General features: G+C 32.8%; 2 protein-coding genes across 2 annotated transcripts; both read left to right on the top strand.

Moving 5' to 3' along the window:
• The first annotated feature begins 429 nt into the window (after window positions 1-429).
• Window positions 430-2,158, top strand: LOC142976700 (uncharacterized). The gene is made up of 2 exons (XM_076120209.1): window positions 430-513; window positions 875-2,158. The coding sequence occupies exons 1-2, from the start codon at window positions 496-498 to the stop codon at window positions 1,541-1,543; spliced, it is 687 nt and encodes a 228-aa protein (XP_075976324.1). The 5' UTR covers window positions 430-495; the 3' UTR covers window positions 1,544-2,158.
• Window positions 2,159-8,860: 6,702 nt separating this feature from the next.
• CCHa2 (neuropeptide CCHamide-2) lies at window positions 8,861-45,538 on the top strand. The gene is made up of 6 exons (XM_076119935.1): window positions 8,861-8,955; window positions 22,481-22,558; window positions 38,555-38,625; window positions 42,790-42,922; window positions 44,148-44,221; window positions 44,625-45,538. The coding sequence occupies exons 2-6, from the start codon at window positions 22,489-22,491 to the stop codon at window positions 44,682-44,684; spliced, it is 408 nt and encodes a 135-aa protein (XP_075976050.1). The 5' UTR covers window positions 8,861-8,955; window positions 22,481-22,488; the 3' UTR covers window positions 44,685-45,538.
• Window positions 45,539-59,393: the final 13,855 nt, after the last annotated feature.

Genomic DNA, 59,393 nt, shown 5'->3' with positions numbered 1-59,393 from the left:
GCTTAAATAACAAAAAACATGCTTTTTCCCATAGGGGATGACAGAGATTAAAGAACTATCCTTGTTTAATTTGTAAACTTTGTCATACAAAACTACCAGTCACTAATTAAAAGATTGTAACTAATGTCAAGTAGTATTAATGCCACATTACATATTCGATACGAAGTCGAGAAGTTCCAACCTCGTTTTTTAAATAGCGTTATTTTGACATGGAAACAAAATTGTTTTTATCGTACTCAGTCACTTAGATGTTAAAAATAAAAACATTAAATTCGAAATAACGACCGTTACATAAAATGCTTTCATTTATTGCTATTATTGAGACAATTCCGTCGTCCTCAGGTGAAGCAGGTATCGGCCTATTGGCTGTATGACAAATAGGCGCTCCTTGCAAATAAACCGTTTTGTTTACAAAACACGCAGCAACGATTTCCTTCGCCCATTATAGTGGCGATAACGCATGCGAGATCCTGCCTTAATGTGTGTGCTAGAATAATGGATTTTATACATATTGTAAGTTTTTGAAAGAATATTTTGACCTCTCTGTATGGTGATCAAAACTAGTTAGCTGTAAAACCTTATGGTGATGAAATAAGCCGTCATTTCAAATATTTTTTGTGACAAAGAAGTTATACTTTTGAGAAAAAGTGCTTGTATTTACAATGCGTATCCTAAGAAAGTCAAAGCCTACTGTTCGTGTACTTAGAATACAGAAACATTAATTGTTTTTATTTACTTCTATTGTTTCTGATGTAGGTCACTCAGTATAAGTGTTTTGAAAATGAAATCATAGAACTAGGTTCAGATCTTAAATACTCAGACAAGTCATTAAACGGATAAGTGTCCTTAACATTGTGGTTCATACCCATTTCAGATAATGCTAACACTACAGATCACACAAGTCATCACAAGATCAAGAAACAGGAAATATGGGATACAATCATCAGACGAGACGATAGAAAACCTTTTATACTTCAAAGACTGTCAGAAGAAGCCTAAAGAACAACCTACTACACATATACCAATGACTTTACGAGTACCATCATACCTACCACCGCCAACACCACCGCCGCAACCAGAATGCCCGTTTCCAAAAATGTGTTGCGCTCTAAGCTGTGGCAACGAATGTGGTGGAGGGAGACAATCCTCCTTCATGAGCAGACAGATGGAACCGTTACAGAATATGCAGCTCCCAGACATGCCCCCCATAGAACCTGTGAACCAAATGAGACCACCATTACTGCCAGTACAGCCGCAAATCAGAAAGAGGAAGAAAATGAAAATACAGATGGACAAAATGCAGCCGCCGATTGGCAGCAGAAGAAGCTTTGGTTTCACGAAAGAGAAGATTAAAAGCGTGATCTCTCAGGATGATGATATAAGGAAGATTTTAAAGGATTTAGTGAGAGTGACGATGCAGAAGGTAGACTTGATGGACATGGTGAATGGGCCGCAGAATGTGCCCGAACAAACTCCCGTGACGAGCGCTGAGTACAATTTGCCAACCACTCCCGAGTCTATGTATGATGATTACGATGAATAAATTATGCTGTTTGGCTTTTGTTTTTATCGCTCCCAAAAAAGGCATAGGGATTCTTTTATAATATTTCAATGGCTACAATGCTACATACAATAATGGTGGATACGATTGGTTTCATGCATGGGTCATCATTTTCTAGAACACACACTTAAAACTGTAATAAACGTAAATAATTAATCGAAAGGGATGCAAACTACGACTGAAAAAATTATGCGGTATGTATTGCCCTTTTAAATCGATGGAAAATGTAAACATACGCTGGTTTTAAGATTATTCATTTATTACAAGACTCATCGGCTTCAAATTTTATTAATAATCCACCCCTGCTCCCCATTAGGGTTTGGTTTCCTATAAAAGAATGTCGATGACGTGAACATTTTCGAATACACGTTTAATGATGTTTTTAAAATAAAAATTGTTACTTAAAAAGCTGAAACTCGTTTGAAATATTTAAAATTCTATTACGGCAGTTCGTAACTCGGGTATCCTCACGTGAAATGAAGCAAAAATGGTGGAAAGGAACTTTTTGTTAACAATTATCATGTATTATCCTGCCGTGCGGCGACATTTTGTTTTTGTAATGACATGCAAATTATTATCAGAATACTGGACACTCGAGTTTTGTGGGAATTTGTTACTATTTTATGGTATTCTGTTTAAGTCTACTAGAACCTTTCGTAATAAAAATAACTTTAGTCTAACATATTACCGGAATCAAAAATACTTTTGATGTAAAAATGAGATGAGTCTGGTGTGCAACAACAGTGCACAACCTTTTTTTCTTAGTTGAAAAAGATTTTAAATTAGTCCGAAATTATTTTATCCGTATACTTCACAAAAAATGCTTGTTCATGTCACTCCTATCTGACTATAAGAAAAAATGACAACATTTTCACGATATTGTTTTCTTCCTCAATGCCAAACAAACATTGCAATATAGGGCGAGGAAATAAACCGCATTAAACAATATTTGAATTATTCATTCAACTATTTTTGTTCCATTCCCAGATCTCGAGAACTCTTTATTATTAAATAAAAATAACGTGTTTGTTTCATTAACGTTATTGAGGCCTTTTTACTAATGGATAAAAATGGCGCGTGTGTATTCATTCACGTTATTCTCCACTTAAATCTTTAAATTAAACACTATCTGACATTTATTCAATTAAAGAAATACTACTCGTTCATCAATTTATTTGTCCACTTTTTCTGATTGAAAATCTTAAACTAGCCATGAAGCACGTTTCAGAACGAAACGAGGAAAATTAAAACAAGTGGCGCCATTTTATTTATTCTTTTTTTAAATATCTGATGCAGTTTCATAGAGTTAAGAGGTTCTAGAAACGACAATAAGATAAACTTGATTATGAAAAAAGAATACAGGCTTGAAAGGTGCAGAAAATGATTATTTAAAAAAAGTTTTATGGCATATGCAAGGATGCATACTTACATAGTCAATAGCTTTTAATTTTAATTTTACTTTCTTTTATGCTATTCTACACGCTATCTATTCTATATTGATATTTTTTGTGGATAGTTATGTTGGCATTGAGTATATTAATTTTACCTCCACATAACCTACATCGGTATATCATTTGTATAAATGTATTTTATCGTACGGTAACTTTACGAGCTTAGTAACGACTTGTCTGTTCTAGTTGTATTACATGCATGTGCATCAAATCAATGAGGTTGGAATGAAAGATGGCCGCGATTTGATCGCTATAAAAATAACATGCAAATTACTATTTGTTTGTTGATTTAGTATTGAATTTAATTGTACTTATGCGTGTTTTTATTTAAATGTGATAGCCTTTTAATAATGAGATTATTTGCTAATAATTCTTCTTCTTCTTATCGTATGGTTAGTGGTCAATCAAGTTAGAAATATTTTGGTAGAATAACTAAAATTTCATTGACACACGGGAAGATAGAAGAATTGGCCGTTATTTATAAGCGTGTTTCCTTTTAGAGAATTTAGTTATCTTCAATATGTAAAATAGGTTCCCTCTGTAAATAAAATAGCGTAATTATGAAGAATCTGCACCTACTAAGAATAAGTTTCACTTGTTTCACATTCGTAATCTTCATGTCTACACTTAAAGTCTCATACAGAAACCTTTAATCACGAAAAAACTATTTATAATGATCCATCAGAAATTTCAAGATTCCTGAGAATCACCTCCGTCAAATTTAAACAGCTATGCAAACAAAATATTCTTAAACCCTTACACAACGCCTACGTAATAAGTAACAAACAGCTCCGGTAAGTTTAAGCTGGGAACTAAACGATAGTTAGTTAAACTAGGGTTAAGTTGACGTCAAATAACCGCTGGAAGTGCAACACTAACATTAAGTCGTGGATATACGAGGCTGACTGTTTGCCAGGATTGTTCGCCATTTTTTGGCCAATAATTCGCCAATAGAAGTTTTTAAAATGAAACTATTTTTATAATGGAGTTGAGTACATGTTTCAAAAACATATTTACATGCATACATAATATCACGCCTGTTATACCTAAAGGTGTAGGCAGAGGCTTAAAAAATACACCCACTTGTCAAAATTAATGATGTTAGTCCCATAGGGGGCGATCCCTATTGCCGTGAACCGCACGCTACAGAACTCCGGACTACTAATAAAAAATATCTGATTTAAATTAGAAAACTACCAATACCAAAATCTGTTATAAAATTGTATCATATGAACTTTACGTCTTTGACAGTCTTTTTTACACGACACATACATAATATATTCAGTCGACCGCTGATACACAGTAGAATATTTCCTTGCTAATAATCAGCCACAAACTGTACGCCTTATACGACAATTGCTTAACAGAAACACATTCGACAAAGGTAAGTCGCTTGAGCTAACATTTAAGTAGTGACTTAGTAAAATTTAACAAGGTGCAAATGCTACTCGCAAAATAGTTCTCACTGAGAATAAATATCAAACAGAATTGTTGCGTAATTTGTCAAGAATAGACTAGGGTTGGTAACAAAAAAAGATTAAAGGATATAATGCCTATGAAGTATTATCAGAGCGTGTTCGGTAGTTTTTGAAGCAGCTTCTTAAAACATCAATGATTTGTAACAGAAGTTTTGTAAAAACAATTTGATGATTATAAAGAGTGGTCAGAACATAAATGACTGTGAAAGTAATCTACATTTAACTTTTACATATGGCCGGAGAGTCTTGAAGTGATGAACAGATAACTTGAATATACATATGATGCGCGTTGAACTTTTTTTATTCGCTTTTTGTGTAATTTGACATACACAGGTGTATGTCAAGCCTCATCTTTGATCAAGACATATGGTTGGGGATTTTTCATTTGTTTTTTAAAACTAACTGTTAAGAGAGAGTTTAGTCCTTTTCTAAGTCTTCTTTTTACGTAGTACGTAAAAAGGAGACTTAGTGATAACAATTCTTGTAGGAGTTCTGTAGTCTAGAGTATCAAGGTGTATCTTAAGCTACACCTGAATAGAAACTACATCGTGGGAGGACAATATTTATACCTATACTTAAGTTTAAAAGATCAAGCGTTATCCGCGAATAAAAGTGAGCATTTTGATGACAGGCGTGCCCCTAAAGGTTATTCTAAAAACATATAAGTAATGTTCTAGCAATGTGAGTAATTTGCTTGATATTCAAAGCAGTTCTTATAAAACCAGAGTAATACACGTCGAGTTCTAGAGTTGCTTTCAGGGGTTAACCAGTATTCTATGTGAAGATATCTCCCTCACTAAGAAATTGCTCTTGTGTCGGAGATAATTTTACAAACATACAAACAATCAACAAAAATACAACCAGACCCGAAACAACTATTCGCGGATCGCACAAAAATGTGTTCCGTGTGAAAATCGAACTTCCGACCTGTAGTGGCGTGGCGACCACCTCAACCTCTGCGCCACGGAAGCCGTCCTGTCATACTGACATTCACGAATAAAAGGTAACGACAGTCTCCTAACCATTCTATTACAGCAACAACTCACTGGGTAAAAAGTAGTATAAAACATTTGATATTATTCCATTCACCCCTACCTTCGACGACGGTACCCCTTCGGCGCTAGGCGTTCACCAATATTAGAATTTTTCGAACAAAAACATGTAAAACAAGTATATTTTGGTTCTCTTTGCGCGAGAAAACTGAAAATATTTACATAAGTAATACCTAGTAAGTGTTTCCAACCTTCTGCCATTTGTATTTAGGACTTATTTCTATTTACGGGTGGCTAAGCGGGATAACCTTACTTATTCCGGTCTAGGAATAAAACTAAAAGAACTAATCTTAAAGAAATTAGGCAATCTTCATAATACAATAGCCCAGACCTTCCAGTCACGTTATTATAGGATCACATGAAAATTAGGGATATTAATGGTAAATATTATATCTGGCAATAACGTGAACACCGTTCCGGAATTATTATTTACATAAGAATATTTACTAATTACTATTGTATATACAAAGTCTAAAACGAAAAAAAAATAATGGGAAAAGAAAGGGAGAGTGTCCTATGCGTCGAAGTACTCCTCCGCATCGCTGTCTACATTACATCTTAGATAAATGTTAAGTTACCTTTCCTGGAACTAGTGAGTTAAGGGCCAGGTTTTTCAGCGAATAAGAACGTTTGTAAATCCCAAATAAGCTGTAAATACCAAAAAAATACTCTTTAAGTAACACTTAAAGGGTTTAAATGTAACGATAAAACAGCAGATGATCGTTGAAGTAATCTGAGTACAAACATTGCCTGTTCAGGCTAACGTGGCGTAAATACAGCTGAGAATTGAATGTACGATCTGTGTACGATTATTACAATGCATACAGAGAAGGTACTCATTGCTGTTCTTTTCTTTTAGTGGTTTGTAATAAAACAACTTAAGAATGTAAGTAAATATTGATAAAAAACTAAGCACACAATTTATTTATTTTTTTTATAAGCACACAATTTAACAAAATAACATTTTTTACATTGTTTCATATGCAATATCATATAATATATTGACACAAAATGTTGCAGTTAGATGTTTACAATCTATATAAAATCCAAGTCACTTTAAAATACTATAATATAATAATCCATAAATATAATAATGGTCAGTACATTTTTTAATGTTGTAATACCACATTTTACAGTATCTTGCAGTCTGGTTTACACCGTAGGCGTCTCATAAGTTTGATATATAACTCATATCAGAGTGTAGTCCGTAGGGCTGCATTTGTAAGGTAAAATATGGACAGCACACACCAATATACAAATACTGCGAATATAGTTTTCTTTCTTCTCCCTTTATGATAACTATATGTAATTATTATAATAACTTAACTGATTTTCATTGCAATAAGTAAGTAAATTGATAAAAATGTATTTACTTATTGCAATGAAAATCAGTTTTCATAGATAGCGCGGGATTAGAATCCGTGATTTCTGGAGTGTCTCCAGGTATTACTTTGTTTGGAAATGTAATATTTACTGTTATGTATAATACAGGCTGATATGTATAAACTGGGTGTCACACAACGTTTGTCTAATTGCAGCAAATATAAATTCTACAACCAATAACAATAGTAGATTATAAAAAATAAGCTAAATTTAAAACTGCAAACGTGAATAATTTTTAAGAAATGTGTGTATGTAAAATAATTCATCCTTCTTTTTGGTATTACAGTATTCGGATAAATTGAAGGTAGAGTTTGGTATTCCGAAGCTATTGGAACTAAATTCATAAATCCTTTATAACCCAGGCCTAAGCTTTGCTATATAATATTTTAACCTATTCTATTTCTGATATTCCAATGATGTGCATAATTCAGTAGTAAAAAAGTCTACGTAATGTAGTCGGACTTCAGCTTCAGCGTTCTGGGTTCGGCTCTCGTGTCGGGTAAAAACTTTCCGAAACAACAAGGATAATATTCTCTTGCCATAAGTGTATTAAATTTTCAGATAACACGATATTAGATAGTTTTCCAAATTAACTTATGAGCTAACAAATCGAGCAACTACGAATGTTTACTCCAAAAATAGCGATGCCACAAAAGTTGTAATAAAATTATTCTTCAGTTAAACATATTTTTCTAAATGTACTTATCTATACTGTCTATAACATCTACTTAACCCATCACATCAAAAGCATAAAACAAACACACACACACATAACCTATAAAACTCACACAATGTGTACATCGTTGTAATTAAAAAGCTATTCGAGTGGCTTGTCTAATGAAAACTACAATCAACTGATTGCATGTGTTAATAACTTTGCTTCAACTTTGGGTGTGAGCGAGACACGACTATCGCTACATATCTCCATCTCTTTCCCATCGAAGTAAGCCTGAAATCTGTGTTGCGAGTGGCCAACGAACGTAGGGCGGGAACGTAGACTGAATTATAAGTAGAGGAGACTGGTTCTTTTATTTGTTTTAAGTGTGATGTTTGATGTCAGTCTTTTTGATGTTGTGTTTGTATTTTTTCGTGTCTGTGGTTGTCAAATGCATGTTAGTTTTAAATAATATTTTTTGGCAATTATTCATGATGTGCCATAGACTTAAGAAAAGCAAAGACTATTATTTGAATGTATTTTCAAATAAAATAATTCTTTCCATTTTAATGTTATTGTTACTTTTTAATCTCTACTGTTGTCGTATTCCTGTAGTTTTTTTGTACTTAGCTATAATCATTGCGAATTTAACAATAAAGTAACCTTGACATTTGATTCAATAAAACTTCAAGTGGCAAAATTTCGTCGTATTACTATTATTAAATTACCTGTAATATATTTAGTCACCGGATGTGACGCATGTCATCAATAAACGAGTAACGAATAATGTCATTTTTTAAATTTGGACTTTAACGACACAGCAACAAATATAAAAAGATTATTATTATGTCCAATTTGTTCATACACCTATAAGCCCTAATCTTTTTTATTAAGATACTGTAAATTAAGTTGTGTGAGAATTTTCACCTGATAATTGCTATTAAATGTCTTTTTCTAATCGGTTACACAGAAAGTTAACTAGTAGCGAGTAAACTTGTTTATACTTTTTTTGGTCAACAATTCTTGTTGTATTTAAAAAAATATGTAGTAATTAATTAGTTACAGCAATTTAATGTAACAATAAATTTCAATAAATCAAGTTATGAATAATCCGATATAACTATTGTTACGCCATACTTCAAAACAGTCCATAAGCAAACAATATGAAATACACATAGATGACGTCACACATCCCACACACTTCACAATAACTATACGTATCTATTACATTCGTAGGTCTGTGTTCGGTGTTTAAAAGCTCGCGCTTTTCCCGCCCAAGCGCACTTCATAGCTGAACTTTAGGGGCACAGGCCATGCACTGTTCAGCCTAGTCTAACTACTGTGTATTATTGTACCAGAGGACTCTACTAAAAAGGTAAGTTTTAGTGATTGTAAACCTCCTTTAATTCACTTTTTTAGAAGCATCGGGTATTTTTTTTGTTTTTTTTTTTATAATTTTTTTTTCAGGAGAATCATGCTAGAAATTTTGTTTATCTATCTTATTATTTAAAGTGCCTTAATAGTTTAAAAAATATACTTTTAGTACAGTGCGTTACAACTTTTCATAAAGTTTTAAATATTATAACATGCACTACGGTATATTGTTTTAATTTGCTACGAGCAACTTAAAGCTTGTTATTCTTTATAGTACATAAATTAAAGCCGGTATTTATTTAATAAAAAAAATGTTGATTCGTTTTCAGAACAAGAGAATGTCTTTAATTTACAGAATATTTTTAAATATAATTCATCAGCAATATAACTTTATTTATATGTAACTAAATACAAGAAAATCTAAGGATTCTAAACCTAGATTATGTTTCAGTTACTTTCTAATTACTCTTTTCTATATTTATTCAAACTGCCAATAGTCAAATCTTAATGCATTGCGCTATAATAAAAAAAAAACATTTCACGCGGGAAAAGTCAACACCTGTCATATATTTAAAAAAAAACCACGCACTGGCATACAAATATTCTGCCTTGTAAAATGTTCACAAACATATTGTCGAGACAATTTCGATGTGCAAGTAATTTGCAGAACCACAGATATTAGGACGTTTTCCCTTCAATGGAAATATGTAATTTAACGAAGCGTATAACCTTCTATGTGTTTACGCCTTCATTACGAATGTGCCGTGAAGATATGAAAGACATTTTATTGGTGGTGGGGTGCTTTTATTGTATAAATTTTAATTATTATTGGATTTTTATATTTGTTTTTTGGATTAATGTTGGGTTAATTTTGCGGCTAAAGTCGATTGGTAAATATTTTAGTGTCTCTTTTACTTTTACTTGTACTTTTACAAGTAAATGATACTAAAATATTTGCTAATCGATCAAAATTCATTTATAATCATTGCTAGTGTGTACAAACTATTTTCTATATAAATAAAAATGGCACTGTTTTTCAGTTCTTGAAATGAATTACATTTTTCACATAATCAAATTTTATCTTCTTCATAAATGTGTTAGGCAGACTATTAAGTCATGACCAAACCTTAATCACAAATGCCATATTCATAAAAAGACACTGTTAATAAAATTCACGCTATACTTAATTAACATAGGAATAATATAATATTTTATAATAAATCAAATGCGAAATTTTGCAGGCACTGAATCTACGTAAAAATATGATGAATAGCAATTATTCAGCTTTTGTACCAGCGCGTACACGAATCATAAAAATATTGTACAACTGTAAATAAAAATATCAGCTACTATAGTAATATAAATTCAAACTATATAAACAATTTGCCTTAACTATAAAATATTGTATCTCAGGTAGGCGTAAACTAATCCGTTGTTACTACATAACCTTTCAGATTTAGTAGGAAAAGTCACTCATTCACAATACTTTCATTCATAGCAAAAAAACGAAATACACGATTAAGAAAAAAATCTTTTTATTTATCCTGTGATTTTATGATAAAATGGTTTAAATCACAAACTTTTTAATCATCAATTGATATACCAGCTTGGACTGACTTGAAACGTATAACAATTTATCCTTCAACATATAAAGATATTAAATTAAACTCTTCACATATGTTATTATGTAGAATGATCGCGATAATGCGTTGGATACAATTGACTGCCATTATAACTGAAATATGGCTCAGCCTAAGAACTTCCAGTAAAACAGTAGTCAGATGTACCAGTTACTGTCAAAATCGGCAGTCGTCGTCAGCATTAACTAGGTAACTAAGAACTATTTTCGAGCTTAAAAAATCATTTTAGATTTCGGCACACAGACTAAAGCAAACTTAATTTTGTCTCGTTTGAAATACAGATAAAAAACGCCAAGAAAACAAAAGGAAAACATTAAAACTGCTCTCTACTGCATCGTTACAAATTAACTTCACATAATGTTCTAGTAAATTAGTTCTAAACTCATAGTAACAAGTTTTCTAAAGAACTGTATGGTTAATTAGAAGATATCGTACAGTTTGAACTCAACTTTGTTACTTGTCTCTACTGATAAAAGCAAGCAGCTTGCAACTTGATATGACGTGCACTTTGAAAACTGAACTACGTGTAGGATAGAAAACGGGTTGAAAAACTTATAAGCATGCAATTACATCATTACATTTCGCTTCGATACTCGTAATTAAACCCCAAGAGCTCGTGGCTTAGTTATCAACAGCCCCTTGGATGATCTCTGAGGTTAAGCTACGCTTGCTGAGGTCGTTCTGTGGATGGGTGTACACGGGAACTCCGTGTTTCGAAAGGCACGTTAAATTGTGGGTTCCGGTTGTCATTGTCAAAGATCTTTGACAGTCGTTACCAGTAGTCAGAAGCTTGAAAGTCTGACTACAAGTCTTACCGAGGGATATCATGTTATAACCACGTATCACCAATATCGTGTATTTTCGGTATGAGTGGTGGTCTGATAGGCAGTCGCTCTTTATAAAATACTGGTATTCAGCTGCATCTGGCGAGACTGGAAGCTGATTCCAACATAGTTGGAAGAAAGGCTAAATTGATATGTATACCCGTGATACAAACAAAAACTTAGTATACTATTAAGTTAAAAGCTAGTAGTGAAATACCATTGGGTGAATACTTATTTAAAATCCAGTTCCAAGTTATAACGGGATTGTTACTATCTACATACGTTTTCCATGTATAAGGGTCATCGCGTGTCACGCTAGTCAAAGTAAATACACACTTAATTATGTACAATTGAATGATTGTGAGGACATCCGCTACCCAAAAGTAGGAGCCGTCTTCCGCGGTTCCGCCGCCCTTGATATATTGGAAACTATTTTTGAGAATTCTATCTATAAAAGGTCACACCTACGAACTATGTGTACATAATTTTGTTTTAAAAGGTTAAGATTCAATAAGCCTTCTGGGCACGTTACCCGAGGCCGGCGATGCTGATATTTTATGATGCCTTATTTTAATTTTATTTATATTTAATTGCTTTATTTTTTTTCGTTTGTACATATAAAATTATTATTTAATGTATTAATTTAATGTATAGTTTTCATTATTATTGTTAGAGCCTGTCTAAATATTAATAGTATTATAATTTTTCAATTATTACAGCAACTGTATTAAAAAATACTTTGAAAAAAAAAAGATTTAATAATGCCATGAAAATTGCAAACTGTATTTTTTATTCATGTAGTCTCTGATCAATTCAAAGTTATGTTTTGAAACTCACAAATAACCAATATCCCTTCATTAAGTCGCATATTACCAGTCAATTGATAAAAAAACACCATGAAATCTAAACTTAGTTGAAGCTACGAATACCTGGTCTACTCATATCATAAAAAATACAACTACTATAAAATTCTAATCGTGATAAGTGCTTTACAAACTTTGTAAAATGTCAAAATAATTATATTCACGATTGTGGATATAAAAGGGATATTTTTATTGAATTCTGAATAAAAAAGGTGGAATACCCCGAATTAACTAAATAATATTAACGTTTTTAATAAAAATAGTAACCATTTTTACTTTGAGAATTCATGAAAATGGTTTGCTACAGGTTAGTTACGTTTCATCACAATTTTTAAGCTCTACGGAAAATGCTTAATCTTTCCAAAGTATCTTGATTTTTTATAGCTATAAAATACCTATACGTGAATGTATGTCGTGAAATTAAAGTTTCGGCGCATTCTTGTCATAAAAGTTTACAAACGTGAGTGAAGTTTTCTACCTGCACTAAAGTGATTAACTATTTCTGTTCGTTCCTTACCTACGGAGATCGTTTAACAAGAATTAAGTACGTACTTTACAGCAGCGTAAGCCAAATTTTTTGTAAACTATGTACGACTCGATGCTGGTACAAAATAAAGTTAATTTCGTTCGTTTTGGTTTCGATACAAGAACGCGATAACTACTGGGTATTTAATGTCGTGCTACTGTGTTAAAACAAAAGTTTGTATGGGTGGATGTATGTTTGTTACTCTTACACGAATTTTAATAAAATGAAATATACTCATGGCTTATAACCTGAACTAACACATAGGATAGATCTTTTTACGCGGATGAAGTCACGGGCAGAAACTAGCCTATATTTTTAAACAAACATTATTAGTATTTCTGATCGCAATAGATGGAAGAAAGATACAAGTCTATAAAACTTTTTATCTTAAACCGATTGAATATTCAATATCATCGAAATACAACAATTAAGTTAAAATTTAGTCATTATTTCAGTACGTAGGCGAAGTTTTCAGTTGACACGTCAAACTTTACAATGATAAATGACAAAATTTATAATTGTAATTGATAATCAATTCAGTAATATTAGCACACGATTCTCAGTTAATTGATTAGTTTTTTCATCAATAACGTTATCAATGATCGATTGACGACAGATTGATGAGGTTTCACGTAAATATACTTTTGAAGTTAAAATTTTAATACTTTTTGTTTTACATTCGTTTGTATCAAAAGCTATTGGTTAATATTAATTTACAATATTATAGCTTTGAAAATAAAGCCTATAGCGAGCGAAATAAGTTAATCACGTCTTTAGTTAAAGCTGGCACTTTACGCGCGGGTGGTAGACGGTACGAACCACATACCATAATATGGACTTTTGCAGTTACGTGTGTATTAGAAACTAGCTGACCCGCGCAACTTCGTTTGCGTCACATAAGAGAGACTGGGTCATAATTTTCCCCGTCTTTGTAACATTTTTCGTTGCTACTCCGCTCCTAATAGACGTAGCGTGATGTTATATAGCCTAAAGCCTTCCTCAATAAATGGTTTATTCAAAACAAAAATATTTTTATAATTCGAACCAGTAGTTCCTAAGATTAGCGCGTTTAATCAAACAAACAAACAAACTCTTCAGCTTTATAATATTAGTATAAATAACGGTATTTGCTCTAGGAAAACACCTTGTGTCCCCGAAAATTGTTTAACATATTTCTTGCAACAAAAAGTGCCTCACTCACACTTGGCTAGCGGCGGTCTCAAGGCCTAAGTATTGCTTCGTTTGGGAGGAGATCCTTGCCCATCACTGGGACATTAGTTAAAAAAATATAGATAACTTCATAATTCCATCATCTGTCCTCGTAACACGTAATATAATTATCATAAATGTGTAATTGCGTGTATCATTTGCAGTTTAAATTAATTTAATATAAACCATTTTAAAATGCCACGGTACTTTCCACAAAATCATATTCATATCAATTTAATTTTCATTCAATAATAAATGATGTTGATTCTGAAATATCCGTCACCGCAAATCCGAATTTAGTTAAAAACTTCATAGATGAATAATATTATAATCGGTTATAGATTACCACAAATTTTTAATAATTCCCTTTGACGATTTATCGGTTATTAATTGCTATAAATTATGTGAAACTAAATTATATTTGAGAGTTAGAGTTTTTTAATTTGATAGTAGCTTTTTACGCAAATTTAATAATGTGTATTTTAAACTCATTATGTACCTTGCTAAAGTGCAATATTTGTTTTTAATTGGATGATTAGTTTATATTACGAGAGCGCTCAATTTCGAAGAAACCCTTCAGGTTTATAACGTTAGTACATGATTAATCCAACATTCGTCATTCATAAAAACAAGTAAGCACTATAAAATAATATAAGGTCAGGGACAAAGTCTTTTCGCATTATAGTAGGTATGTATAAACTTGTAATAAAATCTTTTCTCTACACAAAAAAGCTCGATATTTGGGTACCTCACGAGCTTACCGTAACTCATTTATGATTCTTGAAGCCAAAGAGATTTTATTACAAGTTCATTCATACTATAATGCGAGAAGACTTTTTCCCCGACCTAATAATATGCACCATCTGATAAATCAATCGATATAGTAACTACCAATAAAATAAAGGACCTATTTTTTATCACATTTAAATATAAGAATTCGCTACAAAATTGATACGTACGTATACTCCAAATCCTTACAAACAATTTAAAAAATACAAGACGTTCTTATAGGCAGTAATTTCGCGCTCATTATGGGAGTATAAGTAGATTTCATGTAAATATTGGAGGGCCATGGAGGGAGAAACAATACCTTTAAGTGCTGGCAGTATCGCGACGAATAATTTTACGATAACATAAAACTGATTCATCTCGAGTTTTTTTACTTATATTGAGCATTTGTTATTAGGTTTTTATAGACTTTTGATGTAGTAAATACTTTTTTTTCTTTTTTACGGCATTGAAAAATACCTTTTTTGTATTTCTTTAGCAAATTAATATCTATGTTATGGGCTTAAATTAATAATGATAGCACATTAATCTAATCAGTCAGATAAACTCTATTAAGAAAAAAATATATAATTCCATTTAAAAAACTATTCAGTTTAAAAAAATTATACTCCTAACTGAATATTCTGTGTTCAGTTCGGTAAAACATCGTTTAGGGCTTCAGAAAAGGATGCTTCTTTTAAGTGGAATATCCGGTATAATAAACGTATTGTCTATAATAATAACACGATATTTAAGAGTATTTCATCTCTTTTACAAATCACTTGGTTCAGCTAAATAACTACACAATACAATTGAACTAGATTCGGTATACAGATTCTATTGCAAGATCTCGAACCGTCCACATAATCTAGTTTCGGAGTTGATTTTAACAATTTGTAGCGACTAGATGCAACCGTATTTGTGTTAACTCACCCTGAATTTAGAGTAGGTATGATGTAACAGGTAGATATACTGACATCTGATAGCCACAGTATGTATAATACCATAGGCAGTCAAATCTTTATAGCCAAAATCATGTTATTCGATAACAATAGAAGATAAAATACTAAGCTTTTATTGAAACTAAGATTGTTTTGCTTAGAAAAAAGAAAATTATATTGAAAACTAGCTGACCCGCGCAACTTCGCTTGCGTCACATAAGAGAATCATAATTTTCCCCGTTTTTGTAACATTTTTCACTGGTACTCTGCTCTTATTGGTCGTAGTGTGATGATATATAGCCTATAGCCTTCCTCGATAAATGGGCTATCTAACACTGGAAGAATTTTTCAAATCGGACCAGTAGTTACCGAGATTCGCGCGTTCAAACAAACAAACAAACAAACTCTTCAGCTTTATAATATTAATAATTAATATAGCATATAATATAATAATAAATAAAATTTTATGTAAAAATCATATCATTTTAATAATTTACATTTCATATTGACTTAATATCGGTAAAGTTTAGTTTTACATTTATAATTTGCAGTATTGATAAATTTTCCGAAAGGTTCTAAAGTCTAAAGACAGGCGAAACTACTAAACTATTATTAAAACAAACGACCATGGCGATGCATCCACACAAAAAAAAACTGTAATGGATAATGAACAACATCAAACACAATGTTCCCAAAACTGTATTATGTTGCAAAACATTAGAACTTTATTTAATAAATTATTTTATTTTATTTTTTGCTAAAGTGTTACATTATTCATGCACCTCAAATTTATTGAAAAATATTTTCTTACCTTATTTTTCATAGCCGCGTTTTCTTGAGCAAGCCCACAGGGAGATGTTTAGTTGCATTCAAGATTACAGTAACACTCATTAACACTAACACTGTTCGTTAAACATTATAGGTAAACATGCGTTGGTTAAGTTATTTTAAGCCAGATGTGTCAGTTTCTACATAAAATTAATTTATACCATATAATAGACAGATAGGTACCCTGTAAAATAAACCATGTAGTACTTTTTAAAAAATGTAAATATGCCTTTTTTTGGGATAAGGATGTAAATATTTTGAGAAAATTCCACAGTTCAAAAAAATTGCATCGGTAAAATTAAAAAACCATGTATAATCTCATGGTTTTAAAGCAGACCTTTACAACCTTTAGTATGTTAAAGATCCAAGAAAAGTTTTTGATACCATTTTGACTATAAATCGCCAAGAAATTAAAGAAATATATTCATAAAACACTTTTATTAGTGCGCTTAAACAATTTGAAACAGTCTGGCATCCAGAGTCATATTCCTAATAGTTATGAAGTGTTTGCGACATTATATTAAAAGTAACGATATAAACTCGTATTCACGATAACTCAACTTCATAAAAAAATAGTTTCACAGTTCGAAAAAACGAATTTTAGAGACTTGCAAAATATGTAATTTCTTTGAGCTTTTGTTCATAGTATTAACTTGCGTTTAAAAAAATGACACGTAGTTTGAATTTGCATAAATTATGTAGATGCATCAAATTAAAATAAATGATAAATTTAATTAGGCTGGCATGACTGATTAAGTTATAAAACCAAGAAAATGAATTTAGCAGACATTTCAGCTATTTAGAAGATGGTATAAACGATTTTTTGCCTCACATTCACAGAGCTTTTATCTTATTATTTAACACTTTTGGTAATTCCAGTTTAGCGGCTCCGCTCCTGTTAGTAATTGCGTGATATTATATGAACAACCTTATAAACTTTCATAATCAACTGACTATCATGTACAGAATATTTTTTCAATTCAAACCAGTAGTTCCTTACATTATCTCTTTTAACAAATAAAATAGTACAGAATCATTAATATACAATGACAATTACATATTGTCTCCGAATCCCATCCAAAGAAACCGAATCAAAAACTCCTTGTAACCTAGACATTTTATATAAAAAATATAGATTTAAAAATCCCACAGCAAAGCAAAGGCACGCAGAATTCTTAAACTTCAATCGTGGAAATATCGGTCACACACTCACACTACACAATCGGATTCCAACCAAAATCCTTCTTTAGTTTCATCTTGTATTCACGGTTGATTACTTTGTATTGTAAAAGGTACGCCTTATCAAGCGTGTTGGACGTCTAATCAGTATAGGAGAGCTTAGATCTTATGTAAGTTGGTGTTGAGTTAGTTGATACGTTTTGACGTGTTTGATGAAAGCTTGAATGTGCTTATTGGCAAGTAAAGAAGCTAAGGAACTAAAATTAACGTTTATGATTTCTTGACATGAAAGTTGAAGCTTGGTATGGAGATTCTTAAGGAGGAGGAGCAATAAAAGATAATTTTGAAAATTTCTTTTGAAGAGTCTGAAAAGGGGGAAAAAAATTATAAAATGTTGCTCTTGTTGAAAACGGGAAAATTAAAGTACACGCGGACGAAGTCGCGGGCGGCCGCTAGTCTGATATAATTTGCTGTCCTTTTCTCTTAGAAAAGCCGAAAAATGCAAAAAAAATATTACAGGTCGATTGGTGACATCACGAGAGAAAATTATGTAAAAAGGTCGCTTATAAAACATCTATATTTTCAATGGTTTTCATCACATACCTTAAACTATATTACGTAAGAAAAGTGATCATTAGAAAGCGATTGATAAATATTTTAATATTATTACATAATTTCTTGGTCGCCTATTTTTCCAGAAATATTTCTTTATAGTATTTTTTTTATTTTACTCGTGTTTGCTGAGTAACGGTGTCTTTCTAAACGAGGGCCTTAAATCAGTCCAAGGTTAGGCCCTTAGTCCACCATACTAGCCCAATGCAGTGATAATATGTATAATCCATATCCATATTTAATATTATAAATGCGAAAGTAACTCTGCCTGTCTGTTACTCAATCACGCCTAAACTACTGAACCAATTTGCATGAAATTTGGTATGGAGTTATTTTGATAGGTGTGAAAGTGCATAAGCTACTTTTTACCCCGGAAAAATTACGTATTTCCATGGGAAAATTCAGGTGGCGGACGACGTCACGGGTAAAAGCTAGTATATTATAAGACAGTAATAATTATGATGACCTACATAACAGGCACAAATTGCAAGGATTAGTGTATTGCAATTACTGCTTGGCAATTATAACACCGTTCCTCTGATCATTGTAGTAAGTAATTAATTGAGACTGCCACACATTTGTCTACTATATTATATATTATATGTATTGTATGTCTTTGTTATAATTGTTACCTGTCTCAGTTTGTCTCATAATTGTGTTGTGTTAGCCAATATTGTCTTACTTGTGTTGTAAATGTGAAAATTAGTGTGTGATGCTTAATTTTTTTTTACGTAAAAAAAGGATAGTTTAGTCTTTCAACGATCTTTGAGAGTCGTTATCAGAAGCTTGAAAGTCTGACTACCAGTCTTACCGAGGGGTATCGTGTTATACACAAACAGGTGACTGGGTTGTGGAGGTCCAATAGGCAGACGCTCCATGTAAAGCACTAGTATACAGCTGCATCCGGTGAGACTGGAAGCCGACTTCAACATAGTTGGAAGAAAGGCTGGACCGACAGTGATAGTTTGTAACCTCGAATAATACATAGGATTTTTTGTTCTGGAAATACTTTCCATGCAAGCTTGTTTGTATTCTACAGAAATTTTAATATTAATAATAGGTAAATTTTGTTTGGTTTTCCTCCAAAGCTTGCGGTGTTTAATGCACAATAGCGTATCTTGAGCTAATGGTCTCAAAAAATATACTCAATTATAATAAAATGTAGGTATATTATAATATAATTAATTATGTGTGCATTCTTCAGCCGTGAACCTTGTACACAAGACTCTCTATTAATTTGTTGGACTATATTTCTTCGGCATAGTCTCACCATAATCGCATACAATCATTGATTTGTTACTAAACCAGTGAAGGCTTAGTTAATAAATGTTATTAGCAAGTTGTGTTGAGCCGCGTCATAAGTTCGGCCGCCGGTCAACGCGATGAGTGACTTTACTAACTGACGTAAACGAATTACTTGCGCTAACTTATTGATGAATTGCGTTATGGAACGACTAACCCACGATTACGTTCGGTATTTTGAGGTTTCTGCTCTGAAATTTTAGTGGTTATCCAAACTATTATTAGAAATGTCAAAGTTTGTATGTCAGTAAGCTTTAGATAAACTGATCAGTCGATTATCATTAATTTGTAGGTCGCACAAATAATCATTTGGTGTTGTGATCGAACTCCCGACGCAATGCTGCGCAGGGGGCGACCTTAACCACTGCGCTACGGAGGCAGTCATGTACTCATTGTACTAAAAGTACTCAGTTAGTTTTTTTTTCTTTCGCTTGTATAAGTAACATCAATGGAAAGAATATTTCGAAATTGATTTAATTTACTTTGGGCTAACGATGTAACGTGACAGTTTATAGTTTGTGGTTGTCATAAGACATCAATTTTTATTTTCAAATCATCATAATGCATGACTAAAAATAAGGATTCAGTTCGATACTAAAATATTTAAGACTGTAGGTGTAGTCAACATACATTGATTGGTAACCGTTAGAACTCAATTCAGTAGAGATCCGTCCGGTGGTTGCAGCCCAATTCTATTTGCTGAGTCACAGCTATGAATATGCCAAACGCCTACCTCTTCCCGACATGTAGTGTGAGGTAATACACGACAGGAACATATCATATCATGTTTAGAACTAAAACCTCTTTTTAGAAGAAAAAGGGATATAACCTGCTGGCTTGAGCTCTACACAAATATGAGTTGGTAATTCATTAGTTATTTAATGTGATTTTAATACAAAATGCATTATAATGCAATACTGTAGATTAAAATTACATACTCGTTTGTATCTTACACAAATGCAAGTTAATTTACTTACAAAGGGTTTTATTTGATTAAGTTCCAAAGGTCATTAAAACAGTTTTACTGTCATATTTCTAGTTTTCATTGATACAGTTTAATTACACAGCGGGAACGTTAAAAGCTTAATAAATTACTGCAACAGAAAAACAAGAACAGAACATAGCAATAGAACATCAAGATTTCGTTTCATGAACGATTATGCGTTGTATAGTAAGTATAGTAGCGGCAGGACCCATAAATACAAAGCGTTTGATAACAAAAATCCAATAAATCAATATTGTTTAAAGGACGTCAAAGAGAAGTCGACACTAAAAAATACATCAAAAGCGAACTGAAACACTGGAATTCTGAAACAGAGTGACACGAGCGATGAAATCAATTCAACCGACAAAATGAATGCACTCCACGATTCAGTACGGTGCGTCACAGACGGCCACAAATCAGATTCTCGCCTATACCCACTTGACCACAATACCTAGACCCCTCATGCATGAACGTTTCAACATCAACCCGTACAACTTGTAGTTTTGAAGGTGTCAGGGGAGTTCAAGTAACACTGGCCACGATAACGGTGTCTCCGGACGTCCGGTTATGTGTAACTTAGTTGTTTTCCCGGTGGGAACGGTCTGATTACATTTCTGAACGATCTGTTGGTCAACGGTTTGCGGCAGCCATTTCAAATGGTGTTTTCGTGTGTACTGTTCTGTTTTTGAATATTGTTTTCTTTTTTATTTTTGGTTGGCAACACATTTGTATATTTTTGTCAGTTAAACTATTGATTTACAAGTTTTATTCTATTGTTTACGGCAAAGTTACACGTGTCTTGTTGTAAATTATCTGTTTTTTTATAAGTATAATAATTTAGCTAGATGAAGACTCTGAAAACTATTTATACAGGACCATAAATAAGTTGACTAAATTAGAGCGATAGAGAACATCCAAATACATTTATGAATGGTTGAATTTCTATATAATTTCAAGATCCGTTAAAATTTCTTTACAGCAACAGTTTCGTAGACGCCTATTTATTTGACATTATTATTTTAACAATGAAAATTACATTCAAACGTCTTAACAAATAAACAATGGGAAACAAAACAGTTGTTCCCTTTGATTCAAATTAGAAATATTTCGATAATTTACCGAAACCCTAAGCTTCAAACAAAATAAAAAGTATTCACTAAGATTTCCCGCGTAGTTGCGTTTTAAATATAGAACGTAAACATTTTCAATGTGCCTTAGGGTCAGCGCAGACAGAAAGGAGCGTGGCGGAGAGGATTTTATTAACGCACTTGAAAATCAACTTTAAAATGATTAAAATAAAGTGCATAAGTTCTTGACCCTGACAAAAAATGTTCGCACGTCCTCGAAGATACGCGGGAATCCCAGCGCGGCATCGAGTCGCCGCCGACATCGTACGAGTACTTTCAATGTTGTCACTGAGTTTAAAGAGGGAGAACGTCATTTATTTAGGATTTTAATACATAGTAGGTACCTGCATATCGAACACAAAATATGGACGAAGAAAAATTAATATGTTTAGTATCATCTCATGAATGTTTACGTGTACCATTAAACATCATATGCAGGCTCGCGAAGTCGCGCGCATGCTCGAGCATACGCGATCCGTAAAGAAAATGCCCAAGACCGCGCGAGGATTATTCCTCTCTGTCTGCGCTGACCCTAATCGACTATGGTTTATGAATTATGAATATCGGGCTTTTTGTAACATATTTTTTTATTTTTAAATTATGGTGATTGCCATGATTTGCAATATTGATTTATTAATGATAGGTAATTTAGGAAATTTATTCAACAACGAGTATATTTTAGATATTTATAAAATTTCTAATGCATTTTTGTTTTGTTCTAGATTCAACAATGGCTCAAATGTACCTTGCTGTTGCCATCATCGCGCTTCTGGCCATCTCACACGGAGTTAGCGCGAAACGTAAGTACATTATACTCGCAACACAGAAAACACATTTCAGCATAGATATTATGTAGAAAAAAAAATACCTATCACTGATATTAAAAAAATTAAAAGTTATTGACATTGTTTTAATAATTAACTGTTCGTTTCATATAATAATCATATTATTTTAACAGATTTTTGTCCTTAATGTTAGGATTTATCTACATTTTATAAACGTTAGCCTTACTTTACTATAAAACGTTGAATGTCTACATTTCCACGAATTCTATTTACCACGGCACACAAATGATATACTTTACAAAACCAAGCGTATATTTTTCACAAATTGTATGAACGATTGGTCCCTTCCAGGCCAGTGCGAATTACTTGCTTAATCAAAAAGGCTGTAGGTCCAGCCCTTTGTATGTTCTGATAAGGGATACGATCCCCAATTTGATACTTATGCAAACGCTTTTTGAAAGGGTTAACTATTATACCTTGTGGTTTCAATTTACTGAAGAATTTTAGGTATTTTAGAGTAAAGTTAAAAATTTTGATGATTTAGAAAGGACTAATTTGAGTTACGACGTCATAGTGCTGCAAAGTCTGGAAGACAATTCACATACGATTTGATTAAAAACAAAGCTTGTAAATATGGTAACCAAGTAACTAGTAAACACTACTTATAAACTTCTAAATACATAGTTGAATAGGTAAATTGACAACCAGGTTCAGAGCCGATACTGGTGCTCATCACATAAACATTAGTCCCGGAGTTAGTATTCGGTTAATCACTGCGTCAAACGTAGTCAGGTTAGGTAAACGTTTATTTATTCAGTAAAAGTCTTGAAATTAAGTACATATCAAACAATATGGTAAACCAATATTAAACAATAATACCTTTCCTATAGTTGTTTAATAATTTCATAACACCACTAGAACTTTAAAATAAACAAACATGTTTATTCCTAACTACCGATAGTCTTATGCAAACTAAATTGTTTAACTTAACACAACTTGGTACAAAGTTACCCAACTTGAGGCCTAGTCCTGAACAAATGTGAAAACTCAAGAAGAAAATAAATTTACTATTTCACGTGTGGCAACACTTAAAACCATATTTATGGTCTATGTGTTGATTTAGGCGCAAAGAATTCTTGTTCTAACACCCAGCACTAATGTATTCGATTTTTAAATTTCAAATGCCACATTCAACTTTAAGCGGAATAAATTCGTTTTAAATTTTAACTTTATAATATAATGTCCCACTCAAATAAATTGATACCAATTATTTGGTTAATATAATTTACGAAACTGGACAATAGTGAATGCGCCTATTTCCATGTGAATAATTGCATCACTAATTAAATGGTATGACTCATTTAATAAAACTTTTTGGCGTTATCGCATTTAGACTGGCTGTTAATCGTTAAAAATATGACAGCCAGCCTTATTTTTATTATGAAAAATAAAACTTTTTACTTTTTAGTGGCGTTTCTAATATTTTTTTGTGGAATAGTGGCCATTATTTTAGTGCAAATATGATATACAACCTCATTACGTAGTTTTTACGAAACAGTATATTAAACGAAAGTGTGAATTTATTTTAATTGGGTTTTTTATGTATGTCTTGCCCAGTTGAAAGAAAATATATGTACAAAAATTAATAAGAACGCAAAAAACCAAATATATTATTTTCCATTTTAACAAAATCTTCTATCTAATTCCAACAAAAACTTAAAATAACCCTTAAAATTCCCACTCACAACTCACGTTATAATATGCAAAGGGAAGGAAACGAAACGTAAATAAATTATGAAAAAGCTGTCAAAAATATGAGTGTCATCCGTCATCAGGCACAATCTAAACTTGAAGGTGTTTCACCATAAATGAGCCAAGTTTCTCACTGGCTTATGGCGCCCAAGAGACACTGGCAGACAGTATCTTTACTGTATGAGAATATTTCTGAAAAAAGTTTGGCTATTGACATAAAATATGTCGCCATTTTTTGACGTAAAAATGAGTTCGTAATTCGAATTTGAATAGTTTTCGATATATAAATATGAAATTGACGTGCCTGTCTATGATTAGAAACTTACTACGTATTCTCAAGTACGGTATACCTTGACATGTCTGTCTGTCTTTCTGTTTATCAGAAGTAATCTTCGGAATAGTTTAACCGGACCCTAAGGATACTTTTATTGGAAGATACATGAGTTTGTAGCGGTACATATAATAGGACATGTCTAGATATATATGCACCTATAAGTGTTGAATTTTCATGGGCAATTTAAAATAAAATACGTACCTTTAATATAGAAGCCTAGAAGCTGGGTTGGGAAAAATCATGATGCTGAAGCAAGCAAAGTCGCGGGCAAAATTTAGTAACATCCTAAAGCTTTTAAATAATAGAATATTAAATAAATATAATCTCATTGTAAGATAATACGTGTTTCGTATAATGTAATTTGAACAGGTGATACGAAACTGTTTTTTGTATCCTTTTTACATCGTTCTCGCAAAACATATAAAACGAGTTTGTTTAAAGAGCAACATTTCGTTTAATTAAATGAGCTCTCAATTTATTATCTGTATAATTTAGGGTTGTGTGATTTGTAATGGGAGATGAGTATTTTATTTTATACAGGACTTATTTGATACACAGATTGATATGGTTTTGTGAGATATTTTTATAACATAATTTCTGCTGGCATTTTCTTCCGCGAGTAAAGATTTCCCGGGGTAAAAAGTGTAATTATTTCGGAGAAGTGTAAGGTAGCTTACGGCATGATTTAATAGTTATTTAATGCATTTGCTGTTACTTTTTGATTCTCTCTTTTTGATTATTTAATAGTTATTCTAAATCAATGTTGTTAACCGATTCGGATTTCAGTGAAATACGACATCGCTAAAACTATATGTTTTTCTCACGAAAGATGAAATATGTCAGTCAAATCATAATGTCAAATGTGGAATAGCGAATAAATGTCTTCGATTGAATGCGCACAGAGAATTTATTTATTACGATACGACACCCTACTTGTATTTTTTATAACGCTTTTCTTTTTTTTTAATAAAAAAATGGCTGCCCCTTTTGTTCTGTCAATTTTTGACAGCTTGACTTACAAAGTTTTGAAACAGTAAAGTGTTTTTAGTAAGTATTTTTTTCGAATATATTTTCCAAAAAAAAAAAATGGGTTTAAACGAATACTTTAAAAAATCTTTATAGACGAACCGTTTTAGACTTTAACGCTCAGTACTGGAGCATATGCGTAGTTTCATTTTGAGAAAAAAATTAGAGCACATCTTGACATGGAAATATCTACCTACATAAATATAATATTATTGTCATTCTGCGACCAGCGTAACCAGCGCCGAAATGTCAGGCTTTCTGAGGTAAAATACTTGCTCTTGGTTATTTCGATTCAATATTTTTTCAAGACTTTTGTTACAAAAATATTTTATCGATTTAGACATATTTATCGATTTCCTCTTAGCTGCGTCATAATATCTCGTAATAGTCAATCACTAACTAGGCCACATTCGCAAACAGCGTGGGCTTACTAGTTTACCATATCTGTTACGACATAAGCTCTAAATAGACCATATATTTACCTTCAAAATTATACAGAGCAATAACTAGATAATACAATAAACACACCTATTGCTATTAATAACATGACGTTTATATAATTTCCCAAATCCTACTAATATTATAATTGCGAAAGTTTGTGAGGACAGATGTATGTTTGTTGTTCTTTCACGGAAAAACTACTTAAAAGATTTTATAGAAATTTGATACACATAGTTTACAACCTAAATTGCAACGTAAGGTAAGTTCACGGAAAATCTTTTAGGCAGTCGAAGTCACGAGTAGAAACTAGTATTTGAACTATAAAAATGAAAGACACAATAAAAAAAATTACACCAAAAAATGTGGATAATCTGTCAAAACGGAAAAAAAAACAATTTTTATGTCTCGAATAAAGCTATATGGCGATGGAGGAACTGGCCATCACTAAATCATATCTACCAGCCTTGAGTCCTAACTTGTTTGCTACTAAGATTTCCTCATAGAAAAACTCAATAATCTTTTCTCTTATAATAATTCTATTAACACTTAACTCATATTGTTTGATAACTTGTACACGTACAACAACAAATGCGTGAGCAATCTTCATCTTATACTGTTACATGTTTACACTACGTTCGCTGTTCAAAAAGTTTGAAGCACCAAAGAGGTTTTCACTTATATCGATGACAATCTCGGATGAATGCTTGAGTACGTTTACCTGTTTAGAGAATTATATTGTTTGTGGATTTTTTTTTTTTTTTACTAATATTTAATAACTGACGACTGATTTGATTACTTAATAGGTAGATAATGGTATGACGTCGGTGTTTAAATATTTTTTGTTGTAATGCAATTTTTCGTAAAAGAATAGACGATGATGTAATTTTTTGACCATTATATTAGGTTTTTTTACCAGTAGCGCGATTCTCTGCCACTATCGACTATTTTTAAACGACTAGCTATCGAGAAATGTTGTATGAATTGAAACTTTTATCAGCGTCTCTAGCGTTCGCCGTAGGAACTATTTTTGTACATTTTAAATGTCAAACTCTCGATACTCGATGGTTGCGATTGTAGAGAATCGCGCAACAGTATCTATAACTCTCCCCTAAAAAAATTACGTTCCATCAATTTTGACATCCAAATATTTCGTCAATTCACCATGAAAATGAAACAAAGACAAATATTTATGAAATAAAATGAAATATCGGATTGTTCAAAGAGAAAACTTGTGGATAACCGCAAAGTTGAGAAACTCGGAGGGACACCATAGACGTATTGTTGAACCTTTGACATTAACAAATAAAAAAACAAAGTTTTATATTTTAATCTTTTTACAAAGTCACGTCATTACAAATTAGAAATACTGAGAATTAGTTTTAGAAATTCACTTTTAAATAAAGTTTATAATTTTTGAAAATTAGTTTAAATGCCTAATTCTATTGTCAAACGCGACTGCTAGTGTATTTTTTACATCACTCCTTTTTTATGTAGACTAGAAAACTAGATTAACATTTTAAATAGTTGTGGCTCAGTTTAAAAGTAATTACATTAAAATCCCAAAAAAGTAGAGCAAAGAAGATAATTAGATACAGTCATTTCATTTCTAACGTAGCAAATATTATAATTGCTATACTTTCTAGAATTCAGAATTTAATTGTAAACTCCCTCTCGGAACTATAATGGTATGACTATAGTTTAATAGTTAACATAACCCTTTCCTTTAATTTACAAGTTATCAGATAACAGACAATCTGTTGCTTAAAACTTGATAACAACAATTATGTTTTCAAACAAGATTTGTATTAACGCCGATTGCGAAACTTACGATATTTTAGTACATTTCTTAAAGAAATCTCTAAAGGAATAAGGTTTTTACTTTCATTGCCTTAATAATTATGAGTTTAATAATAGATACTGAATTTTTATACTTGCTTTTAATTTAATGTTTAAATTTAATCACTAATCAATAGGTACAGTTAGACACGAAAGTCGTCACTCTGTTCCGCTAAAATATCGTCACATAAGTGAGTAAGTATGTTATTTCTATGCAATACGCAAAAAAATTGTGTAAACAATATAGCATTTTTTTTACCAAAACTAGTTTTTTTATAACTTTGTGTATTTGCGGCTATTTGTTCAAAGCTACTTACGGATTCAAATTTTTAAAAATACGTTGGTTATCATTTTTGCTCGTGGCTACCCAAAACAGCCATAAAACAAAATTATGTAGGATTAATATAATAATAGACAGGCAGGCGCACTTAAGCTTGTTAATTAACAAAATCGGTGGAAACGTTACGTTAAAGTTAGCATGGTATTTTGTATAGGTTAAGTTAACAAATTATTATGTGTTCTTAGAAGCACTCATAGTTTATTGATAAATTGACCTTTCAGGAAATACCTAGATAATAATTTAAAATATAGTTTAGTAAGTATAGTAACCATTTTAAGAATATTTGTGTTTGTTAAATTTCATGTTAACGCTACAGTAATATAGATATGTTTTGAATAAAAATCTTTGTTTAGGTAAACTTACATTTTGCTCTAGGTATCGATAAGATAGAAATCTTCATTATCTGGAGTATAACATTGTTAACGATAAAATCTCTATCTGAAACGTATTCATGAACAAAATGCCTTAGTATACTGCGGTAAAAAATAAATAATAAAACCTACACAAGAGAAAGGGCGTAAAAAATTATGATAATTATTTAAATCCCTAAAAAACAGTGTGTCTAGCTCCCTTATAGAATTTCCTAGAATAAGCCCTAGAAAAAAGCAGTCCTATGGTAAAACAAACACCAACTTGAAAAGGCTACAAAGTATCACATGTCATAGTTGGCAACACGTTGCACTTACAAACAAACATAAATAACTTGCAGCAACAGATAGAGTACGTGTAACACACTTTTAATCAACTTTGAACAACTCCGAGATGCTCTCCGCGTACGTCCCGAGAGAAAACAACGTATTCTTAGCTATTATGACTTTTAACTTTTAACTAACATAATAATGAATGTCTTGAAAAATTAGTTTCACGGCTGAGTAACATTATCCTGAGAAAGATGCACTATGTATTAATTCAGATTAAAAACTATATGTATGTCAAAATATATTCAGTAGTTTATGTATAAAAGGGTAACAAACTCTATCACTTACTTTGCACTTTTACGGGCTACTCATATAAACGAGTCGGCTTAGCTGGGCGAATTGAAAATAACCATAAATGTTTGGGAAAATGCCGCTCGACATCGCCGTGCCCGAATGAAAACCGAATAGTGACCACAGAATCCGATGGAACTTCCCGATCGGCATAAACCAATCTAAAGTATCTAGTAGTTTGTACTGTCGTCGGCTTCCTTGTCCTACAAATACTGTAGATTTGAAGGATTTGTTGAGCCAATAGTCCAATCGGCACAAACCGAGCAAGTGGAGTAAGTCGGTTTAGTAGATCGAAAAATACTGCCGGATTGTCAATGCGGCCCCGAATTTGTGTGTAGCAAGTCTAAGAGTCACTCAGGCGACTTAAGTAGGGTGCCAGTCAGTCATACTGACTAAATTGCCCAGTGACTGTTTTCCGTGTATAGTAGTTGCGACTATCATCAGGGAAGAATGCAAATTAAGACGGTTAAAATATTTGCATAAAAAGGAATATGAATGTGTTGTGTGCAAGCAATTAGAGAACATGTTTAATGTATTTTTCTTGTTGTGAATGTACAGAAATAATCAAGAATTGGAGAAATTATTTTAATTTAGTTTTATGCATCAGTGCGTTTATTATAATTTGAACATTCTAAATATTAAAAAAATAGCTTGAAAATTTTAACAGAAATGAAACGAACATCTTTTTATTATAACATTTTTTTAATATAACGAAATGTCCAAGTAAAATTACTTTTTTGTGTTGGGTTAAATTAATTATTTTATGTGCTTTAAATGTGTTACTAAGTACGACTGAGTAAAAAAGGGCTGTCAGTCGTCAATCCTACTTTTAAAGTTAAATAATTAGTTAAAATAATTAGACAAAAAGAAAGTTAACACAAAGATATGATGCCTTGTACACTTAAAAGTATTTCAAGCATTTCTTCTTTTTAACTTAATTTAGGCGGACGCTAATACAGTTATGATGATTTAAGATAATAAAACACTGATAGTCTAAGATCCGACCGCGTGATTTATACGTTCACATGTTTGATTGATGAAATATAATTTTTATCGATATTTATAACTAAACCAATGCAGATCCGCAAAGGTGGCCATCCAAATTTGGCTGCAATTAATTTTAATTAAAATGTAATTAATTATTTATTGTTGAACAATTACGTTCACTTGTTATTGTTAAAAAATATATTTCATTAGAAAGAAATATACCTGAGATACCGAGAAAGGTCAAGGTGCCATCCCTCACTTGGCCGCAACCTAATGTCAGCCAGGTGTAAACAGGTATAATTTTGTTAAATATATACGTTCATAATGTATTATCATGTTATACATACCAAATTGAAGATTAATTCTTTCCCTACATGATGAGATATAGGTGCCTATGCAAAAATGCCCGCAAATAGTAACTGCCAACGATTAAAGATAAATAAAAGCGAGAAAAACTTAAGATAAACACCGCATGTCGAATAAAGATAGAGCATGCCAGCTGCTTGTCGTTTTCATGCTACTGCGCATGCGTCCATAGATAAGACTAAATACCGTACTGAATATTGCAATCACGTGTTTTTGACAGTCTTATGCGCCACGTTGTGTTTTTTCAAGTCCAAAATTATAAAACTTTGTTAATATTAATATTGATATATTTCATTCTTAACGTTATTAAAACGTAAGAATAAAATGAAGAAGTGTTTTTTGTTGTGTTACGAAAAGACTACAAAACTGAACTTCGACAAATTCTTGTACGACACTACTCTACTCCGACAAAATGGCACTCCGATGCGTTTTAATTTAGACAATACTAGAGTTCGATATACCTAGTCTCAGACACTATTGTACACCGACAAACCATTTCTTCGACATAACTTAAATAAGAAACAATGCGACTTCGACGACATACTCCTTCGACAATAATGCTAGGTCGATAGCAGTTAACTTCGAAGTACTCTTCTCAGAAATGTTGTGCTTCGACAATATCGTAAATCGACGTGACACATCTAAGCCACCAATGTATATTAAATTAAAAAAAAATGTATTTTAATGAACTATTTTTACAGCATATTATTTGCATGTATGTATGTATGTATTTTGTATGAAGGCATCGCCTATATTATGTTCATTAAAAAGAAATAAGATTTATCTTCACCGTTTTACCGTTGGAGCATGTGATAATTATTTCTAATACACACATAACTTCGAAAAGTCATTGGTGTGTTGCCTCGGATTCGAACCTTCGTCAACTTACATATATACCACTCGGCTATCACTGCTCAAAAATAATATGCTGTAAAAATAGTTCATTAAAATACATTTTTTTTTAATTTAATATACATTGGTGGCTTAGATGTGTCACGTCGGTTTACGATATTGTATCTTTTCGTAACACAACAAAAAACACTTCTTCATTTTATTCTTACGTTTTAATAACGTTAAGAATGAAATATATCAATATTAATATTAACAAAGTTTTATAATTTTGGACTTGAAAAAACACAACGTGGCGCATAAGACTGTCAAAAACACGTGATTGCAATATTCAGTACGGTATTTAGTCTTATCTATGGACGCATGCGCAGTAGCATGAAAACGACAAGCAGCTGGCATGCTCTATCTTTATTCGACATGCGGTGTTTATCTTAAGTTTTTCTCGCTTTTATTTATCTTTAATCGTTGGCAGTCACTATTTGCGGGCATTTTTGCATAGGCACCTATATCTCATCATGTAGGGAAAGAATTAATCTTCAATTTGGTATGTATAACATGATAATACATTATGAACGTATATATTTAACAAAATTATACCTGTTTACACCTGGCTGACATTAGGTTGCGGCCAAGTGAGGGATGGCACCTTGACCTTTCTCGGTATCTCAGGTATATTTCTTTCTAATGAAATATATTTTTTAACAATAACAAGTGAACGTAATTGTTCAACAATAAATAATTAATTACATTTTAATTAAAATTAATTGCGGCCAAATTTGGATGGCCACCTTTGCGGATCTGCATTGGTTTAGTTATAAATATCGATAAAAATTATATTTCATCAATCAAACAGGTGAACGTATAAATCACGCGGTCGGATCTCGTACTATGAGGTTTATTTCAAGTTTATGGGAATAGTTTCATGTTTCTATCGGAAAATTATATTCCATTTTTTGCTAATTCAAAATGTAATTTCAAATGTGTAATTAATGTTTTTAGTCATATTGGATATATCCGAATGTGTTGATAATAATGTGAAATGAACAAAAACTTTACGAATACAGTTGTTTAATTTAAATTGAAACAGTTGAAGGGTGTGTTCGTTTTTGTTGAACAAAACCACGATTAAGTTCTGAATTTGTTTAGTTTGTAAATACACTACTATATCTGACAAATTAGATTTAGGCGTTCTGTTTGTGCTTTATTTGAAAGCCGATGCTTCTTATATTATGATCGTATCATTTAAGAGAATTACCAGATTAGAAGAATAGTTTTCGAGACAACCTTAAAATCGGCAATGCCTAACATTACGGTCAAGTGCGTAGTACGTAACCAGCGGTCGCCAAGGGCAGTTTGTAATTATATTATTAAGATTTTTTTTTGTTTGTAATGATGTTCTTTGGTTTCTGCCTACCCTTATAGAAATAAGGCGAAATTTTATCTATGAATTTATCTAGAAGACAATATAGTCATTTATTTATTGCGGTACTAAGTTTTGGCAGTAAATATGTTTTGAAGATTGATTAAAATATAATAAATCCTTAATGAATTGATATGAAAAGTGAACATTCTAATATACATACATTTTCATTTTTCACTTTAGAATGATGTTTGCGTCTTCATTTTAATCACCCACACACACGAACATGTGTAGGCGTATTGTATAATAATATAAAGAAGTTAAGCATGTGTGTATTGTGTGTGTTCAAGAGTGGTTATTGTGTGTGTGATACTTTGTGTGTGTGCGTGTATAGGACACTTTTGTTTAATTGTTTTCACACCGTATCCATCCTAATGGGATTTAATTTAATTTCTAACATAAATTACACTGAAACAGGATTAAGAAGGAAGTCTTGGAACTGTATATAATCGATATTGTCTTGAGACGTTTATTGCTAACATGAAATGTAATTACCGCTAACTAGCTTTTAGGCTGTAGAAAGGTCTTTTGTTCTGAAATCATTCTTAAATTCATGTTAATCTAAAATAGAATTAAGAATTAAAAAAGCATTACATTTTTTTACCCATTACTGTTAGGTTTACGACCACCATATAAAAAGTTGGGTTGCAAGATATTTCGACGTTCTGGCAAATTTTAAGAGACTGCAATGCTTATGTTTTTAGAATTTTGCAGTTTCATAGAATACGTCTTGCATATACAGAAAAGAGCAAACTTTTTCCAGTCATTATTTTAATCAGACTACTTAAAAACCACATCACTTGCTTTAAAAACCACCAAACTACCAAAAACCATTCAAACCTAACCATTCAACATCATACAATTCCATTCACAACTAAATCATGACGTCTCTATACATTTTTAACCCTTAAACTACGCAACAAGCCGTATGTACTGAACAAATCGTCGCGGCTAAGCCGGTAACGAATAGTGAGGAATCCCGGCTCAATGAATTATGCAACAGATCACAAACTACCAGTTACACTATTTGAGGGTTAAGTTAAGAGCGGTGAGACTGGTGACGTAATTTTAATGACGTCACCAATTATTTTGAACGGATATCTTTATACAAAAAGCTATGCAGGGATATTTGTAAAACACCAAAAACAATAATACAATAATTCATATAATATATTGAATAAACCTTTTTACCAGTCAACAGCTTTTTTAAAACAATTCTTTTAAACTATTTTATACACAATTTTTTATTTTTCGTTATTGCTCACCACAATTGGAGATCTTTAAAAATAATAGCTTTATTGGATTCCTTTATTTGTTTTTTATAAGTCCTGGAATATTTCCGCTGGTGGTGCTAATGGTTCTTTTTAAACACTGACGCAGTCCAAAACACAGTTTGAAACTCCCAAAAAAGGCTGCAGTTGAAATGATAACTTTGTAAATTGACTTTTTGTAATCTAGTCAATGCTTTTCTTTCGCTAAGCAGCCAGAATGTAGCTAATTAATCTTTAATGGAAATGGATCAATAATTTAGCAGATCGCTGCAAACTAACAAAATATTACGAAACAGCATACATGTGACTGCAGACTCGCTAATCGCGATCATTAGCACCGCAGCTTAAGTCTCGTATATCAGTTCGTTAGTGTAATCCTATCAGTGACGTCATAGTACACACGTCATGACCTGTGACTGTGACGTCATCACTCAGTCGGACTACGGATTAGCTTGTTGTTTTAGCATTAGACTTGTTTGACGATAAGTGAGTTGTTTAACCATTGAGTTTGAAACTCTAAGTTACTTGCTATATGAGTCTTCAGAGCTAGACTCAAGGCCTATTACGGGTGGGACAGCCTTGCCCAGCAGTGGGAGAATTAATGTCCCACTGCTTAAAGGGATCTCCAACCCGTGGTGTAATGTACATATTAGGCTTACCACCTTACATTCCATGTACAGTATTAATTATGAGATATCTATACTAATATTATAAAGCTGAAGAGTTTGTTTGTTTGTTTGAACGCGCTAATCTCAGGAACTACTGGTCCGATTTGAAAAATCATATCATCGCGCTACGACCATAATGAGCAGAGTACCAGTGAAAAATGTTACAAAAACGGGATTTTTTTTAACGCTTATGTAACGCAAGCGAAGTTGCGCGGGTTAGTTAATAATAAAGTAAATAATGTCGCTCCTTAACCGCAATGACTTGTTCAATAAATAAGTAGATTTTATTATTTAAAACAGATGCTAAACGCAAACACTACTTTCCGACCCCAATCACACTGAAATTTAAAAGCTACAGAAGTATTTTAAATTGCACATAAAACTGTAAAGAAAGGAATCGGATTTAAACATGAAACTGAAACAATAATGTAGACGGAGATAATAAAAATGAGCGATTGTATGAAAAACTTCGTCCATACATAATGTGTTATCGCTAGGATCTTGTGGAGCCTCTAAAACCGAGTACCTATTCATTTTGTTATGACATATTTTTTAACAGTAGTCTGATACATAGTTCTTTATACAAATTTATTTGTGGTCGTCCAAAATGAAATAATAATGTTCTCCTGGCCGATATTCGGCTACGGCGGCTAGTTTCATTGAAACCAGCCACCGGTGCAGGATTTGGCTTCAAGGCAAACCTTTTTGCTTTGAAAGTAGAGGGAATAGACAGTGTATGTACCTACATACACTGTCTATCCCTCTACTTTCAAAGCCCGGTGGGACGACTAAACCGACACGACCAGCGAGAGGTCAAGCGTAGGACCGACGGCTTTACGTGTTCCCCGACGTCAACTCTCTAACTCCGGACAGTTTCTGAGAAATGTTTAACAGAAAACTCAGAAAAGACTGTCCCGAGACATATATAAATATGAATGTAGTTAGGAAATAGGAAATCATTTTACACGTATAACCGAATTCACTAACCAAAGTATTTGAATATATCAGTTATCTTGGAATGATAGAGATTGTTTCGAACAGCTATTGTTGTTAACAGCATTGTTTCTATTACTTTTCCACATTTAAACGCTTTTTACAATTTTGTTTTAGTAGTTTATTCTAAACAACAGGAGTTTGTTAGTTACAACTGCAATGAAATTGAGTTGGTCGCGGTTAATTTGTTGTTCTGAAATACGTTTTTTAGCTTCACAGTGTTTCAGCTTACAATGTTATTCAGTGTTTTCGACACCTGAATTGAAAAAGTTCTTTACCGATTCCCATTTCCCATTAGCCCTTGCATTGTCCTTTTACTTAGTTTTACGTCCTGATAAAGTTAGAATGACAATACTAGACTACGCATAATATATTTTACTTTTTGGTCTAAATATCGTTAAGTACCCCGTTTAGTCCTAAAGCATAGGTACTGATTTTATTTTTAAATCAGTAAATCTTTATAATACAGAGATCCTTACTCACTATTTATAGAACTGAATTGAACAAATAAACAAAAATTTAAAACCTCAATCCGCGTTCCTAGTGGCTACACTTTGAACGTTAAAATACGAGAGAGCAAGCGAAGGTTTAACCGGTGTGTATGCAAACGCGGCTTGCCCTCGGTTCACCGTTCAACCGAACACCGGTACAGCCGGTATTCCGACTGATATTTACAGAGATTTTTACATTGATTGCCTCTAAGTAGTCGGTCAAGCAATCGTTTAGGATGTATTTAGATTTGAGAAAAGACCATTTTAGTTGTATAAAATGTCGATTAACAGGAATTGAAATGGATGCGTAAAACTGTGAATAAAAATAACATTTAAAGTGCCAATCCAGAGGCTTTCAGCTCAAATACTACTAAGCGTCTACCTTTCCACGGAATGTCCGAATCAAGGGCTGCTTAACCTAAACAAATAAATTAGGAATATCACAGCGGCTTAGTAATATGATAGTTATTTTTTTTTTAAATTTATTATAAATCATTAAATGTGGATACAATCGAATCTACAATAACATATGTTCGTACAAACATATTAATATTAGAATAGGGGAGGACTTTGCCCAGTAGAGGGACACATAAAAGGCTAAAAAAGATATATTGATGTTCTATGAAGTTATTTGTGAGTAAGAAGAAAATTGTATCGCCCACGCAAATCCTTTCCAAAATCGGGGGCAGAGACCTTTATTTATTCATTGCATTGAACTTTTTGTTTACGTCACCTCGAACAAATTTTCAAGAGATATTTTCTGGTTTAAAACAAAACATCATATTTTTTTTTGTTTTTTGTACGGTGCAACAATATTAGAAACTTCATAAAGGGCAATGGTGATTTGATAGCTTGTTCTGTACCAAGTATGGCAAAGTTTTCATCATGGAAAAAGACGAGAAAAGCTTCTCTTGTCATCTTAGACAAGTCATTTTCTTGCCAAAAATGAAAGGGGAGCTCTATGCCTGATTCACGGCCTGTGGTACTATCCATAGATGAAAGTTACTTAAGAAATAGACGAACTGTATAATAAGTGTGATTTGAACAGATATATGCATGTACATAGTTACCACGGCGATAGTATATGCGGAGGCTGATCCAAATGTGTTTGATGCCCGGGGCGGAAAAGCATTTACTAGGATTTTCCAATAGATTTCGGAAATTACTTGATGGTAGCCTGGAGTTTGGTACTGTGCCATAATATAATGGCGTTAAATATTTCATACTTCTTCGTGTAAAACAGGCGTGATGATGCATGTGATAAGATTGATCCAAATTGAAACGTATTTAAACACATTAGTAATAGTCATATCACAATTCGATTTGATATTACTAATTGAAGTATGACATCAAAACGCGACCTAATTCTTGGTAAATAACAAAGTCAAATGAAAAACTATCAATGTTACAACAATACACAGACACAATGTAGACAGACAGTTACACAAAACGTCACAGTTCTTTTGTAACGTAGCCTCAATGTGTTCTATAGCCTTTTGAGTGCGTTCCGCGAATTGATTTGAGCTGATGACGTCATATGTCGTAGTGTAAACTAGGTATGTTTTTATTTGTTTAAATTGTTATTATAAGTAAAGTTAATGATTCAGGTTTTCCATTTTTCAAATATAGTAAAAATGCTGTGTAGCTTTGTAGCAATGCGACGCGGCTACGTTCTACGAAATTGCTACGCTGTTGCTACGAAGTTCTGCTACGACATCTATTAGTCTATGAAGTAAATTTTAAATGGTAATTAGGTTCGGTATCAGCAATTTTGTATTGGCAATATATAGCATACATTTACTATCACTTTATCAGAACTATGGTTTCTTTATTAATGTAAACGGGTTTAATCACTTAGCGTTTATATCAACCAATAAGTTTTAACAGAGAAATGGTATAAAACAACAAATCAATAATAAATAATAAAAAAAACATTCAATGTCAAACAATATCAAGCAATTATCTTACACTTATTAATAAACTATAAAACAGGTCCTAATCTTAATCTAATATATGAAATTCTCGTGTCACAGTCTTCGTTGCCATCCTCCTCCGAAACGGCTTGACCGATTCTCATGAAATTTTGTGAGCATATTGAGTAGGACTGAGAATCGGCCAACATCTATTTTTCATGCCCCTAAGTGACACTTTTTTTAATTTTTTTTTATGGCCAAACAACGTTTGCCGGGTCAGCTAGTAAATACATATTATATTATATACAAACTTATGACGTATATTTTGTCACCAGGCGGCTGCTCCGCCTTCGGGCACTCGTGCTTCGGCGGGCACGGCAAGAGATCCGGCGACACCTCCATGGATGTAAGTAACTATAAGTTATTCAATAACTATAACTGATTTTATAAGTACATCAAAATTTTGGTGTGAAATTATGCCTACATATCGTTTCTTTCTTCTTTAAAAGTTTCAGAGGATTTTTTTTTGAACTTACGATTATGCATATCTCATAGACATTAATTTTCCTTTAGCTTAAAACATGGATATTAAAATGATTGTATGTATTGTCGCCGCAAGGTGTCACCATAATTCAAGCTTAAATAAATAAATCTGCGGCGATTCTTAAGCGGAGATTACTCCAAAAAGTCCCATAACTTTGTTTTTTTTCTTCTCCAATACAAAAGATAAAATCCTTTAAAGTCAAAATCTTCAAAGTTCTTATAGTAGAAATGGGTTTTTTTCTGGTGTTCTTCATAATAAAAGTGTAGTAAATTAATTTAGTTTTCATTAATATTATAATTGACCAGCGTGGTGGACTTGGCCTAACACTACCCATTTGGGAGGAGACCAGTGACTTTTAAATATACAGTGCAAGACCGTTATTAATTATTACACGAATTTCCATGTAAAAATATAAATGAGAGATCGACACTTCAGTGGAAATATCTACAGTAAAAACTTAATTAGAAACTAAAAGAAAAAGTACAGTAATAAAAAGTTCACGCATGCATATTGCACCGTTTACGAGCGTCAATTAATTTTAATTTAGAAAATTGTAATTTTAACACGTTCTCTGCGGAATTTTATCAGAAAATATTCTGAATTCTACAGACATGCCATTAACCGTTGCGAAGTCGTTAAATAGATTCATGAACATTTTATCGTTAAGCAATTACCGATGAGGTATACAGGCATGAAATATCTAGTTAAAGTATTTATTATTCTTTACCAAAATGTCGGATTTTGGTGAACACGCAGACGCCTGGCTAGGCTTGGTTATCTTTTTCACTTCCATGCTATCAATCCAATATGGTAGTTGGTCACCTTTCCATAACTCACCCCTCCACTTCGCTCTGTCCTGGACATCGTCTTCAGAAACTTCACAACCAGTCATATCTTTTTCCACTACAGTTGTCCGTCTTGTTTTGTATCGTCTTCTGGTTAAGTATTTAATATGCAATAAAACATAACTTATGCAATGATTTTAATAACTAATTTCCTTGGTGTTTCTCAAAAAAATAAAAACCAGAGCGTAAGCATAATCTACTACTCATATACATATAGTAGTAGGCATGTTTTATTACAAAAATATACGTAAAACTACTTTAATAGCATTCATTTATAAAAGACCCATGTTGTATGGAAAAGTATTGTCTTCCCATAAAATATCGATGTGTGTGTGGTCTCAAAGATTGATACATCCATTTGTGACCGAAGTATAAACAATGCAGTAATGTTTACAGTATCATGTTATTTGTTTGTTGATAAAGCAGTTAACGATATCGTTAAAATCTATACTAATATTATAAAGCAGAAGAGTTTGTTTGTTTGTTTGTTTGAACGCGCTAATCTCAGGAACTACTGGTCCGATTTGAAAAATTCTTTCACTGTTAGATAGCCCATTTATCGAGGAAAGCAATAGGCTATATATCATCACGTTACGACCATTAGGAGCGGAGTAGTAACGAAAAATGTTACAAAAACGGGGAAAATGATGACTCATTCTCTCTTACGTGACGCAAGCGAAGTTGCGCGGGTCAGCTAGTTGTAATATAAAATACTACTACTATTTAAAAGAGTGACTTACCCCCGATTTCTGAGGTACATTTAGCGGTAGTTTAGCGTATTTTTATATGAGTTTAAACGCTACTGAATAGATAAACTACCGCTAAATGTACTCAGAAACCAGACGGCACAGGTTTAGCGGGTTCTTCTCAATGAGCCTGTCAGTAACTATAAATTCGTTTGCGGAAAGTTTTTCTCATTCAGATGAGAATATTCCCAATTGTAGCCCTTGTATTAGACAATACACTCGCCTCTATTACATTTGACTAACATTATATTTCGAACTAGACTACACCTTGGTATGTAACACACGTAAGGTTAAGTTGAAAATAATATTTATGTATATTTTCTATTTCCTATCTCTATAATATTAAAGCATAAAATTACTGTGGTTTAATTAAAGCCAGAAATTAATAAAGTGTAATAATATTTATTGTAAGCAACATGATAATATTATTCTTAAATAATTTATCGCATACTTTGTTACCCGGAAACTTTATAGTTTTACCGAAATAGTTGAGAGTTTTAATTAGGGGTCCACTAGCCATCCTTTCGATGACCGCATTATAATGAGTAGTATACACTATACCCCTTAAAGTTAGATTTTGTTGCCTTGGATTTCTGTGTTCCTATATACTAAAAGAGTATGCAAAATAAACACAAAGTCGGCTTAGTGTGATACTTTGAAAGCAGATGAATCAAAAATCATGATAAATTGAAAAAAAAAATGTTAAACGACTCTCATATATTATTTTTATATTATTTTATATGACTTTGGTAACATAAATACTTAAAATACTTCGTTAAAATTAATCAGCTTATGCATCATAAACTCCTATACTATCTTTAACATTCCGATCCCATACTATTTATTTTAAAACATGCTAATGCAAAATATCCCAATAAAAATGAGATTTTATATAGAAATAGAAATGAGATCACTATTACTTTTTACAATCCATTAGTTTCACTACACTACGCATCAATATCATATAAAGCCGTGATTATACCACATTAAAAACTACCACATAGCGTGCGACCATCTCTTAATGAAGGGGATTACGACCACACATCGACTAGTAACGACCACAATCGAAACGACCACCTCAGTGTAAACTAGTGTTATGAAACATCAAATTTTAATGAGTTTGTACAAGCAGTAGTTTGTTCTGCGTTCGTATTATGTATCATATTTGACAACTAGTGTACGACGAATTGATAGGCACTATTTAGTACATTGCTGCTTTGATGTAACGTGTTAATCATTGTATATCTAAGATAGGAAACAATGTACAACATAGCGGCTTTCAAATTGTTGTCTACTGAGATACATAAGTGATTTTACATAGAGAGCGACTGTCTATCGGACTTCCACAACCCAGTTACCTAGGTTATAACACGATACCCATCGGTAGGACTGGTGGTCAGACTTTCAAGCTTCTGGCTACTGTTAACGACTGTCAAAGATCTCGGAAAATTACAACCGAGATCCAGAATTTTACGCCTCTCGAAACACGGAGGTACTCGATATGTATAAGATGATCACCCATCTACAGAACAACCTCGACGAGCGTAGCTTAACCTCAGAGATCGATAGGTGCGGCTGTTATTAATTAGACATGAGCTCCCCCTTCCTTTCCCTTCTGCCTACAGTTCACGTAAGAGCAAGCATAAAAATATTGAGCTGCTTCAACATTTTTGAGTCATTAAGGAAAAATGCCTCTTGTATATCCTCCTCAACACTAGTGTAAACGCGCCTTTATAGTCATATTTTCTAATTACTAAGTCAAGTTGGTTCAAAGTTCTGAGGTATGTCCGTCCGGGGGCTTTTAACTAAAATATTAGTAATTAGTTGGCCTCATTAGATGATTGTTTTGTTCTAACTAAACTTCCTTTGTAAAGAGGTTAATTTTGACGTATTTTAAAATGGTTGTGTAGTTTTAAAATGTTTTTGTTTGATATTTAGATGTTTAGATAAAATAACTTTTAACCTTTAAAGGTTTCAAGGATGAGTGACCATTTTCTGAATAATTTTGAGATATTAAATTATTGTTTGAAGTCTAAGATTATATTTCGGCCAATTAGGTTCTACGGTTTTAATAGTAATAAACGATTATTTCTAATTCAGTAGTTGAAATACTAGGTATTAACGCTGTACACACTTGAACGTGGAAATAAGGCATTCCCATGGCTGTAGACAGATACCAAAGGACGTAGCAGTTACGAACCTTACCTTTCTCTTTTGTGTTTTCTACATTTGTCTCTGACCGTGACCAGATTTTTAGTGTTAACTTCCATCAAAGTAAAAATATGGAAACGACCACTCATTATAACACTACACTACCGCATACAAAAATTGATTTTCATTCCGACTAGTAAAAAAAAAATAACCCATTAATGTCTCACTGCTGGGCAAGGGTATCCGTAATGTAGGAGTAATAAATATGAATATTTTGTCACCAGCTATCAAGCCAGGACCTGATGGCCCGTCACCAGCTGGGTCAGGAGGAGACGCCTCCTCACCCCGTGTACCCTCACTCTGGATACAGCGGCGTTCTGCCTTCTGGTGATGACATCATACCTATCAGGGATGGAGGTAAGGACCACTAGCTTTAGGAAGTCATTTCGGTACAAAATTCTGTTGTAAGTTACAATACAACTTTTTGTAACGTTAATTGCCTGTGCTGTTCACCTTGTGGGATCATGAGAAATAATAGACACACAATACATGTTCTTAGCAAGGGTCTTTTTGAAACCTAATTACGGTTTTTTTATGTATTTATGGAGCTTTAGTTCATAGGCGCTATATTTGTTAAATAATTACGTTGAAATTTTAAACTATGAAGAAGTTTTTGGCTAAAGCATGAAAAAGTAGGTTGCGTAAATACTCAAAACAACTTTTAAAATAAACAGGTTGAGTAAAATGAATATCTATTCCGGATGAGCTGAAAGCAAATAGCCTTCGTAGGTGTAAAACTATTACAACGCGTATCCAATACCCCTCAAAAGAAACTCATTATATTACTAAAATAAACTAAAAAGCAATGAAAACTTATAATTTTAAATCAGCAAACCAACAAAATCATATAGTTCTTGAAGCAATATGTGTAAAACTTCAATACCTCACACAGTATATGAATAAAGGATGTCAAAATCAAAAGGCTAATGAAGCAAGTTCTTGATAGTAACTCGTAGTGAGGCGAAGTTTTAATACCTCACTACACAATAGACTAACGAACTAACTAGCTAGTTGATGTAAATCAAGTACGCCTTCCGTGATCTGTGTGTTGTGCGAAGTTTATACAAAAGATGGCTCTAGTTAAAACATATAGCAGGTTTTTGATACCTGACATTATTATATATTAAGATGTTCTGATAAATTTAATGAATGATGTCCATTAGGTGTAAAATCTGCTCATAATGTCTGAATCATCTGAAATGCACGCTGGCCAATGTAAATGATCATAGTTATTGAAGGCTCTAGGGTACTGTATATATATAAGTTACTTTTTTTTGAGTTTCAATACATTACGCATTCAAAACTATATTGTTTAATTCTTAGTATAGGTTCATGACTTTATTTAACATTAATATGTCTTAATTAGATTAGGTAACACTAATCTTTACCTCTTAAACAAACAGCTATTCAGTTCTAATATCTTGTTATAATTGACTTGACTTCATTTCCATTCCTAGCTACTAAACGCAATCTTGCCATCCCACGTCATTACATTTCCATGCGTTCTACAACAGTTCTTCAACTGTTGAAGTACTCCCAATTATTACAGCACATCATAATAATAAATACGTGATTGTCCTAGGTGTATACGACCGAGACGACGTGGCCGCCAGGGAGGTAATGAAGATGAAACTTAGGAACATCTTCAAGCACTTGGTAAGAATTATTCACCTCACACTGTGTAAAGCCAGTCTAAATTTATGACCAGTTGCATCGGTGAGACAGTGCAGTGTCATTGTGAATTAATTAGGAGATAGGATGAGGGCAGTAGGAGGCTTCTCTCCTGCTGCCTCGTACGTACATGCTGAAGAACTAATTGTAGCTAATGAGAAACTACTACTAACTAACTAATGAGAGAGTCGAATTTTTAATCTTAATGCTAATTTATTTTAAAATAGTACAGTACATAATAAGATATTGCTAACATTCCTGGATGTTTAGAATCTTTTTGTGATTAAATGTTGAGACCACGAGAGTAGTAGTATAAAACATTTTTTCAATTAACCATATGCTGCAAAAGAACAGTTCCATAATGTTTAACGTATGTTTTTGCCCACAGATGGACTACTACAGGCGATCACAGCAAACCGACGATGGTTACTACACTGAAAATCTGTAAATTACATACAATACAATAACTTATTTGACATATTACAACTATCTTACAAACTAAGTACCTACAGTAAGCTCGATTTTCTCACAAATAACATGAAAATAATCTCTCGATGTAACATTAAAAATATATTAAATTAAATGTGACTTCATACTTGCATTTGATTTTATTATTGTTTAGAAAACTCATTAAAATATATCCAAAATATATCTCAATGTATAGAATTTCTACACCTAAGGTGTCTTTAGAGAATAAATAATATAAAAAATCTATGAAAATCAAGCTTATTTCACGTTATTCAAATTAAGATGTTATCTTTTACAGTAGGTACGTTATGATATAAATATCTTGTCAATTATTCCCAATATATAACTTGAATATCTAACTGTTTCTTTCGAAAGGCTGGGTTACTATTTCTAAAGTTTATAAATCTGTTTTACCACTAACAGATTAGTAGCAGATATCCTATTCAATACATAAATGACTTATAGGAATCTGTATCTACATTAAGTCTCCAACCCGCACTTGGTCAGTGTGGTGGACTCCAAGGCCTAACCCCTTCCTCTAGGGAGGAGACCCTTGCCCAGCAGTGGGACAATAGCGGCTTAAAAAAAGGATATATTTTTCTGTAGTGGTAAAACAGGTCGAAATATAAGAAATCTATATAATTTGTTGAAAAATTGTTCTTTAAGTTTATCAGAATGTATTACGGTACCTGAACTATCTTTGTATTAAATATTCGTGGTTAACATAAGTTTACCATCAACACTGGACAATGGTGAACACTTATAATAGTAGAAAAGTGACTGTCTCTATGAAATAAGAATGTTTTGTGTATTTATTAAATGGTTAGATACATACAATTGGTGGCAACGCTGTTTTCTTTTATTTATACCCCAAGTGCACCTGTGCAAATGAGAACCTTTAGTCTACAGACAAAAATCGCTGATCTATACTAATATTATAAAGCTGAAGAGTTTGTTTGTTTGTTTGTTTGAAAGCGCTAATCTCAGGAACTACTGGTCCGATTTGAAAAATTCTTTCAGTGTTAGATAGTCCATTTATCGAGGATGATTATAGGCTATATATCATCACGCTACTACCAATAGGAACAGAGTACCAGTGAAAAAACGGGGAAAATTTTGACCCATTCTCTTTTATGTGACGCAAGCGAAGTTGCGCGGGTCAGCTATGTGTTAATAAAATGACTTTCAATTAGTTCGGTGAGTTGTTCAATATAATTTTGTGATAAAAAATGAAGAATGCCTTTGTTTTAGTTGGCCTCAACATAACTGTAATATATCAAATACAAAAGTTTCTTACGATAACAGAATGCCAACGAAAAGTCGCATACACAAAACACATGAAAATCAAAATAAACGTTTTTGTGTGTGCCATTCATTTCAATATTTAAACAAAGCTCTAAAATAAAAATCGAATTGATGATCGTAGGACAACTTGGCAAGAGGTCTCGTTCTAAATGAAAAAGGCCTTGAGTCTATTACGCTGGCCAAATGCGGTGTCGTATAGAAAACATTTCTCCATTACTGATCGTCAGATAATGCTGTAGTCATAAAGATTCCCAAACCCACTGAATTAGCAACGAAGAATATTTCTTGCTGAAGTTATATTATAATTAGCGTACATCTCAAATATTTTAGTACGAGTAGAAATGACATTGCCCGTTTCAAGCTTTTTAAGTGCAACGTAGTAGAAATGCATTGAATCTAAAACCTTTTGTTTAAATAGCACGAAATACGAAGAGGCAAAATAATGACCCTGGACTACAATTTGAACAGTTTATGATCTGAAAATGAATATAAATTTGAATTTGAGATATACCTACATTTGAAATTTGAGATAGATAATGATAATATTAAAATGTAACGGGTCTTGAACGCGATTGAAAAAAACTGTTCACCCGACGTTTCGAACGAATAACATCGACCGTGGTCACGGGCTGACTGATGTGGCCTTCAATTTTCATTTTAAGACCCGTTGCATTATAATATTATGTGTACTAGTCGTGAGAGTTTAAAAACGTTAATAGGTAATGATGAAAACCCGCATATTTCGAAACACACTACACTAAGCAATTTTACAAGTATTCAATCTAGGGAAAAGAAAAAAGTTTTTACGACAGAGTCAGATATTTGCAGAGGTCCATATTGTATTAATTTTCATTGGGATGTATTAATTCGTTTCAAACCTTGGAAGATTTCAAATTCAATGGGAATCGAAAGTAACTCATAATATAAAACTTTACGTTTTTCCTGAAAAGGGTTGTGAGGTGGTTTTAAAAGGAAAAAATATTATAAAGGTAAGAAAAATATTGTGTGTAAGGGTATTTTCCCTACTCTTACAATAAGAACATATTTTAATTAAAGGTTAGTCCAACCTGTTCTCAAAACAACCTTGGTACATAGAAATAAGGTCACTTTGGAATAAACCATAGTGTTAAGACTATCAGGTTTCGCTCTGAAAATTCTTATTGTCAAAATATCTTCAAAGATGTCGCGGCTATCAACAAAATACACACACTTCCTGAAAAAAAAACGAAACCAAATTCAAGACTATTGTCTTCATGATACTTAACTATTCCTTTTCAGTTTTCATAAACAACACTACCTACATAATGTTCACTCATTAATCCCTCTTTTATCCATAGTTTACCCCAATCTTTTAATACTACTATACACTATTACATCCAAAATACAGAGTACATTTATTAAGCAAAAGAAACCACTAAATATAATTCCACAAAAGCAAACATAATCACCATATAAACAAACACGCGATATGAAGATTTTTCCAAAAACCGTATTCATATACTGATAACCTAAGATTACGAACAAAAATACTTAATAGCCCTACTAAGGAGATAATACGTTGAACAATACAGTCGAGATACATTCGAGATACAGTCGAGATATATTCGAGTAACACAATAGTGACGCTTAGCTCTAAATGATGAACATTTGTCAAATGTAAACCTTTGAAATGTTTTCGCTGTACGCTAAATGGGAGTAAATGGAAAAAATAATAGAATATGAGGGATAACTCTTTGTTTAGAATCACTGTATGAATATGTTTCTATTAAAATATATATTAATTGACTTTATACGTGTTATGTCCTATTAAAAAAATACTTTAAGCTCGGACTATATATATTCCCGTATTCTTTTATATATTAAACATGCAACGTGAGAGTTTAAAGGTTCGGACTGTATGTATTTGTTCACACAAATATTTGTTCTATGTGGGAATCGAACACACGGTCTCACTTTCCTGAGGATGGCCGCACCAATAATTTGGTATCACTCTTTAAGTCTTGTACGTAAGGTTTACACCTGGAGGTGTCCAAAATTCTGACTTTAGAATGATTTTAAACGGTTCTAACACTTCTAAGGCACATTTAGCGTTAGTGTATCTATTCAACAGCGTTCAAACTCATATAAAAAAACACGCTAAATGTGGAAACTGGGATTAGGCGGTGGACTGTTTGATACAGACATTTTATTTTTAAAATTAGCTATTCATTATAATCTACATAGATAAATCGTATGTGCCAATTCTCTCTACTAAGTTTTCAAACTGTAGTCTACACCTCTCTGGCAATCACAGTGAATTAAGATCATATTTTGTATTACATTATTAAATCTGTATTATTTTAAACACCATGAAAGGGTAAACGCCTTTCAGGGTACAAGAGATTGTAACAAACATATTTGAGCACGTCCCTCAAAAGTTCCATTCACGATAAATACGTCACACCTTCGCCAGACTGTTTGTTTGTTCAGCAACAAATTACTAAACTTTTAATGAGAAAATAATTTCCACACACAGTTATATAACTCACGCATTTTATAAACTTCTTAATATGTGGGTTGACGGCCTGTCACCGTGGAACGAAAGAGATTTTAAACGGTGACATTGTTGGTTTTATTACTTAGTTATTATTATTTTAATAAAACAAATACCGATTTCTACATATTATTACTAAAATACTACAATGAGTCGATGATCATTTTTCTAAGGTTCTATGGCATATCACTGAAGCTAAGCGTCCATAACGATAACAATAATATGTGGAACCACCCCGAAACTATGAGAAAAGAGTACACGTTCTAGTAAAAAAATCATTTTAATTCGGGGAAAAAGAAAATTTTGGGGAAAGAACTAAACATGCATAGTATGTAAAAATATCTATTATGGAGCTTAGAACTTTTTGTAAGGTAGGTTAAAAATATCTTTGTGTGAATTTTAGGCATTTATTCTGTGGCTTGTTTAGCACCTTTTCATAAGTTTGATCATTTTAATTTCTAAAGTTTAAAACTTTCTATTATTGTAAAAACTAAAGTTTTATTTTATAACTAGCTGACCCGCGCAACTTCGCTTGCGTCACATAAGAGATAATTTTCCCCGTTTTTGAAACATTTTTTACTGCTACTTTGCTCGTATTGGTCATAGCGTGATGTTATATAGCCTATAGCCTTCCTCGATAAATGGGCTATCTATCTCTGAATAGAATTTTTCAAATCGGACCAGTAGTTCCTGAGATTAGCGCATTCAAACAAACAAACTCTTCAGCTTTATAATATGAGTATAGATGATTGTAAAAAAAATCTTGAATGTAGTTTGTTAGATTTCTGTATTTGTCTCTAAAATAAAAATGGCATGTTATTATTCAAAAAAAAGTGTTTGTAAATCTATACATATAATAAAATTATAACAACCTCATGTCTGCACATTATAGATATTAAAGAAAAACTAAAATGGGGGATCTTCGTACAACCAATAGAAGCCAAAAATATGATTTAATTTTTTTCTGTCTGTCTGTTTGTTGTTTGCTTTTCACGCAAAAGTTACTGGACGGATTTAGATGAAATTTTTTTGTTATATAGCTATTAGTCTTCGCTAACATATAGGCTATTTTCTTTGGAAATTCGCTCTTTAGGAGGGTAGAAAGAGGGGGTAAGTTTGTATGAAACTCCGTCAGTTTTGAAGCTAATTCGATTAAAATTAATATTTGGCTATATAGTTAGTAATTAAGAATGACGCAATAAATATTTTTGGAAATTCTGCCTTAACGGGGGTGAAAAAGTTTCTATAAAACTACGTTGGTTTTGAAGCTAAATCTATAAAAATTAAAGTTGTTTAGCAATCAAGTGGTCATGATCTCCTGGTAACTGTGAAAAGGTTTATAGAGAGTTTTTAGAGTTTATAGAGCTGTTTTTTAGTTTTTTAGGCCTAATTCTGATCGCAAAATAGATCCACAGCTACCAGGAGATCATGACTAATTGGTGTTGTTATTTCCATATTCTGTTCTTCTAGCATGTTCAAACACGGTCGAGCTGTATAAAAAGTATCCTATGTCCATCTCCTGGCTCTAAGCTACCTCCCTACCAATTTTCAGCCAAATCTGTTCTGCCGTTCTTGAGTTATAAGTGGTGTAACTAACACGACTTTCTTTTATATATATAGATTAACAAAATGCAACAATATTTTTAACAACCTCATTAAAGTCTCGATAAAAGTTTATTTTAATTAAACGTAACGTTTTTAATCAAGTTCAGTTTTTGGATAAATCGGTGTATTATTCATATGGAATCTTTACTGACTGTTGGTCACTAAAGAGTTAAATATCATTTCAACTTGGCGAGGATAATAATGATAAAAACTTTTAATTTGGGAGGAGAACCTTGCCCAGCAGAACGACGTTAATAGGTTAAAAAGAGTGATAAATTAACATATTTTATTTCTCGGGTTTTCACTTCTAAATAAATACCAGACAGCTCATTAAATGGAGTAAAAGTTACATTTAAATTGGCCCTAAACATATTTTAAACTAAAGTAGTAGTCAATATTTTACTTCAAACGAATAAAGTATAAAATATCATTGTACTAACAATTGTAGGAGCCATTAGAATTGTTTATCAGAACATTCAACACCAAAACCATCTGTAATGGTCTGTTGACTCCATTCATCCTCCTATCTGATATGTTTAAATAATTGTGATGTTTCTCTCTACTGAATACTAAATACTTCTTCATTACCGCGATTCTCTACCACTATCGAATCCCGAAAACCGGTTAGCTATAAAAAAAAATGTATGAAAATCTGATCAGCGCCTCTAACGGGTGTCGTAGGAACTATTTTGGCAATACATTTTAAATGTTAAACTCTCAATACTCGATGGTTCCAATTGTAGAGAATCGTGCTACAGAGTCACACGTGTAATATGCAATTTAAAATTCTTGCAGGTGCTCACTGCAGCTTATAAGCAAGGGTATTTTAAAGAAAACCACTTCTTCTAAGCGGTTCTAGGTCTCGACTTTAAGTTAGATTAGATCGAGTCGATATAATATCCTTGCACGGATTTAAGTTATGCTATAATGTATGTTGGGTATATAATACGCTAAGATATAGTATTTAAAATCGATAATTCACAGATAATATGCATTATTTTTTAATATTTTATAGCGTAAATGAGGATTTTGATCAATTATTCATATCAATTATCGCGTGACAAACAAATTTTTTGGATGTGTCCGGCGTAAGGTATAAAAGATATTAACCAGACGGCTAAATTCGAATGTCTCCATGCAAATATGTATACATGTTCCTTGAAAATTCGTTATTTCACACGTAATAGTGTCATTTTATCGACATTCCTGTCAAATATGAGGGTGCGGTAATATTATGACGCTCTCGATGCAGTATTGCACGTTAAACGTCACATTTACATAATATATTCACTATGCGCATATATTTTACCAAATATATAGCACGCAAATCTTGAAGAGTGCAGGCGAAATCAAATTTCTGGTTAGTTGATAAAATAAAGCCGCATTTCGCTAAAACTAGTTTAGACGATGTAAGTAAGAAACTGCGCATTTTTGGAGATTACTAATGTTCTCATTAAAAATGTTTTCACGTTATAGATTACGAAATGAACCCGAAAATATTTTAGATTTTGATCTGGCTGGCCAATTGCGGGTTGGGGACTTCGTCTACCTTTAAGAACTGTTCTAAAGAACTCTCAGGCATACAAGGTTGCATCACGATGTTTCCCTTCACCTTTGGAACAAGTGATCATTATTTCTAAAACACGCACAGATGCGAAAAGTCATTGATATGTTGCCTCGGGTTCGAATTGTCAACCACTTACGCGTGCGTTACCAAATTAAACCACTCGGCTATTACTGCTCACCTCAAAGATAAGAAAAAGAAGCAGTACTTTTAAAAACACAGTTTCAAAGAAAAATGAGGTAAAACAGTCTCATATTCCTAACATATTGTTTAATACCAACTTATTGTACAAGTCAGAATCGTGCTACCGCTGTACTGAAAAGTGTTAAGTTTTAATTATTTAGTTAACAATAGCTACGGAATAGGACTAACGAGTTGCCAGCAAGTCGTTTGAACTTGTACCTACGTTTCCTTTGCTAAGTATTTAGTCGGTTTGCGCCGAAAGTTTGGGTAAATTTGTTTTTAATATATTTTCTGTTGATATTGTTAATTGAAGCTTTTCTGTGCAGTCTTAAGGCCCTATACTAAAAATTTAAAGCCTATAACGTTTGATTTTCTGGTTTGTAGTTCAGGAAGAGAGAGGACTTTGAACAAATTAATTAGGTCGAGGTGTCATTGCTTGTCCGCATCTAAATGTATATGATCACAGAACTTTTAAATTGTACTTATTCCTACCGGTACAGGAACTACTTCTACGTACTGCACATATTTTTATTAGGCAACAAAACTTTTAAAATGATTCTATTTGTACAGGAAATATGAATATAAATATTTTAAACCACAAAATATTGCATACAGTATTCTAACCGCATGTCAGCTGTATCATGATAGGATTAGCGGTGTACTAAACAAATAGTATAAAACCAAATAAAATTTGTTTTTCGAAAATCGCACATTTGTGTGTGGTTGTATTAGATAAATAAAATCAAATTTATTGTTAAGGGAAATTACCACCTGTATACATACATAGGTACTCCTTGTCCATATGTTTTAGAATCATTACAAATAGTCACAATTTTTTTTCGCCGTTAATTGGCAGTCACTTAATAACCTTTCTTACGAGTACAAAAATAGCGTTGCTTTATTGCGCAAACAGGTTATTCAGTCGATATTCTGTTATGAGTCTTTTAATCTTCCCATTTCAAAAACGAGTTTAAAAATAGTTTCTCATACGCTCAGATTCAGATCAGACGACGCGACGCATAAGACACCTACACATTAGATAAAGCCATATAATGTAAAATTACTTGCACTGTCCAACATGGTCCATGGGGTTTATAAACATGGTGAAATGAGGAAAAGCTATTGTAATTTTCCGGAACTGCTGAGTCATATCCAAATCTGTGTAGTTAACTGTCAAATTATTGTTTATAAAACATTAATGTAAATATGATTAAAATATGCCTGTTGTAGCGGAAATTTGTACAGTCGGTACTGTCGAGTGTCGAAAGTTTGACATTTAGAAGGTACTGCCAAAATAGTTCCCACGACGCCCAACAGAGGCGCTGATCAGATTTTCATACAAAATTTATCGATGACAAGCCGGTTGTCGGTAGTCGATAGTAGTAGAGAACCGAGCTATAATTGGTTCAGGAACAGACGGAATGTCAATTTTAACTGACCTATTGACATCCGATGGTCCGACAAAGGTTAACAACTATAGATTATAATGAATGCTTTGATGACATAAATTTAAAACCTATACTCTAATAAAATTGTAGAATTTGTTTTTTTGTTTTAACGCGTTAATCTCAGGAACCGCTGACGCGAATTGAAAAATTATTTTAGTGTTGGATAGTCTATTTGTTGAGGAAGATAGGCTACATACCACGCTATGACCATCAGGAGCAGAGTACCAGTAAAAAATGTTACGAAATCATCGCCACTATCGCCAACAAACTGGCTGACAGTTTGGCGATTTTTGTATGTATTTTATATTGTGATATATTATATGAGTAAACGTATAAAAGAAACAAGGAAAATTGACCTATTCTTTCATTTGTGATGCGAGCGAAGTTGCGGGTTTCAGCTAGTAGTTAATACAATTGTTCACATATTTTGGAATTAATGATCTTCATCGTACAACAGCCGGTGCTCTATTTCGAGTAAAATCTCTAATACACATTCACCATGAAAGCTAGCAGTGAGAGGTATCGTTAGCGCTCTCATTTCCTTATTGAGATGTAGTCCGCAGTCCCGTGCGGGAGTAAACACCGGAAAATGAACCCGTGCTCCATGTAACGAGGCTATGTTTATGTCGTACTGGAAGATGTACTGATGGCTATATGTGGCGGAATACGATTAGAATGAGGCTGTTGTACAAAAATATTTCTTGATGATAAATATTAGGTCGGGGAAAAAGTCTTTTCGCATTATAGTATATAATTATGAACTTGTAATAAATCTCTTTGGCTTCAAGAATCACAAATGAGTACACGGTCAATAGGTTTCTTTCAGTGAGCTCGTGAGGTACCCAAATATCGAGCTTTTTTGTGTAGAGAAAAGATTTTATTACAACTTCATACATACTATAATGCGAAAATACTTTTTCTCCGATCTAATATTTTCGACATAATAACAAATTCATATAGAATTTTGCTGTCAGTGTTAAAAAAAAGAATTTTCGATAATCTTCATAATAATTTATTTAAAAATCCCAACTTACCTACTTTTTTAATCAACTATAAGTTTTCTTTTTAAACTGTAATATTGCTCACTTGATCGTTATATTATAGCTGTTTATCAATAGCTATAAATCGTTGAAGAATAAATGAATCCCCTCGGAAAAGAAACTTTAAGTATAAAATAATACAAACATATAAAAGACCCCGTAAAAATATCGGGGCTTAGGAACAGCAATCGAACACAAATCGGCAAAAAAATTGCGTGTTGGTCTATTTGTCTGTTTGTACATACTAATCACCGGAACCACTGGACAGATTTGAATTACACTTTTTTACTGTATAGCTATTAAGTCTAGGCAATATTTAATAAATAATAAAGAGTTAAATATAGAGATTATTTATTAAAATACATAAAACACATATTATATTCCTCATGTTATAACAGTCATCTCAATTCCATTACCTTAAAACTAACTTAATAGCCATAATACCGTAACTATTTTACAGCTGCATTATAAGATTCCTTTGTTTACCACTAAAAGGTGTAAAACTTGATAATTATTTTATAGGTACGGTTATTCTCAATGGAGAAATAAGGAAGAGTTTTCGGTTTTATTAGCATACTAACAGTTAACTGTGACTTTAAAGGGTGTTTTAATACTGTAAAGTAAATAAGGTTGACCACTAACTATACGATGAATGAGCTGGCAGCGACTTATGGCATTATTACTTTTAGCATATCTGATATCTACATAAAAATATATAATAATTTACCCCATAAATGTTTCACTACTGGGCAAGGGTCTCCTCCCGTAATGAGGGAGGGGTTAGGCCTTGAGTCCACCACGCTGGCCAATCGCGGGTAGGGGACTTTGCATACCTTCAAGAACTGTTCCAAAGAACTCTCAGTCATGCAAGGTTGCATCACGATGTTTTCCTTCACCGTTGGAACAAGTGATAATTATTTCTAATACATACCTACTTAACTTCGAAAAAGCATTGCTGAGTTGCCTCGGGTTCGAACCTGCGACCACTTGCGTGGGAGGTACCAACTTATACCACTCGGCTATCACTGCTTTCACATATGAATAAATAACAAGTAAATATTTTGTGACAACTTATTTTGCTAGATGGTTTGCACAGGTACACTGGCCTAACTGGTCTCTAACTGGTCAATAAAAATATCTTATTTACACATTATATTACAGACATTTTAATGAAGAATAAACATAAATATTTGCATTATATTCTCAAAGCACAATTGAATACAAAATATGTCAACACATATTTACGTAGGAGTTATATTTAAACAACAGCGTATCTTCATTAACCAAACACTACTTTTAAAATATCTGGCTAACTTGCTATGGTCAATGTCCTTTGCCGTCAGTGTATATGACTGCTAATCTAATAGTCTTAGGTTCCATTCCTCAGCTATGCTACCAGTTATTGGTATTTTCTAATTTATATTACTCTGTCTTCTGCTCACGACTTCAGCCACGTGTGAAAAAAAATCCCGTGATAAAAAGTAATTGCATCCAGATTCTAAACGTATCTGTTTACCAAAATTTGTGTTTAAGTAAATGAGTGAATCACATTTTTTATTGTTTTTTCAAAATTGTAAGAATTCTTTACTATAGTTTGGGTAGTAATTACGGGTAGTTTGGTAACGTGCCCGGAATAAGACAATAGACTCACATACGACTAACACCGTAAAAAACCCGGGTGATTTTAACACATCTACCTACACCCTCGTTTATAATTTGCATGACCTTATCTTTGTATCAATAGGCCTAAATTACCTTTGAACACTTATTGAAAACTCATTGGTATTCAGTAATATTCAATAGTTCAATTAACTATTAGTATCGTTTCAATTCGTTTCAGTATCAGGCGCATTGAATGTCGGCCGATCGTTTAGCTCTCAAGTAAGCCGACGACACATGAAAAATTCAATTTATTCGAGTGTTTAGTGCATAGATTAAGGCGGGCTGGATGAGACATGTAATTCATATAGTGCCTATTCGTTTAAATTCTTCGTTAATTGAAAGAACCTCCATAGAATGAGCGTAGTCAATTACCGATATTAAGTAAAATTGTAATATTAAAGATACATTAAATTATTATATACTATCAGCTCTTTATTATGCCCGTTAATAAAGGTTAACATACATTCTGGAACATTGCTAAGTTATAGGTATTATGGAGCTTCAATTTAGAAAAACGATATTACAGATCACTCTATCTAATCTATAAAATATGTGTTTTAAGCTTAAAAAGAAAATGTATCTAATATAACAAAACAGCTATTCCTTAAAATTCTGTACCGCATGAAATGTTCAGTTTCAAAATGTATAACTAGTAAAAAAAGCTATTTATTCATTTTATAAAACAGTAATTTAACAAATTTCTAAACCTAAAAAAACTAGTAAGAAATAATGCTTGTGATGTACTTTACATTTCAAAACATTTACAAATGCACTGGAATTTAAACATTTTCTCTTCTGAAACTTTTACATCCATGTTCATGGTAGAATCGGTCGGTAACGAGTGGCGACATATTCTGCAATACAAATCTCACGGTTGAACGTGGCTCGGAGAATCAACGCAATTCACAACTAGTCGCAATATGAGTGTATAGTCTGTTTGCAATGTTACACATCTGACTGTTCGAGTCTATCTATCTATCGTATGGTTAGTGGTTAACCTAGTGTCAAAGTTGTTCAAGCCGCCCGAAAGGCCTTTGACATGGCTTAACGACTGTTATCTTAATTAACAACAACCGGGACCGACTTTTTACGTGCCTTCTAAAGCACGGAGACGCTCGGTTCAAATACCACTATGCGGTCACCCATCTTTAGAATGATCTTGCCAATGGTTGCTTAATCAACAGATTGTTTACCAACCGGTGAACACCACTGGCTATGACCGCCTCAATTTGAGTTCATCTGAGTGTCTTGCGTTCATTCATGGATAGCTTCTGACGATGCGTTGAGTTATGCTGTCATTTTGGGTTTGGACAAACGGTTTAGGCACGGTTTAGGCTGTCATTTGACCTACAGGTCACAACTACTTTTTGTTCAAAGTTTTACAAAACATTCGTAGGTGACAAAATTATTTTTGAACGGTTAGATTTTATCATTGCTATTAGTTATATTAGTTGACTATTTAAACTTATTATTTTTTAATTAATTGATTCCCATTTGCAAAAAGAGACCCTTTAACTGTTTGATGATGGAAGTGAAACGGCGTTTAGAATGTGAGGTGACCTTTGTCCACGTGTGTTTTGTGATCATCACAGGAGTACAATTGAAAGCATTTCAAAACAAATAATTGGATCTAGACTTTGGTTTTTAGATATAAATTACGTACCTATATTATAAATTGACTGCGAGTGCCTACTTGTGCATTTTTGTTCACATAATTTTATTATATGTCTTCTTCAATGTTAAATGTAATCTAGACACTTAAAACTATTTGCTTAAGATTTATAACTTTATCAACATCCAAAAAAAATTACTAATTGCTTACAGCAATTGAATAATCTATAAAAATTCTAAAACAAATACCTAAGCAAAAGTTCACGACGCCTGAAATTCAGTCCGTGCTAACAAAGACGGAGTTGTTTACTAGCAATTAAATCTTACCGCTGAGTGGGACTGTACGTGTTTATTTATATTTATGGAAAATGGACGTCGTATTTCAATCGCCATTTTGTTTTATGGAATTACTAGCTGACCCGCGCAACTTCGCTTGCGTCACCTAAGAGAATGGGTCAAAATTTTCCCCGTTTTTGTAACATTTTTCGTTACTACTCCGCTCCTAATGACCGTAGCGTGATGTTATATAGCCTATAACCTTCCTCGATAAATGGGCTATCTAACACTGAAAGAATTTTTCAAATCGGACCAGTAGTTCCTGAGATTACCGCGTTCAAACAAACAAACAAACAAACAAAAAAACAAACAAACAAACAAACAAACAAACAAACAAACTCTACAGCTTTATTATATTAGTATAGATGAGTGTTTTTTTACGAAGGGTTAGATAGAGGTGTATCTATACTAATATTATAAGGCTGAAGGATTTTTTGGTTGTTTGTTTGAACGCGCTAATCTCAGAAACTACTGGTCTGATTTGAAAAATTCTTTCAGTGTTAGATAGCCCATTTATCGAGGAAGGCTATAGGCTATATATCATCTCGCTACGACCAATAGGAGCAGAGTAACAGTAAAAAAGTAACAAAAACAGGGAAAATTATGACGCATTCTCTCTTATATGACGCAAGCGAAGTTGCGCGGATCAGCTAGTTGATATATGTACCTTTAATTTACCTTTTGATACCTATATTGATAGAAACAAAGATTATATTATTTACAAGGTTTTCTCTTCAATTCTCCACACCATAATACGGTGTAATAATTTTAACAACATGTATTAAACATTGTGGACTTTTATTGCTACAGTCCAATTAAACCGGGTGATTGTTCGTTCCCAATTTCAACGAGGTTTTTTCAGGTCTAGAATTATGATATAACTCGATTACACAAGCTAACTTATTATCCTGCTTAAATTATTAAGGAAAGTCCGCAACAAACCTCAGCAATGTAGAAATCTCGCCTTTGCGGGTTTTAATAAACTGTGAAATCATTTATTCATATAGGTCAAATGCTGACACTTATGATAGTCAATGATACATAGAGTCAATTTACCGCTAGTTCGGAAGGTAGGGCTAATGAGAAGAGCTGGCAAGAAACTCCTGGCCACTCTTTTAATCGCCAAATGGTTTTAACAATATTTCTGTTAGGTATAAACCGGTGATGATGTAAGGTGTCCAATTTGGTCCAGTGAGCTTATCACGTATCTCAGTTGACAACTAGTGTACGTCAAATTGACGGTTACTATTTAGTACATTGCTGCTTTGACAAACGTGTTAATCACTTTATTCTAACGGAGATAACAATGTGCAGTGACTTTCAAATTGTTGTCAATTGAGATACGTGATCGCCCCTCAGTTTACCACACCTTGTTCTAAGATTTTATTTACACTACATACCT

Source organism: Anticarsia gemmatalis, chromosome 11, assembly GCF_050436995.1.
Source record: "Anticarsia gemmatalis isolate Benzon Research Colony breed Stoneville strain chromosome 11, ilAntGemm2 primary, whole genome shotgun sequence".
Taxonomy (NCBI): Eukaryota; Metazoa; Arthropoda; class Insecta; order Lepidoptera; family Erebidae; genus Anticarsia; species Anticarsia gemmatalis.
This window is presented reverse-complemented; position numbering and strand designations above follow the sequence as displayed.

Excerpts from the sequence above, each read along its gene's own strand:
- CCHa2 (XM_076119935.1), top strand. The coding sequence starts at position 22,489 with ATGGCTCAAATGTACCTTGCTGTTGCCATCATCGCGCTTCTGGCCATC. Across the intron at positions 38,626-42,789 it reads CCGGCGACACCTCCATGGAT|CTATCAAGCCAGGACCTGAT; the intron begins GTAAGTAACTAT and ends TTTTGTCACCAG. Across the intron at positions 44,222-44,624 it reads GGAACATCTTCAAGCACTTG|ATGGACTACTACAGGCGATC; the intron begins GTAAGAATTATT and ends TTTTGCCCACAG.